The sequence below is a fragment of the Bos indicus genome, chromosome 23, assembly GCF_029378745.1.
Source record: "Bos indicus isolate NIAB-ARS_2022 breed Sahiwal x Tharparkar chromosome 23, NIAB-ARS_B.indTharparkar_mat_pri_1.0, whole genome shotgun sequence".
NCBI classification, from domain to species: Eukaryota; Metazoa; Chordata; class Mammalia; order Artiodactyla; family Bovidae; genus Bos; species Bos indicus.
In genome coordinates, this window is record NC_091782.1 from 31,509,731 (window position 1) to 31,581,819 (window position 72,089).

A 72,089-nucleotide genomic window follows, 5' to 3' on the forward strand; every position below is an offset into this window, starting at 1 on the left:
TAGAAAAGATATACAAACATAAATGAATAAGGATATAGAAAATATAAAGAGCACAGCAAAAATTACAAAATTAATATAGTGAAAACACTGAAGGCATGAAGACATACAAAATTTTTTAGGCACACACAGGACATTAATAAAACATTGGCATATATTGAATAATAAATTAATACATTTCAGAAGTTTAAAAGCATAAGAGCATTTTGTCTAGAAAAAAATCAAACAAGGCCAGAAATGAGTAACAAGTGAACAAAAGATTAGTGCTTTTAATGTGTAAAAATTTCTAATATGGAAAATGGATATAATATAATTTAAAATAAACCCACATACACAATGGAGTATTACTCAGCCATTAAAAAGAATACATTTGAATTATTCTAATGAGGTGGATGAAACTGGAGCCTATTATACAGAGTGAAGTGAGCCAGAAAGAAAAACACCAATACAGTATACTAACGCATATATATGGAATTTAGAAAGATGGTAACGATAACCCTGTATGCGAGACAGCAAAAGAGACACAGATGTATAGAACAGTCTTTTGGACTCTGTGGGAGAGTGAGGGGGGGATGATTTGGGAGAATGGCATTAAAACATGTATAATATCATATAAGAAACAAATTGCCAGTCCAGGTTCGATGCAGGATACAGGAAACTTGGGGCTGGTGCCCTGGCATGACCCAGAGGGATGCTATGGGGAGGGAGGTGGGAAGGGGGTTCAGGATGGGGAATACGTGTACACCTGTGGCGGATACATGTTGATGTATGGCAAAACCAACACAATATTGTAAAGTAAATAATAATAATAATAAAAATAAAATAATATAAACTCATGTATTTTAACAAGCACTTTAAAATTATCAGTATTGTGCCAACTTTGTTTCATCTATTTAGTCAACAAAACTTTCCTGCCTAACTTCTCCTTTTCCCTCTGCACAGGTTTGCCATGGCAAGTTCTGAAATTGCGCTTATCAACCTAGAGGCACAGAAGAACATGCACAAGGTGGAAAGCAGGGACTCAGCTCAGCCAAATCGCCACTGCAAGGTCTCAGACGGGAGCAGGCTGAAGCTCAGGAAACACAGAATCTTTACATGTAAATCAAGTGTCACTCGACAGTGGGCATTTTATTTACTAATGTGAAAATACTTTATTACTAAAAGTGGACACATTTACCATTTGTAAATGACCAAAAAGGTTATAACACACTCTGAAGTTTTAAACCAGGACCAAGGAAAGAACTGCTACATGGTACAGGCAAGATGAATAAAGGAATAAAAATATTGTTGTGTTTTAACCACACTCCATGAGTAGTCTCATCATTAACATATCAGTGGGTAAACATTGGCTGAGTTATGCTGGGTGCCAGGTACTCTGCCAAGTATGTTACATGTGGTAACTCACATATCACCTACCACCCTAGGAACCTGAAACTGTCATTCCACTCACTATTGATTTGAAAACTACCTTCTAGAAGTTCAACAACTTGCCCAAGGAATTAGAATCTAAGTTGATCTGAATCTGGAGTCTATGATCTTATCTAATATGAAATACTCTCCTTGGGATCATAGGAAGTCCAACTTCCTTAGCATAATATATATCACTCCCTTTGTGATATGGTACTTTAAAAAATCTTTCAACTGTATTTCTTGTCATTTTCTATTACACTCATGCTCCGCTAGATATAATAGAATAGTTTAATTCCTTAAAAGATCTGTTTCTCATACTTTCATTAATTAGATCATGAAAGACACATTTGTGAAAGATGATATTTAAGTTGGATTTTGAAAAGTATATGGTGTTCAGTTCAATTCAGTTCAGTTCAGTCACTCAGTCGTGTCTGACTCTTTGCGACCCCATGAATCGCAGCACGCCAGGCCTCCCTGTCCATCACCAACTCCTGGGGTTCACTCACTCACATCCATCGAGTCAGTGATGCCATCCAGCCATCTTATCCTCTGTCGTCCCCTTCTCCTCCTGCCCCCAATCCCTCCCAGCATCAGAGTCTTTTCCAATGAGTCAACTCTTCACATGAGGTGGCCAAAGTACTGGAGTTTCAGCTTTAGCACCATTCCTTCCAAAGAAATCCCAAGGCTGATCTCCTTCAGAATGGACTGGTTGGATCTCTTTGCAGTCCAAGGGACTCTTAAGAGTCTTTCACAACACCACAGTTCAAAAGCATCAATTCTTTGGCACTCAGCTTTCTTCACAGTCCAACTCTCACATCCATAGATGACCACAGGAAAAACCATAGCCTTGACTAGACGGACCTTTGTTGGCAAAGTAATGTTTCTTCTTTTCAATATGCTGTCTAGGTTGGTCATAATTTTCTTCCAAGGAGTAAGCGTCTTTTAATTTCATGGCTGCAGTCACCATCTGCAGTGATTTTGGAGCCCCCCAAAATAAAGTCTGACACTGTTTCCACTGTTTCCCCATCTATTTCCCATGAAGTGATGGGACCAGATGCCATGATCTTAGTTTTCTGAATGTTGAGTTTTTAGCCAAATTTTTTACTCTCCTCTTTCACCTTCATCAAAGAGGCTTTTTAGTTCCTCTTCACTTTCTGCCATAAGGGTGGTGTCATCTGCATATCTGAGGTTATTGACATTTCTCCCGGCAATCTTGATTCCAGCTTATGGTTTTCCAGCCCAGCATTTCTCATGATGTACTCTGCATAGAAGGTAAATAAGCAGGGTGACAATATACAGCCTTGACATACTCCTTTTCCTATTTGGAACCAGTCTGTTGTTCCATGTCCAGTTCTAACTGTTGCTTCCTGATCTGCATATAGGTTTCTCAAGAGGCAGGTCAGGTGGTCTGGTATTCCCATCTCTTTCAGAATTTTCCACAGTTTATTGTGATCCACACAGTCAAAGGATTTGGCATAGTCAATAAAGCAGAAACAGATGGTTTTCTGGAACTTTCTTGTTTTTTCGATGATCCAGTGGATGTGGCAATTTGGTCTCTGGTTCCTCTGCCTTTTCTAAAACCAGCTTGAACATCAGGAAGTTCATGGTTCAATATTGCTGAAGCCTGGCTTGGAGAATTTTGAGCATTACTTTACTAGCATGTGAGATGAGTGCAATTGTGCAGTAGTTTGAGCATTCTTTGGCATTGCTTTCTTTGGGATTGGAATGAAAAATGACCTTTTCCAGTCCTGTGGCCACTGCTGAGTTTTCCAAATTTGCTGGCATATTGAGTGCAGCACTTTCACAGCATCATCTTTCAGGATTTGAAATAGCTCAAATGGAATGCCATCACCTTCACTAGCTTTGTTCATAGTGATGCTTTCTAAGGCCCACTTGATTTCACATTCCAGGATGTCTGGCTCTAGGTCAGTGATCACACCAATGTGATTATCTGGGTCATAAAGGTCTTTTTTGTACAGTTCTTCTGTGTATTCTTGCCACCTCTTCTTAATATCTTTTGTTTCTGTTAGGTCCATACTATTTCTGTCCTTTATTGAGCCCATCTTTGCATGAAATGTCCCCTTGATATCTCTAATTTTCTTGAAGTGGTCTCTAGTCTTTCCCATTCTGTTGTTTTCCTCTATTTCTTTGCATTGATCACTGAGGAAGGCTTTCTTATCTCTTCTTGCTATTCTTTGGAACTCTGCATTCAGATGCTTATATCTTTCCTTTTCTCCTTTGCTTTTCACTTCTCTTCTTTTCACAGCTATTTGTAAGGCCTCCTCAGACAGCCATTTTTCTTTTTTGCATTTCTTTTCCATGGGGATGGTCTTAATCCCTGTCTCCTGTACAAGGTCATGAACCTCAGTCCATAGTTCATCAGGCACTCTATGTATCAGATCTAGACCCTTAAATCTATTTCTCACTTCCACTGTATAATCATAAGGGATTTGACTTAGGTCATACCTGAATGGTCTAGTGGTTTTCCCTACTTTCTTCAATTTCTTGGCAATAAGGAGTTCATGATCTGAGCCACAGTCAGCTCCTGGTCTTGTTTTTGCTGACTGTATAGAGCTTCTCCATCTTTGGCTGCAAAGAATATAATCAATCTGATTTCAGTGTTGACCATCTGGTGATGTCCATGTGTCGAGTCTTCTCTTGTGTTGTTGGAAGAGGGTGTTTGCTATGACCAGTGCATTTTCTTGGCAAAACTCCATTAGTCTTTGTCCTGCTTCATTTCGTATACCAAGGCCAAATTTGCCCGTTACTCCAGGTGTTTCTTGACTTCCTACTTTTGCATTCCAGTCCCCTATAATGAAAACGACATCTTATTTGGGTGTTAGTTTTAAAAGGTCTTGTAGGTCTTCATAAAACCGTTCTACTTCAACCATTCAACTGTATATGGTGTAATTTCCATAAATTTAATGAAAGGAAAAAATATTCAGAAACAGTTGGTGTCTACTGATTGAATATAAGATGAATGTCATGAAAGACAGGAGTAAGAATATGGAGAATCGAATTTTGTGCTATTTAGACTTTTACTTGATGTTAAAAAAGAAACAATATAACAAAGAAATATTAATAACTTTAGATACACAGATGACACAACCCTTATGACAGAAAGCAAAGAACTAAAGAGCCTTTTGATGAAATTGAAAGAGGGGAGTCAAAAAATTGACTGAAAACTCAACATTTCAGAAAACTAACATCATGGCATCCGGCCCATCACTTCATGGCAGATAGGTGGGGAAACAATGAAAACAGTGACAGACTTTATTTTCTTGGGCTCCAAAATCATTACTGACAGTGGCTGCAATCATGAAATGAAAAGATGCTTGCCCCTTGGAAGAAAAGCTATGACCAACCTAGACAACATTTTAAAAAGCAGAAACATTACTTGCTGACTAATGTCTGTCTAGTCAAGCTCTGGCTTATCCGGTGGTCATGTACGATGTGAGAGTTGGACTGTAAAGAAAGCTGAGTGCAGAAGAATTGATGCTTTTGAACTGTGGTGTTGGGAAAGTCTTGACAGTCCCTTGGACTGCAAGAAAATCTAACCAGTCAATCCTAAAGGAAATCAGTCCTGAATATTCATTGGAAGGACTGATGCTGAAGTTGAAACTTCCAGTATGGCCACCTGATGTGAAGAACTGACTCTTGGAAAAGACCCTGATGCTGGGAAATATTGAAGGCAGGAGGAGACGGGGACAACAGGGGATGAGATGGTTGGATAGTCAACTCGATGGACATGAGTTTGAGCAGACTTCACGTGTTGTAGATGGAAGGGAGGCCTGGCGTGCTACAGTCCATGGGCTTGCAAAGAGTCAGACATAACTGAGCGACCAAACTGAGCTGAACTGAACTGAAAAAAGAAACAAAGTGCCCCAAGTGGAGTCAGCTGTTCTCAGACCACTTCAGCAAACCAAGACCAAGTACCTAAGTTAAATACAACCTCTCCAAGCAATGTAGTCTTAATCAGTCTGCAATTTTCTAGTCAGCACCAGTAAGGTAACCTGACACATAGACCCAGACCATTCCTCACACACAGGTGACCTAAGCCTGAAAGAATCCACTCTTTTCCCTTCAGCATATAAATTCCTCCTGTTTTGTACAGCTCTTCTCTACTTGATAAATGGGATGCTGACCAATTCATGACTCATTCAATGAAACCAAATAGATCTTCAGAATTACTAGGTTGAACTTTTGCATAGACAACTGCAGTATCTGAACTTTATTTTCAAATTATATGCATGTATTATTCTACACATATATCCACTTAAAAATAAACTGCACCCAGTGAATCATTTCACACAAAGCAGATGTACACTATGTGTTTTAAAAGCAACTATAAAAAAATGCCAATTCTTCAAGAAGTAATAACAATGCTATGTGTGTAGCATAAATCTTTTCTGATACAAAAACTTTATTTTTAGCCACTTCTAAGAAGAGGTCATGCATGTGCAATACTTTTATTTTATACTCCCCTTTTATACTAGATACTAGACTTTTATACTAGATACTAGACTTTTATACTAGATACTAGACACTACTTCTTCCCCAAAATTTCCTATTACCCAGAAGTCTGTAGATCTATTCTTGGATCTTCATTAATTGTGTGTAAACTTCAAGTACATATTTCCAGATACATGCATGTCTCCATACTATGTTCAAAACTGAGTTTAACTAATAAAAATTGTAATGAATTTCAACAAATAAATCTTTTAAGGTACTATCTATATAACATTGACAATTTTGCACATGTGTGTTTAGCAGGTGGTGTGCAATTGATTGTCTTTCAGCAGCAACAGAAGCACAGTCTCCATGGCTCTTCTCTCTCCAGGGAATGTCTTCCTCTCTAATATAATGGTAGGAAGTTGTCTGGGAAGAACTCCAGAGGTGTGTGCAGAGGAAGCAAGCTAAGCACCATCCATCTGAAGAGACTTGAACCATGAGATTACAGGAAAAAGGGGGCCAACAAACTGCACACATGGGGTTCCTCCACTGCTTATCCTAGATCTGTGATCATAAATGACCTTCTCATCAAAATCCCCAAGAATCTCCACAGCTCGATTGTCATTCTTTCTGGAAAGTAGTACTTTGCTGTTTAGGTGTGGGAAGAAAAAGAAAATCCATTTTAAAAGTTGAAGAAATCCAGAACTACTTGCCTTTAGCAACGAACAAAAGCAGTTTTTCATGTATAAACTGACTAGACTCTTAATTATGGAATACTTCCCAGCTTCGTCTCTTTGCAGATATAAGTCCTTTTATCCTCATCCTGATTAAGAACAGAAATGTGAAAGGGAGCGAGACCAGTTTCAGTGTAGTGTCTGCTTGGAAATAGTTGGTTTTTCTTGTAACACAAATACACAAGAAAATATTATTACATTGTAGAGTTACATCAAGCAAAGTGAGGCCACTCACATGCTGTCTTTTCCCCAGGAGATGTTGGATCTTTCAAAAGCACAGTTGTTTTACACTTTACTGAATAATAGAGGAAGTTTAGCCAGGTAAGGTCAATGTCAATTTTGGTGCATCATAACACTCACGGTTTTAATTATACCACCAAAATGCATGGACAGATAGAAACATGGTAACCAATGTGACCACCAAGATCAGTTTCTTTTTTTTGCTATAATTCTGGAAACAGTTATCATTCTGTATGCAGAACACATGAGAGTTTTGTCTTGGCCAAAATTTCAAATGCAACTGATTATTACTATGGATGCCAAAGAAAATAAGCCACTTATCCTCTCTAAACTGGATGTGCAATAATTGCCTGAGAGGTGCTTATAAAGGTGAAGGATTCTTAGAAGTAAGTTTAATTTTCTTGCTAGGATAAAGGGAAATCAGTAATTGTCATTGGATGGCTTTGTTGTTTATTCATTTGTTTTTAAGCAACTTGTTTAAATTCAATCTCCAAGATAAATGATGGTTCCTGTTTGAAGACTTCAAAATTGACCATTCGGAAGTACAAATTTTCATACCTGTATTTCTTAATCTTTGCAAGTTAATAGTAAAGACACTGATAAATCAAAATAACTTACTTGATGGAAGGTCACTGGATTGCATTAGTGGCTGAATTCATGAACTCTTGTAATAAAACTACATTAAAGCATGTGAACTATTCATGTCATATAGGGTAGAGATTGCTTATTGGGGATTGTAAATAGAATTTCCTGGATAGCATATTCCTAAAATAGCAGACCTGTGATTCAAATGAGGAGGTTTCAGAAGTTCTCATTCAAACTTATTAGATCAGTAAATATTTGCTTCACAGAAAAACAATGAATATTAACAATAATTATCTCTAACACTTCAATTTTGAAAATTCTAACAATTCCTATTTTGTTCCATGTTTCGAATTCTATATGCCTTGTTTCTCAGCCTCTTGCTCATCAATGTATTTTTCAATATTTTTCTTTTATATCTATCATCTATCCTGTACGAATATGTGTAACAATCATCTTACCTTCCATTTCTTTGGTTTTTCACACTATGCACATTGACAGCCCATGTATTTTGTTTTCAGAGAATTTGAGATACTTCTCACATCTGTTCAGAGTTATGCTCTAATGTATGTTCTCAGTTCAGTTCAGTTCAGTCAATCAGTCATGTCAGATTTTTTTGACACCATGGACTACAGCACGCCAGGTTTCCCTGTCCATCACCAACTCCCAGAGCTTGCTCAAACTCATGTCCATCGAGTCAGTAATGCCATCCAACCATCTCATCCTCCTTCGTCCCCTTTCCTTATGCCTTCAATCTTTCCCAGCTTCAGGGTCTTTTCCAATGAGTCAGTTCTTCACATCAAGTGTCCAGAGTATTGGAGTTTCAGCTTTAGCATCAGCCCTTCCAATGAATATTCAGGACTGATTTCCTTTAGGATTGACTGATTTGATCTCCTTGCAGTCCAAGGGACTCTCAAGAGTCTTCTCCAACACCACAATTCAAAAGCATTAATTCTTTGGCGCTCAGTAGTCTATATAGTCCAACTCTCACACCCATACATGACTACTGGAAAAACCACAGCTTTATGGGCCTTTGTTGGTAAAGTAATGTCTCTGCTTTTTATTATGCTGTCTAGGTTGGTCATAGCTTTTCTTCCAAGTAGTAAGTGTCTTTTAATTGACCATCTGCAGTGATTTTGGAGCCCAGAAAAATAGTCTCTCACTATTTCCATTGTTTCCATATCTATTTGCCATGAAGTGATGGGACTGGATGCCATAATCTTAATTTTACGAATATTAAGTTTCAGCCAACTTTTTCATTCTCCTCTTTCACTTTCTCCCATAAGGGTGGTGTCATCTGCATATCTGAGGTTATTGATATTTCTGCCAGCAATCTTGATTCCAGCTTGTGCTTCACCCAGCCCAGCATTCCACATGATGTACTCTTCATATAATTTAAATAAGCAGGGTGACAATATACAGCCTTGTTCCAAATATACATTTGGAACAGACTGGTTCCAAATCCTTTCCCGATTTGGAACCAGTCTGTTGTTCCATGTCCACTTCTAAATTGCTTCGTGACCTGAAAACAGATTTCTCAGGAGGCAGGTCAGGTGTGCTGGTATTCCCATCTCTTTAAGAATTTCCACACTTTGTTGTGATCCACACAGCCAAACGCTTTGGCATAGTCAATAAAGCAAAAGTAGATGTTTTCTTGCTTTTTCAGTGATCCAGCGGATGCTGGTAATTTGATCTCTGGTTTCTCTGCCTTTTCTAAATCCAGCTTGTAGATCTATGTCAATTCTATGTTTACATATATCCTTGCAGTGAACTTGGTGTTTTCAGACTCTGTGTTTCTTTATACAGCAAGACAACTTGTTATACCAATTTTTTGTGTGTGTAATTTTACTCTGTTATTTCTCTATATAAAAAAATCAGTGTCAAAGTGCTCATTTTACTTAGTTTGTTATATTTTTATGATTATGATCTGACTTTCTTTCCCACAGGAACAAAATAAGAATGACCAAGATTGGTGACTCACAATTAAGCAATGAAAGGAACAAATGCTAGCACTCTGGCAGGTTTCATCCTACTGGGCTTTTCTGACCAGCCCCACCTGGAGATGGTTCTCCTTCTTGTCGTCTCTATCATATACATTCTGACACTGATGGGGAACACAGCGATCATACTGGTCTCATACTTTAACCCCAAACTCCACACACCCATGTATTTCTTCCTCTCCAATCTCTCCTTCCTGGACCTCTGTTTCACCACCAGTGTTGTCCCACAAATGCTTTGGAATCTCAAGGGGCCTGACAAGACCATTAGCTACACTGGCTGTGTGATCCAGCTGTATGTTGCTTTGGGGCTGGGCTCCACGGAGTGTGTCCTGCTGACTATTATGGCCTATGACCGCTTCAATGCCATCTGTCGACCCCTCCACTATGCAGTGATCATGCACCCAAAGCTCCTCCAGCAGCTAGCAGCTCTGGCCTGGATCAGTGGCTTTGTGGGGTCCACTGCTCAGACCATCCTTGTTTTCCAGTTGCCTCTCTGCAGCCATCACATGGTGGATGACTTCACGTGTGAGGAGCCTGCCCTGATTAAGATTGCCTGTGTGAACACAACCTTCCTGGAAAATGAGCTCTCCATAGCTTCTGTCCTCTATGTGGTGATACCTCTGGGGCTTATTCTGGTCTCCTATGGCTGCATTGTCAGAAGTGTGCTAAAGATAAAATCCACTGAAGGCAGGAGGAAAGCATTTGGGACTTGTGGGTCCCACCTAATTGTTGTGGTTTTGTTTTTTGGGACTCTAGCTTCCATTTACATTCAACCCAAGAGCAAATACACACAGAATTACAGTAAATTCCTCACCCTCTTCTACACTGTAGTGACACCCTCACTTAATCCTTTGATCTGCACATTGAGAAACAAAGAAGCTAAGTGGGCGCTAAGAAGGTTGCTGGGAAGAGACCCAAGTTAGGGAGAAATGTGAAATATCCTCACACAATCACTTAGATATTAAGAACTTTAGCATCATCGAATTTTGGTTTTTCCTTTTGTTTGTAAACATCACAGCTAAATCTCCTGAATAAAATGATATGAAATTTTCTTTCAGTGACACCCTGAAGCTGCCTACTGTAAATCCTTCTCAATTCCTTTCCAGAAATGTTATCTCTTTTTTCTTTTGGCTGTTTTCTAAAGACTCTGAGAATAAATAAATAAATATTTATAGTGGTGCATATGTATACGTATTATAATTTTCCAAATCCTGGAGTTATTGCTCTAGAGATTAACTAATGCCAGGGTGGATATGTTCATGACAGATCTATTTTCTCATCACAGAAATAGAGATAGAACTTTCTTGAGAACTTTCTATTGTTCTCCAGATCTCTCATTCAGTAGTTCGACAGGCCATAACAGTTCTGGCCATTATTTACATACAAGCACAAAGGTCCACTGGAAAACCTACAATTACCTAACAGTTTTTCTTTCAGGGGGATTATTGATTCTTGTTCATTTACTAGAGGCATCTGGGACTAAGTTCATCCAGGGATTTTTCTGATCTCTTCCACCCACAGAGAAGCTTCCAAGAGATAAGAACCATGAGACTGAGTATTTCTCATTTATACATCTCTTGTGCTCACATAATGGCTCTCAATCTCTTTTGATCAATTCTTTAACTCTCTATCTGAAATCTAAGAAAATATGCATTAGAATTTTAAAGTATTGTCATTTAATCTATATATCTGTATTTGTCACAATATATAGATTTTTATTTTTATCAAAACATGTCTTTGGCCTCCTATATGTTATTCACTTTTGTGGATATCATAACTTTAGAAAATAATTTTCTTCATATTGAATATAAATTTTTACCTATTCTAATAACCTATTTTAAAATCTTGGTAATATGTTCAGTTTAAAAATATTGACCTTATTTTACCCATATCCACTTAGTTATTTGTTTATAAAATATTATCAATAGTTTATTGGCTTTAATTCTAGAGCCTGCTTAGATATACTTGCAACATGCTAGGGTTTTATGAATGTAGTCTGCTTTTTTCTTAAATAGGGATTTCCCTGGTGGTCCAGTGGTTAAGACTGCGTCCTTCCAAAACAGGAGGCATGATTTGATCCCTGGTTGGGGAACTAATTTCCCAGATGCTGTGTGCTGCTGCCAAAAAAATTAATTCTTTTAACAGAGATTAAATCCTAGGAATCATTTTAACAAAGATAAATAATTCTATCTGGATATATTAAGTTGAATAAATTAGTAAAGAAAAGCAACTATATTGCAGAAGAAAATAAATGATCTAGTTAGGAGGCATTGATAAAGTTAACAAGTGGCTTTTAAGTAAACTTTCTGTATCTCTGTTCATAAGATAAAATTTCACTGGCATTAAGAATTAAAATTGGTTATATTCAAATCAAATTACTTCACTGATTGATTAGGACAGGTAAATGCTTACTAAGCACTAAGATTACCCAAATCATTTAAAATCTTATAATTTTAATTATATAATACAATTCTCCAGGGGATCTTCCCGACCCAGGGATCGAACTCAAATCTCCCACATTCCAGGCAGACGCTTTAACCTCTGAGCCACCAGGGAAGCCCCAATAAAATTTTAAAAGCTATTAAAATAATATCCTAATGCCCATTCTAGGATAAAACATTAATACTTTCCATATACTCTTTTGTAATAAGATGTCTGTAAGAAAATGCACTGTAAAGAAAACAAGAAAGACATACCATATGAATACTAGCCAAAAATGAAGGCTGGCATTATCTTACTAGTATCAGAAAAAGTAGCCTTTAAGGGAAGAACTATTATTGGGAATAAGGAGAGACATTGCATAATGTAAACCATTTAGTTAATTTGAAAGCTATAGTAATCTTTAATTAATATTCTTTCTATGAAATAACTTCAAAATGTAAAGCAAAACCTAAGAAGTAGGAAAGGAAATAGGCAAATTCACAGCCAGAATTGGATGGATAACTGGTAGAAAAGATATACAAACATAAATGAATAAGGACGTAGAAAATATCAAGAGCACAGCAAAAATTACAAAATTAATATAGTGAAAACACTGAAGGCATGAAGACATACAAATTTTTTCAGGCGCACACAGGACATTTATAAAACATTGTCATATATTGAATAATAAATTAATACATTTCAGAACTTTAAAAGCATAAGAGCATTTTGTCCAGAAAAAATCAAACGAGGCCAGAAATCAGTAACACAGTGAACAAAGGATTAGTGCTCTTAATGTATAAAAATTTCTAATATGGAAAATAGATATAGAATATTTTCAAATAAACCCATGTATGTTAACAAGCACTTTAAAATGATCAATATCGTGCCAATTTTGTTTTATCTATTTAGTCAACAAAACTTTCCTGCCTAACTTCTCCTTTTCCCTCTGCACAGGTTTGCCCTGACAAGTTCTGAAATTGTGCTTATCAAGCTAGAGGCACAGAGGAACATGCACAAGGTGGAAAGCAGGGACTCAGCTCAGCCAAATCGCCACTGCAAGGTCTCAGATGGGAGCAGGCTGAAGCTCAGGAAACACAGAATCTTTACATGTAAATCAAGCGTAACTCGACAGTGGACATTTTATTTACTAATGTGAAAACAATTTATTACTAAAGTGGACACTTTTACCATTTGTAAATGACCAAAAAGTTATAGCACACTCTGGAGGTTTAAACCAGGACCAAGGAAAGGACTGCTACATGGTACAGGCAAGATGAATAAAGATATTGTTGTGTTTTACCCACACTCCATGAGTAGTCTCATCATTAATATATCAGTGGGTAAACATGGACTGAGTTTTGCTGGGTGCCAGGTACTCTGCCAAGTATGCTACGTGTGGTAAGTCACTTATCACCTGCCACCCTAGGCACCTGAAACTGTCATTCCACTCACTATTGATTTGAAAACTTTAGCTTCTAGAAGTTCAACAACTTGCCCGAGGAATTAGACTCTAGGTTGATCTGAATCTGAAGTCTATGATCTTATCTAATATGAAATACTCTTCTTGGGATCATAGGAAGTCCAACTTCCTTAGCATAATATATATCACTCCCTTTCTGATATGGTATTTTTTAAAATCTTTCAAGTGCATTTCTTGTGACTTTCTATTGCATTCTTGCTCCCCTAGATAGAATAGTTTAATTCCCTAAAAGATCTGTTTCTCATACTTTCATTAATTAGAACATGAAAGACACATTTGTGAAAGATGAGATTTAAGTTGGACTTTGAGAAGTATACGGTGTAATTTCCATAAATTTAATGAAAGGAAAACAAATTCAGAAACAGCTGGTGTCTACTGATTGAACATAAGATCAATGTCATGAAATACAGGAGTAAGAATATGGAGAATCGAATTTTCTGCTATTTAGAGTTTTACTTGATGTTAAAAAAGAAACAATATATAAAAGAAATATTAATAACCTCGGATACACAGATGACACGACCCTTATGGCAGAAAACAAAGAAGAACTAAAGAGCCTCTTGGTGAAAGTGAAAGAGGAGAGTGAAAAAGTTGGCTGAAAACTCAACATTTCAGAAAACTAAGATCATGGCACCCGGCTCACCACTTCATGGCAAATAGGTGGGGAAACAATGGAAACAGTGATAGACTTTATTTTCTTGGGCTCCAAAATCATTACTGACAGCGGCTGCAATCATGAAATGAAAAAATGCTTGCTCCTTGGAAGAAAAGCTATGACCAACCTAGAAAACATGTTAAAAAGCAGAGACATTACTTGCTGACAAATGTCTGTCTAGTCAAGCTCTGGATTTTCCAGTAGTCATGTACGGATGTGAGAGTTGGACTGTAAAGAAAGCTGAGTGCAGAAGAATTGATGCTTTTGAACTGTGGTGTTGGGAAAACTCTTGACAGTCCCTTGGACTGCAAGGAGATCTAACCAGTCAATCCTAAAGGAAATCAGTCCTGAATATTCGTTGGAATGACTGATGCTGACGTTGAAACTCCCAATACTTTGGCCACCTGATGTGAAGAACTGACTCTTGGGAGAGGGTGGGAAGATTTGGGAGAATGGCATTGAAACATGTAAAATATCATGTATGAAATGAGATGCCAGTCCAGGTTAAATGCATGATACTGGATGCTTGGGGCTAGTGCACTGGGACAACCCAGAGGGATGGTATGGGGAGGGAGGAGGGAGGAGGGTTCAGGATGGGGAGCACATGTATACATGTGATGGATTCATTTTTATATTGGGCAAAACTAATACAATTATGTAAAGTTTAAAAATAAAATAATATTTAAAAAAAAAAAAAAAAGAAAGACCCTGATGCCAGGAAAGATTGAAGGCAGGAGGAGACGGGGACAACAGGGGATGAGACGGTTGGATAGCCAACTCGATGGACATGAGTTTGAGCAGACTTCATGTGTTGGAGATGGAAGGGAGGCCTGGCGTGTTACAGTCCACGGACTTGCAAAGAGTCAGACACAACTGAGCGACCAAACTGAGCTGAACTGAACTGAAAAAAGAAACAAAAGGCCCCAAGTGGAGTCAGCTGTTCTCAGACCACTTCAGCAAACCAAGACCAAGTACCTAAGTTAAATACAACCTCTCCAAGCAATGTAGTCTTAATCAGTCTGCAATTTTCTAGTCAGCACCAGTAAGGTAACCTGACACAGAGACCCAGACCGTTCCTCACACAGGTGACCTAAGCCTGAAAGAATCCACTCTTTCCCCTTTGGCATATAAATTCCTCCTGTTTTGTACAGCTCTTCTCTTCTTGATAAATGGGATGCTGCCCAATTCATGAGTCATTCAATAAAACCAATTAGATCTTCAGATTTACTAGGTTGAATTTTTGCATAGACAACTTCAGTATCTGAACTTTATTTTCAAATTATATGCATATATTATTCTACACATATATCCACTGTAAAAATAAACTGCACCCAGTGAATCATTTCACACAAAGCAGGATGTACACCATGTGTTTTAAAAGCAACTATAAAAAAATGCCAATTCTTCAAGAAGTAATAACAATGCTATGTGTGTAGCATAAATCTTTTCTGATATAAAAACTTTATTTTTAGCCACTTCTAAGAAGAGGTCATGCATGTGCAATAGTCTCTCCCCTTTTATACTAGATACTAGACTCTACTTCTTCCCCAACATTTCCTATTACCCAGAAGTCTGTAGATCTATTCTTGGATCTTCATTAATTGTGTGGTAACTTCAAGAGCGTGTTTCCAAATATATGCATGTCTCCATACTATGTTCAAAACTGAGTTTAACCAATAAAAATTGTAATGAATTTCAACAAATAAATCTTTTAAGATACTATCTATATAACATTGACAATTTTGCACATGTGTGTTTAGAAGGTGGTGTGCAATTGATTGTCTTTCAGCAGCAACAGAAGCACAGTCTCCATGGCTCTTCTCTCTCCAGGGAATGTCTTCCTCTCTAATATAATGGTAGGAAGTTGCCTGGGAAGAACTCCAGAGGTGTGTGCAGAGGAAGCAAGCTAAGCACCATCCATCTGAAGAGACTTGAACCCTGAGATTACAGGAAAAAGGGGGCCAACAAACTGCACACATGGGGTTCCTCCACTGCTTGTCCTAGATCTGTGATCATGAATGACCTTCTCATCAAAATCCCCAAGAATCTCCACAGCTGGGTTGTCATTCTTCCTGGAAAGTAGTACTTTGCTGTTTAGGTGGGGGAAGAAAAAGAAAATCCATTTTAAAACTTGAAGAAATCCAGAGCTACTTGCCTTTAGCAGAGAACAAAAGCAGTTTTTCATGTATAAACTGACATTGACTCTTAAGTATGGAATACTTCCTAGCTTCGTCTCTTTGCAGATATAAATCCCTTTATCCTCATCTTGATTAAGAACAGAAATGTGAAAGGGAGCAAGACCAGTTTCAGTGTGGTGTCTCCACAGAAATAGTTGGTTTTTCTTGTAACATAAATACACAAGGAAATATTACATTGTAGAGTTACATCAAGCAAAGTGAGGCCATCATAACACTCAGAGTTTTAACTTTACCACCAAAATGCATAGGCAGATACAAAAATGCTAACCAATGTGACCACCAAGATCAGTTTCTTTCTTTTGCTATAATTCTGGAAATAATTATCATTCTCGATGCAAAACACATGAGAGTTTTGTCTTGGCCAAAATTTAAAATGCAACTGATTATTACTACGGATGCCAGAGAAAATAAGCCACTTATTCTCTCTAAACTGGAGTTTGCAATAATTGCCTGAGAGGTGCTTTAAAGACGAAGGATTCTTAGAAGTAAGTTTAATTTTCTTGCTAGGATACTTAAGGGGAGATCAGTAATTGTCATTGGATGGTTTTGTTGTTTAATCATTTGTTTTTAAGCAACTGTTTTTGATTTGATCTCCAAGATAAATGACTGTACTTCTTTTGAAGACTTCAAAATTGACCATTCAGAAGTACAAATTTTCATACCTGTGTTTCTTAATCTCTGCAAGTTAATAGTGTAAAAACACTGATAAATCAAAATAACTTACTTGATGGAAAGTCACTGGATTGCATTAGTGGCTGAATTCATGAACTCCTGTAATAAAACTACACTAAAGCATGTGAACTATTCATGTCATATAGGGTAGAGCTTGCTTATTGGGGATTGTAAATAGAATTTCCTGGAGAGCATATTCCTAAAATAGCAGACCTGTGACTCAAATGGGGAGATTTCAGAAGTTTTCCTCCACACTTATTAGAGCAATAATATTTGCTTTACAGAAAAATGATGAATATTAATGATAATTATCTCTAACCCTTTATTTTTGAAAATTCTAACAATTCCTATTTTGTTCCATGTTTTGAATTCTACATGCCTTCTTTCTCAGCCTCTTGCTCACTCAATGTATTTGTCAATATTTTTCTTTTATATCTATCATCTACATGTATGTGTATGTGTAACAATCATCTTACTTTCCATTTCTTTGGTTTTTCACACTATGAACGTTGACGGCCCATGTATTTTGGCTTCAGAGGATTTGGGATACTTCTCACATCTGTTCTGGGTTATTCTCTAAAGTCTATTCTATGTTTATATATTTCCTTGCAATGAATTTGGTGTTTTCAGACTCTGTGTGTCTCTTCATAACAAGACAACCTATTATACTATTTATTTTGCATACTTTTACTCTGTCATTACTCCATATTAAAAAATCAGTGTCAAAGTGCTCATTTTACTTAGTTTGTTATATATATTTTTGTTATGATATCTGACTTTCTTTCTCACAGGAAGAAAATAGGAATGACCAAGAATGGTGACTCACAATTAAGCAATGAAAGGAACAAATGCTAGCACTCTGGCAGGTTTCATCCTACTGGGCTTTTCTGACCAGCCCCACCTGGAGATGGTTCTCCTTCTTGTCGTCTCTATCATATACATTCTGACACTGATGGGGAACACAGCGATCATACTGGTCTCATACTTTAACCCCAAACTCCACACACCCATGTATTTCTTCCTCTCCAATCTCTCCTTCCTGGACCTCTGTTTCACCACCAGTGTTGTCCCACAAATGCTTTGGAATCTCAAGGGGCCTGACAAGACCATTAGCTACACTGGCTGTGTGATCCAGCTGTATGTTGCTTTGGGGCTGGGCTCCACAGAGTGTGTCCTGCTGACTATTATGGCCTATGACCGCTTCAGTGCCATCTGTCGACCCCTCCACTATGGAGTGATCATGCACCCAAAGCTCCTCCAGCAGCTAGCAGCTCTGGCCTGGATCAGTGGCTTTGTGGAGTCCATGGTTCAGACCATCCTTGTTTTCCAGTTGCCTCTCTGCAGCCATCACATGGTGGATGACTTCATGTGTGAGGAGCCTGCCCTGATAAAGATTGCCTGTGTGAACACAACCTTCCTGGAAAATGAGCTCTCCATAGCTATTGTGCTGTACGTGGTGATACCTCTGGGGCTTATTCTGGTCTCCTATGGCTGCATTGTTAGGAGTGTGCTGAAGATAAAATCCACTGAAGGCAGGAAGAAAGCATTTGGGACTTGTGGGTCCCACCTAATTGTTGTGGTTTTGTTTTTTGGGACAATAATTTCTGTCTACATCCAACCCAAGAGCAAATACACACAGAATTACAGTAAATTCCTCACCCTCTTCTACACTGTAGTGACACCCTCACTGAATCCTTTGATCTACACCTTGAGAAATAAAGAAGTTAAGTGGGCGCTAAGAAGGTTAGTGGGAAGAGATTCAAGATAAGGAGAAATGTGAGCCATCCTCATACAGTCCTTCAGATACTGGGAACTTTTAACATCATCTATTTCTGGTTTTTCCTTTCACATATGAGGATCACAGCTAAATTTCCTGAATAAAATGGTGTGAAATTTTCTTTCAATGACATCTTGAAGTTACCAATTCTAAATTCTTCTTATTCTCTTCTCAGAAATGTTGTGTCTCCATTTTGTAAAGATCCTATGAATAAATAAATATTTATATTATGTGCACATGTATTGTATTATGCTTTCATAAGTCTGGAGTTAGTGCTCTAGTGATTAACTAGTGACAGATACTCATTAATGATAATGATACTGTTCTGACAGATCTGTTTTCTCATCACAGAAGAAATCTTCTGCCTCATCGTGGTAGAGCTCACATCATAGCTGCAGATATGGGGGTTTACCTGAGACCTTCCTTTCACTCTCCAGGTCTCACACTGAATAGTTCCTAGGCCATATGTGTTCTGTGCAGTTTATATGAAAATGAAAAGGTTCACTGAAAGAGCCACAATTACCTAAAGTTTTTCTTATTTGGAGGATTGTTGATTCCACTTCATTCACTAGAGGAATCCGGGATTAAGTACACCTGGGATTTTTCAGATCTCCTCTACCCACAGGGAAAGCTTCCAAGGGCTATGAGCTATGAGATGAGTATTTCTCTTTCATGCATGTCTTGTCAGCACAAAATACCTCTCAATCTCTTTTGATCAATTATTTAGCTTTATATCTGGGATCTAAGTAAATATGCAAATAGAGCTTTAAGTGCTGTCATTAAATGTGAATATTTAATTTGACAAAGTAAGGAGTTATCTTTACAAAAAATGTCTTTTGTCTCTGATATGTTATTCACTTTTATAGATATAATTTTATAGAATTTGCAAAATTGCTTTTCCTCATATTGAATGTAACATTTTAATCTGTTCCAAAAACATTCTTTAAAATATTGACATTTTTCCATATATTCACAGTGGTTATTTATTTATAAAATATTATCAAGATCCTTCAGTCAGTTCAGTTCAGCTCAGTTGCTCAGTCATGTCCGACTCCTTGCAACTCCATGGACTGCAGCATGCCAGTCCTGTCCATCACCAATTCCCAGAGTTTACTCAAACTCATGTCCATTGAGTCGGTGATGCCATCCAGCCATCTCATCCTCTGTCGTACCCTTCTCCTCCCACATTCAATCTTTCCCCGCATCAGGGTCGTCACAGAACTGAGTCAGTTCTTCACATCAGGTGGCCAAAGGATTGGAGTTTTAGCTTCAACATGAGTCTTTCTAATGAATATTCAGGGTTGATCTCCTTTAGGATGGACAGGTTGGATCTCCTTGCAGTCCAAGGGAATCTCCAGAGTCTTCTCCAACACCACAGTTCAAAAGCATCAATTCTTCTGTGCTCAGCTTTCTTTATAGTCCAACTCTCACATCCATACATGACCATTGGAAAAACAATAGCTTTGATTAGATGGACCTTTCTTGGCAAAGTAATATCTCTGCTTGTTAATACGCTCTCTAGGTTTGTCATAGCTTTTCTTCTAAGAAGCAAGTGTCTGTTAATTTCATGGCTACAGTCACCATCTGCAGTGATTTTGGAGCACAGAAACATAAAAGTCTGTCACTGTTTCCCTTGTTTCCCCATCTGTTTGCCATGAAGTGATGGGACCAGATGCCATGATCTTCGTTTTCTAAATGTTGGGCTTTAAGCCAATTTTTTCACTCTCCTCTTTCACTTTCATCAAGAGGCTCGTTAGTTTTTCTTCATTTTCTGCTGTAAGGGTGGTGTCACCTGCAATCTGAGGTTATTGGTATTTCACCTGGCAATCTTGATTCCAGCTTGTGCTTCCTCCAGCCCAGCCTTTCTCATGATGTACTCTGCATATAAGTTAAATAAGCAGGGTGACAATATACAGCCTTGACATACTCCTTTTCCTATTTGGAACCAGTCTGTTGCTCCATGTCCAGTTCTAACTGTTGTTTCTTGACCTGCATACAAGTTTTCCAAGAGGCAGGTCAGGTGGTCTGTATTCCCATCTCTTTCAGAATTTTCCAAAGTTTATTGTGATCCACACAGTCAAAGGCTTTGGCATAGTCAATAAAGCAGAAATAAATGTTTTTTCTGGAACACTCTTGGTTTTTTGATGGTCCAGAGGATGTTGGCAATTTGATCTCTGGTTCCTCTGCCTTTTCTAAAGCCAGCTTGAACATCTGGAATTTCATAGTTCACATACTACTGAAGCCTGGCTTGGAGAATTTTGAGCATTACTTTACTAGCGTGTGAGATGAGTGCAATTGTGCGGTAGTTAGAGCATTCTTTGGCTTTGCCTTTCTTTGGTATTGGAATGAAAACTGACCTTTTCCAGTCCTGTGGCCACTGCTGAGTTTTCCAAATTTGCTGACATATTGAGTGCAGCACTTTCTTTCACAGCATCATCTTCCAGGATTTGAAATAGCTCAACTGGAATTCCATCACCTCCACTAGCTTTGTTCATAGTGATGCTTTCTAAGGCCCACTTGACTTCACATTCCAGGATGTCTGGCTCTAGGTGAGTGATCACACCATCGTGATTATCTAGGTCATGAAGATCATTTTTGTACAGTTTTCCTGTGTATTCTTGCCACCTCTTCTTAATATCTTCTGCTTCTGTTAGGTCCCTACCGTTTCTGTCCTTTATTGAGCCCATCTTTGCATGAAGTGTTTCCTTTGTATCTCTAATTTTCTTGAAGAGATCTCGAGTCTTTCCCATTCTATTGTTTTCATCTATTTCTTTGCATTGATTGCTGAGGAAGGCTTTCCTATCTCTCCTTGCTATTCTTTGGAACTCTGCATTCAAATGAGTATATCTTTCCTTTTCTCCTTTGCCTTTCGCTTCTCTTCTTCAGGATCATCTAGATTCTTACTGGCTTTAATTCTAGAGCCTGGTTAGGCATACTTGCAACACGTGATTCTTTTATAAGTGTGGCTTTTGAATATACTTAATAGAAGCTAATCCTAATGAATCATTTAACAAAGATAAGAAACTCTAGCTGAATATAATACAAAGTTAAATGGAATGGTCAAAAAATATTCAACCATATTGGAGAAGAAAAACATGATAAAGTCAGAAGCCATTGATAAGGTAACTTAAGTGTTATCTCTGTAAACTTTATTTCTCTATTCATTAGGCAAACTTTGGTTAGTATTAATATGCGACCCTATGGACTGTAGCCTGTCAGGCCACTCTGTCTATGGAATTCTCCAGGAAAGGATACTGGAGTGGGTAGCCTTTCCCTTCTCCAGAGGATCTTCCCAACCAGGAATTGAACCCAGGTCTCCTATATTGCAGGCAGATTCTTTACCACCTAAGCCACCAGAGAGCCCAACGTCATCAGAAATTTTTACAGACAATCCCAATACATGAACACTGTAATTTTCAAATTAGATGTATATATTTATATCTTATATTTTATCCATATATTTATAATTTTTGTAAACTATAAATTGTACCTGAACGGATTATTTTACACAAAACCTGATATACACCATCTACTTAAGAGACAACTATAGAATAACATTGGCAATACTTTAAGAAGTGATAATACTGCTGTCTGTAGAGCATAATTCCTTTTTGACACAAAGGCTTTTCTAAAATAAATTTATTCATTTTAATTGGAGGCTAATTACTTCACAATATTATAGTGGTTTCACCATACATTGCCATGAATCAGCCATAGGTGTACATGTGTTCCCCATGCTGAATCCCTCTCCCACCTCCCTCCCCATCCCATCCCTCTGGGTCATCCCAGTGCACCAGCCCAGAGCACCCTGTCCCATGCATTGAACCTGGACTGGCGATCCATTTCACGTATGATAATATACATGTTTCAATGCCATTCTCTCAAATCATCCCACCCTCACCCTCTCCCACCGAGTTCAAAAGACTGTTCTACACATCTGGTCTCTTTTGCTCTCTTGCATACAGGGTTATCATTACCATCTTTCTAAATTCCATATATATGCATTAGTATACTGTATTGGTGTTTTTCTTTCTGGCTTACTTCACTCTGTATAATAGGCTCCAGTTTCATCCACCTCATTAGAACTGATTCACATGTATTCTTTTTAATAGCTGAGTAATATTCCATTGTGTATATGTACCACTGCTTTCTTATCCATTCATCTGCTGATGGGCATCTAGGTTGCTTCCATGTCCTGGCTATTATAAACAGTGCTGTGATGAACATTGGGGTACATGTGTCTCTTTCATTCTGGTTTCCTTGTTGTGTATGCCCAGCAATGGAATTGCTGGGTCATATGGCAGTTCTATTTCCAGTTTTTTAAGGAACCTCCACACTGTTCTCCATAGTGGCTGTACCAGTTTTCACTTCTACCAACAGTGTAAGAGGGTTCCCTTTTCTCCACACCATCTCCAGTATTTATTACTTGTAGAGTTTTGGATAGCAGCCATTCTGACTGGCGTGAAATGGTACCTCATTGTGGTTTTGATTTGCATTTCTCTGATAATGAGTGATGTTGAGCATCTTTTCATGTGTTTGTTAGCCATCTCTATGTCTTCTTTGGAGAAATGTCTGTTTAGCTCTTTGGCCCACTTCTTGATTGGGTCATTTATTTTTCTGGAATTGAGCTGCAGGAGTTGCTTGTATATTTTTGAGATTAATTTTTTGTCTGTTGCTTCGTTTGCTATTATTTTCTCATATTCTGAAGGCTGTCTTTTCACCTTGCTTATAGTTTTCTTTGTTGTGCAAAAGCTTTTAAGTTTAATTAGGTCCCATTTGTTTATTTTTGCTTTTATTTCCATTACTCTGGGAGGTGGTCATAGAGTATCCTGCTGTGATGTATGTCGGAGAGTATTTTGCCTATGTTTTCTTCTAGGAGTTTTATAGTTTTTGGTCTTACATTTAGATCTTTAATCCATTTTGAATTTATTTTTGTGTATGGTGTTAAAAGTGTTCTAGTTCCATTCTTTTACAAGGGATTGACCAGTTTTCCACAAAGACTTTATTTTTCACCATTCCTTAACAGATTCTATGGCATGCATGTGTACTAAACTGAGGTTCTCTCACAAAAACTTCAATGAATTAAAATGTAAATGAGGAATGAATGAGAAGTTTAGGTTAACAGAAAAACACTACTATATAGTACTATGAAGTAAATTAAAAAGGCTATTGAATACCAGTCCCTCTAGAGCACATGGACTGATATTAAATAGCTGGTGATAATCTATAATGGAAAAGAATATTAAAAGTATGTAGATGTACATATATATTATATATGGGGCTTCCCAGTGTGGCTCAGCTGTAAATAATCTGCCTACCAATATAGAAGACATGAGTTCAATCTTTGGATCAGGAAGATCCCCTGGAGAAGGAAATGGCAACCCACTCCAGTATTCTTGTCTGGAAAATCCCATGGACAGAGAAGCCTGGTGGACATCAGTCCATGAAGTTGCAAAAGAGTTGGACATGACTTAACAACTAAACATCATAAATCATATATACATATATATTAAAATACAAGAATATATAAACTGTATATGTATAAAGTTGGATCAATTTGATTACACCAGAAATTAACACATTGTAACTCAACTGTACTTCAATAAAAAATCTTTTAAGGTACTATCTAAATAATATTGACACAATATTACCTAGCTATATTTAATAGTATGTAATAGAAAATAGGTGAAAGACCTTAACAGGCTCTGCAAACTTTATTATGTGTAGAACTAAAGGATGTTCTCACAGACTGGAAGTCCATTGGTCCTTTCTATCTGGTATCCAGTATACTATGACAACATGAAAGTATCTGTTTTGAATACCTTTACAGCAAATTGCCTGTGTACACGCATGCGTGTGTTTACAAGGTGTTATGCAATTAATTGTCTTCCACTGACAACAGAAGCACAAGTCTCTGTGGCTCTTTTCTCTCCAGGGGCCTGTCTCCCTCTCTAATATAGTTATGGGAAGTTACTTGGGAAGAAAAACTCAAGGAATTTGTGCTGAGTAAACAAGCTAACCACCATCCATCTGAAGAGAGCTTCAGATTAGAGGGGTTTGCAATTACAGGAGCATGAGATAACAGGAGAGACTGAGTTTACTGCCCACATGGGGTTCCTTCACTGCCTGTCCTAGATCAGTGACCATGATTAAACTTTTTATCCAAACCTCCAAGAACCTCTACCTTGGATTGCCATTCTTTCCAGAAGGTAGAACTTACTCTCTGTTGTTTTTGGAAAAAAAGGGAAAGTGCTAGCTTTGGCAGCACATATACTTAAAAAAAAAAAAAAAAAAAGGTGGAAAAAAGGAAAATTCATTTTAAAAGTTGAAGAAATCTAGAGCTACTTGCCTTCAGCAATGAATGGAAGTGGTTTTTTTAATGTGTAACCCAACATTGACTAATGATGAATAATTGACTACCTTCTCCTCTTTGCAGATGTAAATCCCCGTATTGTCACCTTGATTAACAACAGGAATATGAAAGAGAGAACAGGTTCAGTGTGGTCTGTTTGAAAAATATTGGTTATTCTTGCAACGTAAATGCACAAGGAAAAATTGTGAAAATGTAGAATTACATCAAGCAAAATGAGGCCACTCATGTGCTGACATTTTTCCAGGAGTCATTGAATATTTCAACAATCAGATCAGATCAGATCAGTCGCTCAGTCGTGTCCGACTCTTTGTGACCCCATGAATCGCAGCATGCCAGGCCTCCCTGTCCATCACCAACTCCCGGAGTTCACTCAGACCCACGTCCATCGAGTCAGTGATGCCATCCAGTCATCTCATCCTCTGTCATCCCCTTCTCCTCCTGCCCCCAATCCCTCCCAGCATTAGAGTTTTTTCCAATGAGTCAATTCTTTGCATGAGGTGGCCAAAGTCATTTCAACAATACAGTTATTTTATTCTTTACTGAATAGTAGAGTCAAAGTTAGCCAGATAAGGTCAATGTCAATTGTAATGTATCTAGTGTTAACTTTAATTCAGGGTTTTTATTTTCCCACCAAAATGCATGGGCAGATAGACAGATGCTAACCAATGTGATCACCAGGATCAGTTACTTTCTTTTGCTCTAATTCTGGAAAAACAATCATACTCTACTCAAAATACATGATAGTTTTGTCTCAGCAAAAATTCAAAATTTAGCTGATTTTTACCTTGGATGTTTATTCTCTCTAAAATGGACTATGCAATAATTGCCTGAGAGTCATTGTAATGGCCACGGGTTCTTAGAAGTAAGTTTTATTATCTGGTGGAGATATTTAAGGGAAAATCAGAAATTTTCAATGGAGGGTTTATTGTTGTTTTTTTATTACTTTGTTTTTAAAGAATTTGTTTAGATTTGATATCACAAGTAAATGACTGCAACCATTTTGGAGATCTCTGAACTGACCATTCAGAACCACAAATTTGCATAACTATATCTCTTAATCTTTGCAAGTTAATAGTTAAAAAGACATGGGTAAGTTCTACATAATTTACTTTTAACAGAGTCAACACATTGTACTAGGTGGCTGAATTCATATACTCTTGTAATAAAATGACATTAAAGTATGTGAACTGAGGGGCTACTAGGGGCAAGAGTTTGCTGTTTTAGGGACTGTAAAGTAGATTTTTCTAGAGAGTAGTATTTACTCTCTAGAAAGTAAATACTAGAAAGTATTACTCTCTAGAAAGTTGTCAGACTAGTGACTCAATTAGGGAGATCACAGAAGTTTCCTTTAACACTATTATCAGGTTAATAATTATTTGCTTCACAGAAAAAGAATGAATAATAATAATAACCATTTCTAACACTTGCAATGTGAAAATTCTAACTCTTCTTGTCTTTAGGTCTCCAGAGCTGTGTACTTTGGTAGACTCTTGCTCTCTCAATGTATTTTTCAACTTATCTTTTATATCTATTATCATGTATCCATATGTGTAACCATCATCTTTCTTTCAATTTCTTTGGTTTTCACACTATGCACATTAATGGTCTGTATATACATTTTTAATATAAATTTATTTATTTTAATTGGAGGTTAATTACTTTACAATCTTGTATTGGTTTTGCCATACATCAACATGGGAGAATGGCATTGGCCTGTATATTTTATCTTCAGAGAATTGGGGATACATTTCAAACCTGCTTTTGCATATGTTCTAATTCTATTCTATGTTTATATATATATTTTTAAGCACTAGATGTTTTCATGACGTATATTTCTATCTGTATAACAAGTCAACATGTTACATTTTATATTTTGCACAATTTTATTTTGCCTGTTATTTCTCTATATAAAAATCAGTGTCAAATGTTCACTTTACTCAGTTAGTTATTTTCCCACTGATTTTTATATCTGATTTTCTTCCCACAGGAAGAAAATAGTTATTCTTCGACTGATTTTAATATCTGCTCACAGGAAGAAAGTAGGAATGACCAAGAATGGTGACTCACAATTAAGCAATGAAAGGAACAAATGCTAGCACTCCGGCAGGTATCATCTTACTTTTCTGACCAGCCCCACCTGGAGATGGTTCTCCTTCTTGTCGTCTCTATCATATACATTCTGACACTGATGGGGAACACAGTGATCATACTGGTCTCATACTTTAACCCCAAACTCCACACACCCATGTATTTCTTCCTCTCCAATCTCTCCTTCCTGGACCTCTGTTTCACCACCAGTGTTGTCCCACAAATGCTTTGGAATCTCAAGGGGCCTGACAAGACCATTAGCTACACTGGCTGTGTGATCCAGCTGTATGTTGCTTTGGGGCTCCACAGAGTTTCCATGGAGTGTGTCCTGCTGACTGTTATGGCCTATGACCACTTCAGTGCTATCTGTCGACCCCTCCACTATGGAGTGATTATGCACCCAAAGCTTCTCCAGCAACTAGCAGCTCTGGCCTGGATCAGTGGCTTTGTGGGGTCCACTGTTCAGACCATTCTTGTTTTCCAGTTGCCTCTCTGCAGCCATCACATGGTGGATGACTTCATGTGTGAGGAGCCTGCCCTGATAAAGATTGCCTGTGTGAACACAACCTTCCTGGAAAATGAGCTCTCCATAGCTATTGTGCTGTACGTGGTGATACCTCTGGGGCTTATTCTGGTCTCCTATGGCTGCATTGTGAGGAGTGTGCTAAAGATAAAATCCATTGAAGGCAGGAAGAAAGCATTTGGGACTTGTGGGTCCCACCTAATTATTGTAGTTTTGTTTTTTGGAACTCTAGCTTCCATTTACATTCAACCCAAGAGCAAATACACACAGAATTACAGTAAATTCCTCACCCTCTTCTACACTGTAATGACACCCTCACTGAATCCTTTGATCTACACTTGAGAAGCAAAGAAGCTAAGTGGGCGCTAAGAAGGTTGCTGGGAAGAGACCCAAGTTAGGGAGAAATGTGAAATATCCTCATACAATCCCTCAGATAGTAAGGACTTTTAGCATCATCTAATTTTGGTTTTTCCTTTTGTTTGTAAAGATCACAGCTAAATCTCCTGAATAAAATGGCATGAAATTTTCTTTCAGTAACACCCTGAAGCTGCCTACTGTAAATCCTTCTCATATTCCTTTGCAGAAATGTTATGTCTCTTTTTTCTTTTGGCTGTTTTCTAAAGATTCTATAAATGAATAAATAAATATTTATAGTGGTGCATATGTATACGTATTATAATTTTACAAATCCTGGAGTTATTGCTCTAGAGATTAACTAATGGCAGGGTGGATATGTTTATGACAGATCTATTTTCTCATCACAGAAGAAATCACCTGCCTCATAGAGATAGAACTTTCTTGAGAACTTTCTATTTTTCTCCAGATGTCTCATTCAGTAGTCCACAGGCCATAAGTGTTCTGTCCATTGTTTACATACAAGCATAAATGTCCACTGGAAAACCTACAATTACCTAACAGGTTTTCTTTTAGAGGGGATCATTGATTCTTGTTCATTTACTAGAGGCATCTGGGACTAAGTACATCCAGGGATTTTTCTGATCTCTTCCACCCACAGAGAAAGCTTCCACGAGATATGAACCATGAGACTTAGTATCTCTCATTTATACATCTCTTGTCCTCACACAATGGCTTTCAATCTCTTTTGATCAATTCTTTAACTCTCTATCTGGAATCTAAGAATATATGCATTAGAATTTTAAAGTATTGTCATTTAATCTAAATATCTATATTTGTCACAATATATAGATTTCTTTACCAAAACATGTCTTTGGCCTCCTATATGTTATTCACTTTTATGGATATCATAACTTTAGAAAAATAATTCTCTTCATACTGAATATAAAGTTTTATCTATTCTAATAACATACTTTAAAATCTTGGTAATATGTTCAGTTTAAAAATATTGACCTTATTTTACCCATATCCACATAGTTATTTGTTTATAAAATATTATCAATAGTTTATTGGCTTTAATTCTAGAGCCTGCTTAGATATACTCGCAACATGCTGTGGTTTTATGAATGTAGTCTGCTTTTTTCTTAAATAGGGATTTCCCTGGTGGTCCAGTGGTTAACATGCTTCCAAAGCAGGAGGCATGGTTTGATCCCTGGATGGGGAACTAATTTCCCAGATGCTGTGTGCTGCTGCCAAAAAAATTAATTCTTTTAACAGAGATTAAATCCTAGGAATCATTTTAACAAAGACAAATGATTCTTTCTGGATATATTAAGAAGTTGAATAAATTAGTAAAAAAAAGCAACTATGTTGGAGAAGAAAATAAATGATCTAGTTAGGAGGCATTGACAAGGTTAACAGGTGACATTTAAGTAAACTTTCTATATCCTGGTTCATAAGATAAAATTGTATTAGCATTAATAATTAAACCTGGTTATATTCAAATCAAATTACTTCACTGATTGATTAGGACAGGTAAATGCGTACTAAGCACTAAGATTACCCAAATCATTTAAAATCTTATAATTTTATTATACAATAAAATTTTAAAAGCTATTGAAAATGATATCCTTTTGCTCACACTAGGATAGAACATTAATACTTTCCATGTATTCTTTTTGTATGTAGTAGAGTAATTTAAAAAATAAGACAAGTCTGTAAGAAGAGGCACTGTACAGAGTACAGAAAAGACATACCACGTGAATACTAGCCAACAAAGAAGACTGGCATGATCTTACTACTATCAAACAGGGTAGCCTTTAAGGGATGAACTATTATTAGGAATAAGGGGAGACATTGCATAATATAAACCATTTAGTTAACATGAAAGCTATAATAATCTTTAATTAAAATGCTTTCTATCAAATAACTTTAAAATATGAAGCAAAACCTAACATATAAGAAAGGAAATAAGCAAATTTACAGCCAGAATTGAATGGATAACTGGTAGAAAAGATATACAAACATAAATGAATAAGGACGTAGAAAATATCAAGAGCACAGCAAAAATTACAAAATTAATATAGTGAAAACACTGAAGGCATGATGACATATAAAATTTTTCAGGCACACACAGGACATTTATAAAACATTGTCATATACTGAATAAGAAATTAATACATCTCAGAAGTTTAAAAGCATAAGAGAATTTTGTCTAAAATAAAAAATCAAACAAGGCCAGAAATCAGTAACACAGTGAACAAAGGATTAGTGCTCTTAATGTGTAAAAATTTCTAATATGGAAAATTGATATAGAATAATTTCAAATAAACCCATGTATGTTAACAAGCACTTTAAAATTGTCAGTATCATGCCAATTTTGTTTCATCTATTTAGTCAACTAAACTTTCCTGCCTAACCTCTCCTTTTCCCTCCACACAGGTTTGCCCTGGCAAGTTCTGAAATTGCACTTATCAAGCTAGAGGCACAGAGGAACATGCACAAGGTGGAAAGCAGGGACTCAGTTGAACCAAATCGCCACTGCAAGGTCTCAGACGGGAGCAGGCTGAAGCTCAGGAAACACAGAATCTTTACATATAAATCAAGTGTCACTCGACAGTGGACATTTTATTTACTAATGTGAAAATACTTTATTACTAAAAGTGGACACTTTTACCATTGGTAAATGACCAAAAAGGTTATAGCGCACTCTGGAGTTTTAAACCAGGACCAAGGAAAGGACTGCTACATGGTACAGGCAAGATGAATAAAAGAATAAAAATATTGTTGTGTCTTAACACACTCCATGAGTAGTCTCATCATTAATATATCAGTGGGTAAACATGGGCTGATTTATGCTGGGTGCCAGGTACTCTGCCAAGTATGTTACGTGTGGTAACTCACTTATCACCTGCCACCCTAGGCACCTGAAACTGTCATTCCACTCACTATTGATTTGAAAACTTTACCTTTTAGAAGTTCAACAACTTGCCCGAGGAATTAGAATTTAAGTTGATCTGAATCTGGAGTCTACGATATTATCTAATATGAAATAGTCTCCTTGGGATCATGGGAAATACAACTTCCTTAGCATAATATATATCACTCCCTTTGTGATATGGTACTTTTTAAAATCCTTCAAGTGTATTTTTTGTCATTTTCTATTACACTCTTGCTCCCCTAGATATAATAGAATAGTTTAATTCCCTAAAAGATCTGTTTCTCATACTTTCATTAATTAGAACATGAAAGACACATTTATGAACGATGAGATTAAGTTGGATTTTGAGAAGTATATGGTGTAATTTCCATAAATTTAATGAAAGGAAAAACTATTCAGAAACAGCTGGTGTCTACTGATTGAACATAAGATGAACGTCGTGAAAGACAGGAGTAAGAATACGGAGAATTGAATTTTGTGCTATTTAGACATTTACTTGATGTTAAAAAAGAAACAATATATAAAAGAAATATTAATAACCTCAGATATGCAGATGACACGACCCTTATGGCAGAAAGCAAAGAAGAACTAAAGAGCCTCTTGGTGAAAGTGAAAGAGGAGAGTGAAAAAGTTGGCTGAAAACTCAGCATTTCAGAAAACTAAGATCATGGCATCAGGCCCATCACTTCATGGCAAATAGGTGGGGAAACAATGGAAACAGTGACAGACTTTATTTTCTTGGGCTCCAAAATATTTACGGACAGTGGCTGCAATCATGAAATGAAAAGATGCTTGCTCCTTGGAAGAAAAGCTATGACCAACCTAGAAAACATGTTAAAAAGCAGAGACATTACTTGCTGACAAATGTCTGTCTAGTCAAGCTCTGGCTTTTCCGGTGGTCATGTACGATGTGAGAGTTGGACTGTAAAGAAAGCTGAGCGCAGAAGAAATGATGCTTTTGAACTGTGGTGTTGGGAAAACTCTTGACAGTCCCTTGGACTGCAAGAAGATCTAACCAGTCAATCCTAAAGGAAATCAGTCCTGAATATCCGTTGGAAGGACTGATGCTGACGTTGAAACTCCCAATACTTTGGCCACCTGATGCAAAGAACTGACTCTTGGGAAAGACCCTGATGCAGGGAAAGATTGAAGGCAGGAGAAGGGGACAACAGGGGATGAGATGGTTGGATAGCCAACTCGATGGACATGAGTTTGAGCAGACTTCACGTATTGGTGATGGAAGGGAGGCCTGGCGTGTTACAGTCCACGGACTTGCAAAGAGTCAGACACAACTGAGCGACCAAACTGAGCTGAACTGAACTGAAAAAAGAAACAAAAGGCCCCAAGTGGAGTCAGCTGTTTTCAGACCACTTCAGCAAACCAAGACCAAGTACCTAAGTTAAATACAACCTCTCCAAGCAATGTAGTCTTAATCAGTCTGCAATTTTCTAGTCAGCACCAGTAAGGTAATCTGACACATAGACCCAGACCGTTCCTCACACACAGGTGACCTAAGCCTGAAAGAATCCACTCTTTTCCCTTCGGCATATAAATTCCTCCTGTTTTGTACAGCTCTTCTCTACTTGATAAACGGGATGCTGCCCAATTCATGACTCATTCAATAAAACCCTTAGATCTTCAGATTTACTAGGTTGAATTTTTGCATAGACAACTTCAGTATCTGAACTTTATTTTCAAATTATATGCATATATTATTCTACACATATATCCACTGTAAAAATAAACTGCACCCAGTGAATCATTTCACACAAAGCAGGATGTACACCATGTGTTTTAAAAGCAACTATAAAAAAATGCCAATTCTTCAAGAAGTAATAACAATGCTATGTGTGTACCATAAATCTTTTCTGATATAAAAACTTTATTTTTAGCCACTTCTAAGAAGAGATCATGAATTTGCAATAGTCTCTCCCCTTTTATACTAGATACTAGACTCTACTTCTTCCCCAACATTTCCTATTACCCAGAAGTCTGTAGATCTATTCTTGGATCTTCATTAATTGTGTGGTAACTTCAAGAGTGTATTTCCAAATATATGCATGTCTCGATACTATGTTCAAAACTGAGTCTAACTAATAAAAATTTTAATGAATTTCAACAAATAAATCTTTTAAGATACTACATATATAACATTGACAATTTTGCCCATGTGTGTTTAGCAGGTAGTGTGCAATTGATTGTCTTTCAGCAGCAACAGAAGCACAGTCTCCATAGCTCTTCTCTCTCCAGGGAATGTCTTCCTCTCTAATATAATGATAGGAAGTAGCCTGGGAAGAACTCCAGAGGTGTGTGCAGAGGAAGCAAGCTAAGCACCATCCATCTGAAGAGACTTGAACCATGAGATTACAGGAAAAGGGGGCCAACAAACTGCACACATGGGGTTCCTCCACTGCTTGTCCTAGATCTGTGATCATGAATGACCTTCTCATCAAAATCCCCAAGAATCTCCACAGCTGGGCTGTCATTCTTCCTGGAAAGTAGTACTTTGCTGTTTAGGTGGGGGAAGAAAAAGAAAATCCATTTTAAAAGTTGAAGAAATCCAGAGCTACTTGCCTTTAGTAGCGAACAAGAGCAGTTTTTCATGTATAAACTGACATTGACTCTTAAGTATGGAATACTTCCCAGCTTCGTCTCTTTGCAGATATAAGTCCTTTTATCCTCATCCTGATTAAGAACAGAAATGTGAAAGGGAGCAAGACCAGTTTCAGTGTGGTGTCTCCACAGAAATAGTTGGTTTTTCTTGTAAGATAATATTATACACAAGAAAATATTATAACATTGTAGAGTTACATCAAGCAAAGTGAGGCCACTCACATGCTGTCTTTTCCCCAGGAGATGTTGGATCTTTCAAAAGCACAGTTGTTTTACACTTTACTGAATAATAGAGGAAATTTAACCAGGTAAGGTCAATGTCAATTTTGGTGCATCATAACACTCAGGGTTTTAATTATACCACCAAAATATGTGGACAGATAGAAAAATGCTAACCAATGTGACCACCAAGGTCAGTATCTTTCTTTTGCTATAATTCTGGAAATAATTATCATTCTGTATGCAGAACACATGAGAGTTTTGTCTTGGCCACAATTTCAAATGCAACTGATTATTACTATGGATGCCAAAGAAAATAAGCCATGTATCCTCTCTAAACTGGATGTGCAATAATTGCCTGAGAGGTGCTATAAAGGTGAAGGATTCTTAGAAGTAAGTTTAATTTTCTTGCTAGGATACTAAAAGGGAAATCAGTAATTGTCATTGGATGGTTTTGTTGTTTATTCGTTTGTTTTTAAGCAAATTGTTTAGATTCGATGTCCAAGATAAATGACTGTACCTGTTTGAAGACTTCAAAATTGACCATTCGGAAGTACAAATTTTCCTACCTGTGTTTCTTAATCTTTGCAAGTTAATAGTGTAAAGACACTGATAAATCAAAATAACTTACTTGATGGAAGGTCACTGGATTGCATTAGTGGCTGAATTCATGAACTCTTTTTTTTTAATGTTAATCAAATTTGTTTTAATAAAGAAAAATCAAAGGAATTATTTAACAAATATGCTCAAATGACAAAGATGATTTGTTTAGGAATCTTAATGCTAAAGATGTATGCTAAGAATATCACCATTAAAAAAAAAAGATTCATTCTATGAGTAGAACAAGGAGGAAGAAAGGACAAACTTTTCTTTCTCCACATTCCTTAGGATTATATAACAACAATGTATCCTGCCTAAGGACAGTCTTTGGATTCAACCTTCTGTTATCTTAAAATGTTAATTATGGGAGTAGACCTGGTCTTTACAAGGACGTATCTTGCCTGAGGACAGTGTTATCTTAAAATGTAAATTATGGGAGTGGGTCTGATGAGGTCTTTACAACCTCCAGACATTCTTTGGATTATATAACCTCATTGTTAACACTAGCAAGGGGGTACTCTTTCTGCCCCCTTCTGATGCCTATGTCAGAAGCTTTCTCTATCTCCTTTATACTTTATTAAAACTTTATTACACACACACACAAAAAAAGAAAATACCTCAAGATAAAAATATTAATTCATTAAGAAAATATTTCATATTTCTTTATCACAGAGACTGTAGATTTAATTAACTCATTTCTATATTAAGTTATGCAGTGTACATTCCTTTCTCTAGTTGCTCATTCAAAAGGATAGGGGTTTTTCTCAAAATAGAACAAGTCAGTGCCAACAGTTTCAAGTCATGACTTAGAGTTAAGCCTAGAAGAGCTTGACTCAGAAGGCCATTTATATTCACCTGTACCCTGGCCTATAAAACTATATTAAAGCATGTGAACTATTCATGTCATATAGGGTACAGCTTGCTTATTGGGGATTGTAAATAGAATTTCCTGGATAGCATATTCCTAAAATAGCAGACCTGTGATTCAAATGGGGAGATTTCAGAAGTTCTCCTCCACACTTATTAGATCAGTAAATATTTGCTTCACAGAAAAACAATGAATATTAACGATAATTATCTCTAACACTTCAATTTTGAAAATTCTAACAATTCCTATTTTGTTCCATGTTTCGAATTCTATATGCCTTGTTTCTCAGCCTCTTGCTCATCAATGTATTTTTCAATATTTTTCTTTCATATCTATCATCTAGCCTGTACGAATATGTGTAATAATCATCTTACCTTCCATTTCTTTGGTTTTTCACACTATGCATGTTGACGGCCTGTGTATTTTGTTTTCAGAGAATTTGGGATACTTCTCACATCTGTTCTGAGTTATACTCTAATGTCTATTCTCAGTTCAGTTAAGTTCAGTCAGCCAATCATGTCAAGTTTTTTTGACACCATGGACTGCAGCACGCCAGGCCTCCCTGTCCATCACCAACTCCCAGAGCTTGCTCAAACTCATGTCCATTGAGTCAGTAATGCCATCCAACCATCTTATCCTCTGTTGTCCCCTTTCCTTATGCCTTCAATCTTTCCCAGCTTCAGGGTCTTTTCCAATGAGTCAGTTCTTCACATCAAGTGGCCAAATTATTGGAGTTTCAGCTTCAGGATCAGTCCTTCCAATGAATATTCAGGACTGATTTCCTTTAGGATTAACTGATTTGATCTCCTTAAAGTCCAAGGGACTCTCAAGAGTCTTTTCCAACACCACAATTCAAAAGCATTAATTCTTTGGCGCTCAGCAGTCTTTATTGTCCAACTCTCACACCCATACATGATTCCTGGAAAAACCATAGCTTTGACTAAACGGGCCTTTGTTGGTAAAGTAATGTCTCTGCTTTTTATTATGCTGTCTAGGTTGGCCATAGCTTTTCTTTCAAGGAGTAAGCGTCTTTTAATTTCATGGATGCAGTCACCATCTGCAGTGATTTTGGAGCCCAGAAAAATAGTCTCTCACTATTTCCATAGTTTCCCCATCTATTTGCCATAAAGTGATGGGACTGGATGCCATGATCTTAATTTTATGAATGTTAAGTTTTAGCCAACTTTTTCATTCTCCTCCTTCAGTTTCTCCCATAAGGGTGGTGTCATCTGCATATCTGAGGTTATTGATATTTCTCCCAGCAATCTTGATTCCAGCTTGTGCTTCATCCAGCCCAGCATTCCGCATGATGTACTCTTCATATAAGTTAAATAAGCAGGGTGATAATATACAGCCTTGGTGTACTCCATTCCCGATTTAGAACCAGTCTGTTGTTCCATGTCCACTTCTAACTTGCTTCATGACCTGCATACAGATTTCTCAGGAGGCAGGTCAGGTGTGCTGGTATTCCCATCTCTTTAAGAATTTTCCACACTTTGTTGTGATCCACACAGCCAAATGCTTTGGCATAGTCAATAAAGAAATGTAGATATTTTTTTGCTTTTTCGGTGATCCAGCAGATGTTGGCAATTTGATCTCTGGTTTCTCTGCCTTTTCTAAATCCAGCTTGTATATCTATGTCAATTCTATGTTCATATATATATCCTTGCAATGAATTTGGTGTTTTCAGACTCTGTTTCTTTACACAGCAAGACAACTTGTTTTACCATTTATTTTTTTCTTTTTTAATTTTATTTAACTTTACAATATTGTAATGGTTTTGCCATATATCAAAATGAATCTGTCACAGTATATCATTTATTTTTGTGTAATTTTAATCTGTTATTTCTCTATATAGAAAAATCAGTGTCAAAGTGCTCATTTTACTTAGTTTGTTATATTTTTATGATTATGATCTGACTTTCTTTTTTTTTTTTTTGATCTGACTTTCTTTGCCACAGGAACAAAATAAGAACGACCAAGAATAGAGACTCACAATTAAGCAATGAAAGGAACAAATGCTAGCACTCCGGCAGGTTTCATCCTACTGGGCTTTTCTGACCAGCCCCACCTGGAGATGGTTCTCCTTCTTGTCGTCTCTGTCATATACATTCTGACACTGATGGGGAACACAGCGATCATACTGGTCTCATACTTTAACCCCAAACTCCACACACCCATGTATTTCTTCCTCTCCAATCTCTCCTTCCTGGACCTCTGTTTCACCACCAGTGTTGTCCCACAAATGCTTTGGAATCTCAAGGGGCCTGACAAGACCATTAGCTACACTGGCTGTGTGATCCAGCTGTATGTTGCTTTGGGGCTGGGCTCCACGGAGTGTGTCCTGCTGACTGTTATGGCCTATGACCGCTTCAATGCCATCTGTCGACCCCTCCACTATGGAGTGATCATGCACCCAAAGCTCCTCCAGCAACTAGCAGCTCTGGCCTGGATCAGTGGCTTTGTGGGGTCCACTGTTCAGACCATCCTTGTTTTCCAATTGCCTCTCTGCAGCCATCACATGGTGGATGACTTCATGTGTGAGGAGCCTGCCCTGATTAAGATTGCCTGTGTGAACACAACTTTCCTGGAAAATGAGCTCTCCATAGCTTCTGTCCTCTATGTGGTAATACCTCTGGGGCTTATTCTGGTCTCCTATGGCTGCATTGTGAGGAGTGTGCTAAAGATAAAATCCACTGAAGGCAGGAGGAAAGCATTTGGGACTTGTGGATCCCACCTAATTGTTGTGGTTTTGTTTTTTGGGACTCTAGCTTCCATTTACATTCAACCCAAGAGCAAATACACACAGAATTACAGCAAATTCCTCACCCTCTTCTACACTGTAGTGACACCCTCACTTAATCCTTTGATCTACACATTGAGAAACAAAGAAACTAAGTGGGCACTAAGAAGGTTGCTGGGAAGAGACCCAAGTTAGGGAGAAAAGTGAAATATCCTCACACAATCCCTCAGATATTAAGGACTTTAGCATCATCGAATTTTGGGTTTTCCTTTTGTTTGTAAAGATCACAGCTAAATCTCCTGAATAAAAGGGTATGAAATGTTCTTTCAGTGACACCCTGAAGCTGCCTACTGTAAATTCTCGTATTCTTTTTCCAGAAAGTTATGTCTCTTTTTTCTTTTCACTATTTTCTAAAGATTCTATGAATAAATAAATAAATATTTATAGTGGTGCATATGTATATGTATTATAATTTTATAAATCCTGGAGTTATTGCTTTAGAGATTAACTAATGGCAGGGTAGATATGTTCATGACAGATCTATTTTCTCATCACAGAAGAAATCACCTGCCTCATAGAGATAGAACTTTCTTGAGAACTTTCTATTGTTCTCCAGATCTCTCATTCAGTAGTTCCACAGTCCATAACTGTTCTGTCCATTGTTTACATACAAGCATAAAGGTCCACTGGAAAACCTACAATTACCTAACAGTTTTTCTTTCAGGGGGATTAATGATTCTTGTTCATTTACTAGAGGCATCTGGGACTAAGTTCATCCAGGGATTTTTCTGATCTCTTCCACCCACAGAGAAAGCTTCCAAGAGATATGAGCCATGAGACTGAGTATCTCTCATTTATACATCTCTTGTCCTCACTTAATGGCTCTCAATCTCTTTTGATCAATTCTTTAACTCTCTATCTGAAATCTAAGAAAATATGTATTAGAATTTTGAAGTATTGTCATTTAATCTAAATATCTATATTTGTCACAATATATAGATTTCTTTACCAAAACATGTCTTTGGCCTCCTGTATGTTATTCACTTCTGTGGATATCATAACTTTAGAAAATAATTCTCTTCATATTAAATATAAAGTTTTATCTATTCTAATAACATACTTTAAAATCTTGGTAATATGTTCAGTTTAAAAATATTGACCTTATTTTACCCATATCCACATAGTTATTTGCTTATAGAATATTATCAATAGTTTATTGGCTTTAATTCTAGAGCCTGCTTAGATATACTCGCAACATGCTATGGTTTTATAAATGTAGTCTGCTTTTTTCTTAAATAGGGATTTTCCTGGTGGTCCAGTGGTTAAGACTGTTTGTTTCCAAAGCAGGGGGCATGATTTGATCCCTGGTTAGGGAACTAATTTCCCAGATGCTGTTTGCTGCTGCCAAAAAAATAATTCTTTTAATAGAAATTAATTCCTAGATCATTTTAACAAAGATAAATTCTTTCTGGCTATATTAAGAAGTTGAATAAATTAGTAAAGAAAAGCAACTACATTGGAGAAGAAAGTATATGATTTAGTCAGAAGGCATTGATAAGGTTAACAAGTGGTGTCTAAGTAAACTTTCTATATCTCTGTTAATGAGATAAAATTTTATTGACATAAGAATTAAAACTGGTTGTATTCAAATCAAATTACTTCACTGATTGATTAGGACAGGTAAATGCTTACTAAGCACTAAGATTACCCAAATCATTTAAAATCTTATAATTTTAAGTATACAATAAAATTTTTAAAGCTATTGAAAATTATATTCTTATGTCCACATTAGGATAGAACATTAAAAATTTCCATATATTCTTTTTGTATGTAGTAGAGTAATTTAAAAACTAAGATAAGTTTATAAGAAGATGCACTGTAAAGAATACGGAAAAGACATACCAGGTGAATACTAGCCAACGAAGAAGGCTGGCATGATCTTACTAGTATCAGAAAGGGTTGCTTTAATGGAAGAACTATTATTAGGAATACAGAGAGACATTGCATAAACTGTTTAGTTACCTTGAAAGCTATAATAATCTTAGATTAATATGCTATCAAACAACTTCAAAATATAAAGCAAAACCTAACAAGTAAGAAAGGAAATAGGCAAATTCATAGCCAGAATTAGATGGATAATTGGTAGAAAATATATACAAACATAAATGAATAAGGATATAGAAAATATAAAGAGCACAACAAAAATTACAAAATAAATATAGTGAAACCACTGAAGGTGTAAAGACATACAAAAAATTTTCAGGCACACACATGACATTTATAAAACATTGACCATGTATTGAATTATAAATGAATACATTCCAGAAGTTTGAAAGTATAAGAGCATTTTGTCTAAAAAAAATAAAATGAGGCCAGAAATCAGAAACACAGTGAACAAAGTATTAGTGCTCTTAATTTGTAAAAATTTCAAATAATGGAAAATGGAAATAGAATAATTTAAAATAAACCCATGTATGTTAACTGTCACTTCAAAATTATCAATATAATGCCAATTTTGTTTCATTTATTTAGCCAAGTAAACTTTCCTGCATAACCTCTCCTTTTCCCTCCGCACAGGTTTGCCCTGGCAAGGTCTGAAATTGCGCTTATCAAGCTAGAGGCACAGAGGAACATGCACAAGGTGGAAAGCAGGGACTCAGCTCAACCAAATCGCCACTGCAAGGTCTCAGACAGGAACAGGCTGAAGCTCAGGAAACACAGAATCTTTGTGTGTAAATTAAGTGTCACTTGACAATGGACATTTTAATTACTAATGTGAAAACACTTTATTACTATAAGTGGACACTTTTACCATTTGTAAATGACCAAAAAAATTATAGCACACTGTGAAGCTATAAACCAGGACCAAGGAAAGAATGCTACATGGTACAAGCAAGATGAATAAAGGAATAAAAATACTGTTGTGTTTTAACCACATTCCATGAGTAGTCTCACCATTAATATATCAGTTGGTAAACATGGACTGAGTTTTGCTGGGTGCCAGGTACTCTGCCAAGTATGTCACGTGTGGTACCTCACTTATCACCTGCCACCCTAGGAACTTGAAACTGTTTTGTTTTTTAATTTAATTTTATTTTTTAACTTTACAATATTGTTTTGGTTTTGCCATATATCAAAATGAATCTGCCACGGTATACACGTGTTCCCCATCCTGAACCCTCCTCCCTCCTCCCTCCCCGTACCATCCCTCTGGGTCGTCCCAGTGCACCAGACCCAAGCATCCAGTATCGTGCATCGAACCTGGACTGGCGACTTGTTTCATATATGATATTATACATGTTTCAATGCCATTCTCCCATATTATCCCACCCTCTCCCTCTCCCACAGAGTCCCAAAGACTGTTCTATACATCAGTGTCTCTTTTGCTGTCTTGTATACAGGGTTATTGTTACCATCTTTCTAAATTCCATATATATGCGTTAGTATACTGTATTGGTGTTTTTCCTTCTGGCTTACTTCACTCTGTATAATAGGTTCCAGTTTCATCCACCTCATTAGAACTGATTCAAATGTATTCTTTTTAATGGCTGAGCTTCTAGAAGTTCGATAACTTGCCCTGGGAATTAGAACTTAAGTTAGTCAGAATCTGGAGTCCCATGATCTTATCAAATATGAAATACTCTCCTTGGGATCATAGGAAGTCCTACCTCCTTAGCATAATATATATCAGTCCCTTTGTGATACGGTCCTTTTTAAAATATTCCAAGTGTATTTCTTGTCATTTCCTAACATACTCTCTTATAATAGAGTACTTGAATTCCCTAAAAGATCCCCTTTTCTCATATTTTTATTAATTAGCACATGAAAGTCACATTTGTGAAAGATGAGATTTAAGTTGGACTTTGAAAGTAGATGCAGTGTAATTTCCATAAATTTAATGAAAGGAAAAAATATTCGAAACTGCTGGGTGCGTACCGATTGAACATAAGATGAATATTGTGAAAGATAAGAGTAAGAATATGGAGAATCATATTTGGTGCTTTGAACCAGTCCATCCTAAAGGAAATAAGTCCTGGGTGTTCATTAGGACTAATGTTGAAGCTGAAACTCCAATATTTTCGCCACCTGATACGAAGAGCTGACTCATTTGAAAAGACCCTGATGTTGGGAAAGATTGAAGGCAGGTGGAGAAGGGGATGACAGAGGATGAGATGGTTAGATGGCATCACTGACATAATGGACATGAGTTTGGGTGGACTCCGGGAGTTGGAGACGGGACAGGGAGGCCTGGTATGTTGCGGTTCATGGGGTCGCAGAGTCGGACACGACTGAGTGACTGAACTGAACTGAGACTCTTACTCTGTGCTAAAAAAGAAACAAAACCCAGATAGAGGCAGCTGTTCTCAGACCACTTCAGCAAAACAAGACTAAGTCCCTAATTTAAATACAACCTCTCCAAGGAATGTAGTCTTAATCAGTCTGCAATTTTCTAGTCAGCACCAGTGAGGTAATCTGACACATAGACCCAGACCATCCCTCACACGCAAGTGACCTAAGCCTGAAACATTCCACTCTTTCCCCTTCTGCCTAGAAATTCCTCCTGTTTTGTATAGCTGGTACTGGAATGCTGCCCAATTCATGACTCTTTCAATAAAACTAATTAGATCTCCGAATTTACTAGGTTGAATTTTTGGATAGACAACTTCAGTATATGAACTTTATTTACTTTTTTTTTTTTTTTTCTTTTCATTTTCTTTTTTTTTTATTTTTTAATTAATTTTATTTTATTTTTAAACTTTACATAATTGTATTAGTTTTGCCAAATATCAAAATGAATCCACCACAGGTATACATGTGTTCCCCATCCTGAACCCTCCTCCCTCCTCCCTCCCCATACCATCCCTCTGGGTCATCCCAGTGCACTAGCCCCAAGCATCCAGTATCGTGCATTGAACCTGAACTGGCATCTCGTTTCATATACACAATGGAGTATTACTCAGCCATTAAAAAGAATACATTTGAACTTTATTTTCAAATTGTATTATAATTATGCATGTATAATACATTGGAGAAGGCAATGGCACCCCACTCCAGTACTCTTGCCTGGAAAATCCCATGGATGGAGGAGCCTAGTAGACTGCAGTCCATGGGGTCGCTAAGAGTAGGACACGACTGAGTGACTTCACTTTCACTTTTCACTTTCATGCATTGGAGAAGGAAATGGCAACCCACTCCAGTGTTCTTGCCTGGAGAATCCCAGGGACAGGGGAGCCTGGTGGGCTGCCGTCTATGGGGTTGCACAGAGTCGGACACGACTGAAGCGACTTAGTAGCATGTATAATACATGCAAGTATTATTCTATACATATACTTATATCCACTGTAAAAATACTGCACCCAGGGGATCATTTCACACAAAGCAGAATGTACATCATATGTTTTAAAAGCAACTATTAGCAAGGTGAAAAGACAGCCTTCAGAGTGGGAGAAAATAATAGCAAATGAAGCAACTGACAAACAACTAATCTCAAAAATATACAAGCAACTCCTACAGCTCAACTCCAGAAAAATAAACGACCCAATCAAAAAATGGGCCAAAGAACTAAATAGACATTTCTCCAAAGAAGACATACAGATGGCTAACAAACACATGAAAAGATGCTCAACATCACTCATTATCAGAGAAATGCAAATCAAAACCACTATGAGGTACCATTTCACGCCAGTCAGAATGGCTGCGATCCAAAAGTCTACAAGTAATAAATGCTGGAGAGGGTGTGGAGAAAAGGGAACCCTCTTACACTGTTGGTGGGAATGCAAACTAGTACAGCCACTATGGAGAACAGTGTGGAGATTCCTTCAAAAACTGGAAATAGAACTACCTTATGATCCAGCAATCCCACTGCTGGGCATACACACTGAGGAAACCAGAAGGGAAAGAGACACATGTACCCCGATGTTCATCGCAGCACTGTTTATAATAGCCAGGACATGGAAGCAACCTAGATGTCCATCAGCAGATGAATGGATAAGAAAGCAGTGGTACATATACACAATGGAGTATTACTCAGCCATTAAAAAGAATACGTTTGAATCAGTTCTAATGAGGTGGATGAAACTGGAGCCTATTATACAGAGTGAAGTAAGCCAGAAGGAAAAACATAAATACAGTATACTAACGCATATATATGGAATTTAGAAAGATGGTAACAATAACCCTGTGTACAAGACAGCAAAAGAGACACTGATGTATAGAACAGTCTTATGGACTCTGTGGGAGAGGGAGAGGGTGGGAAGATTTGGGGGAATGACATTGAAACATGTAAAATATCATGTAAGAAACGAGTTGCCAGTCCAGGTTTGATGCACGATACTGGATGCTTGGGGCTAGTGCACTGGGACGACCCAGAGGGATGGTATGGGGAGGGAGGAGGGAGGAGGGTTCAGGATGGGGAACACATGTATACCTGTGGCGGATTCATTTTGATATTTGGCAAAACTAATACAATTATGTAAAATTTAAAAATAAAATAAAATTTAAAAAAAAACTGAAAAAAAAATAAAAGCAACTATAAAAAAATGCCAATTCTTCAAGAAGTAATAACAATGCTATGTGTGTAGCATTAAATCTTTTCTGATATGAAAACTTTATTTTTAGCCACTTCATAGAAGAGTTCATGAATTTGCAATAGCCTCTCCCCTTTTATACTAGACTCCACTTCTTCTGCAACATTTCCTGTTACCCAGAATTCTATAGATCTATTCTTGGATCTTCATTAATTGTGTGTAAACTTCAAGCATGTATTTCCAGATGTATGTATGTCTCCATACTATGTTCAAAACTAAATTTAACTAATAAAAATTTTAATGAACTAATTTCAAACATAAATCTTTTAAGATAATATCTACATAACACTGACAATTTTGCACATGAGTGTTTAGAAGTTGGTTTGCAATTGATTGTCTTCCAGCAGCAACAGAAGCACACATCTCTGTGGTTCTTCTCTCTCCAGGGACCTGTCTCTCTAATATAATGATGGGAAGTTGCCTGGGAAGAACGCCAGAGGTACGTGCAGAGTAAGCAAGCTATCTATTTGAAAAGACTTCAGCCATGAGATTACAGCAAAAAGGGAGCCAACAAACTGCACACATGTGGTTTCTCCACTGCTTGTCCTAGATCTGTGATCATTAATGAACTTCTCATCAAAATCCCCGAGAATCTCCACAGCTCGATTGTCATTCTTTCTGGAAAGTAGTACTTTGCTGTTTAGGTGGGGGAAGAAAAAGAAAATCCCTTTAAAACTTGAAGAAATCCAGAGCTACTTGCCTTTAGCAGCGAACAAAAGCAGTTTTTCATGTATAAACTGACATTGATTCTTAATTATGGAATACTTCCTAGCTTCGTCTCTTTGCAGATATAAATCCCTTTATCCTCATCTTGATTAAGAACAGAAATGTGAAAGGGAGCGAGACCAGTTTCAGTGTGATGTCTGCCTGGAAATTGTTGGTTTTTCTTGTAACATAAATACACAAGGAAATATTATAACATTGTAGAGTTACATCAAGCAAAGTGAGGCCACTCACATGCTGTCTTTTCCCCAGGAGATGTTTGATCTTTCAAGAGCACAGTTGTTTTACACTTTACTGAATAATAGAGGAAATTTAGCCAGGTAAGGTCAATGTCAATTTTGGTGCATCATAACACTCAGGGTTTTAATTTAACCACCAAAATGCATGGACAGATAGAAAAATGCTAACCAATGTGACCACCAAGATCAGTTTCTTTCTTTTGCTATAATTCTGGAAATAATTATCATCCTCTATGCAAAATACATGAGAGTTTTGTCTTGGCCAAAATTTAAAATGCAACTGATTATTACTATGGATGCCAAAGAAAATAAGCCACTTATTCTCTGGACTGTGTAATACTTGCCTGAGAGGTGCTATAAAGGTGAAGGATTTTTAGAATTAAGTTTAATTTTCTTGGTAGGATACTTAAGGGGAGATCAGTAATTGTCATTGGATGATTTTGTTGTTTATTCGTTTGTTTTTAAGCAAATTGTTTAGATTAGATCTCCAAGATAAAAGACTGCACCTGTTTTGAAGACCTCAAAATTGACCCTTCAGAAGTACAAATTTTCATACCTGTGTTTCTTAATCTTTGCAAGTTAATAGTGTAAAGACACTGATAAATTCGACATAACTTACTATAGAGAAGGTCACTGGATTGCATTACAGGCTAAATTCATGTACTCTTGTAATAAAACTACACTAAAGCATGTGAACTATTCATATCATATAGGGTAGAGCTTGCTTATTGGGGATTGTAAATAGAATTTCCTGGAGAGCATATTCATAAAATAGCAGGCCTGTGACTCAAATGGGGAGATTTCAGAAGTTTTCCTCCACACTTATTAGATCAGTAATTATTTGCTTCACAGAAAAATGATGAATATTAATTATAATTATCTCTAACCCTTCATTTTCGAAAATTCTAACAATTCCTATTTTGTTCCATGTTTTGAATTCTACATGCCTTCTTTCTCAGCCTCTTGCTCACTCAATGTATTTGTCAATATTTTTCTTTTATATCTATCATCTACATGTATGTGTATGTGTAACAGTCACCTTACTTTCCATTTCTTTGGTTTCTCACACTATGCACGTTGACGTGTATTTTGTCTTCAGAGAAATTGGGATACTTCTAACATCTGTTCTGGGTTATGCTCTAAAGTCTATTCTATGTTTATATATTTCCTTGCAATGCATTTGGTGTTTTCAGACTCTGTGTGTCTCTTTGTAACAAGACAACCTATTACACTATTTTGCATACTTTTTCTCTGTCATTTCTCTATGTTAAAAAATCAGTGTCAAAGTGCTCATTTTACTTAGTTTGTTAGATTTTTATGATTATGATCTGACTTTCTTTCCCACAGGAACAAAATAAGAATGACCAAGAATGGTGACTCACAATTAAGCAATGAAAGGAACAAATGCTAGCACTCTGGCAGGTTTCATCCTACTGGGCTTTTCTGACCAGCCCCACCTGGAGATGGTTCTCCTTCTTGTCGTCTCTATCATATACATTCTGACACTGATGGGGAACACAGCGATCATACTGGTCTCATACTTTAACTCCAAACTCCACACACCCATGTATTTCTTCCTCTCCAATCTCTCCTTCCTGGACCTCTGTTTCACCACCAGTGTTGTCCCACAAATGCTTTGGAATCTCAAGGGGCCTGACAAGACCATTAGCTACACTGGCTGTGTGATCCAGATGTATGTTGCTTTGGGGCTGGGCTCCACGGAGTGTGTCCTGCTGACTGTTATGGCCTATGACCGCTTCAATGCCATCTGTCGACCCCTCCACTATGGAGTGATCATGCACCCAAAGCTCCTCCAGCAACTGGCAGCTCTGGCCTGGATCAGTGGCTTTGTGGAGTCCATGGTTCAGACCATCCTTGTTTTCCAGTTGCCTCTCTGCAGCCATCACATGGTGGATGACCTCATGTGTGAGGAGCCTGCCCTGATTAAGATTGCCTGTGTGAACACAACTTTCCTGGAAAATGAGCTCTCCATAGCTCTTTTTCTGTATGTGGTGATACCTCTGGGGCTTATTCTGGCCTCCTATGGCTGCATTGTTAGGAGTGTGCTGAAGATAAAATCCACTGAAGGCAGGAGGAAAGCATTTGGGACTTGTGGGTCCCACCTAATTGTTGTGGTTTTGTTTTTTGGGACAATAATTTCTGTCTACATCCAACCCAAGAACAAATACACACAAAATTACAGCAAATTCCTCTCCCTCTTCTACACTGTAGTGACACCCTCACTTAATCCTTTGATCTACACCTTGAGAAATAAAGAAGTTAAGTGGGCACTAAGAAGGTTAGTGGGAAGAGATTCAAGCTAAGGAGAAACCTGAGCCATCCTCATACAGTCCTTCAGATACTGGGAACTTTTAACATCATCTATTTCTGGTTTTTCCTTTCACTTATGAGGATCACAGCTAAATTTCCTGAATAAAATGGTGTGAAATTTTCTTTCAATGACATCTTGAAGTTACCAATTTTAAATTCTTCTTATTCTCTTCTCAGAAATGTTGTGTCTCTATTTTGTAAAGATTCTATGAATAAATAAATATTTATATTATGTGCACATGTATTGTATTATGCTTTCATAAGTCTGGAGTTAGTGCTTTAGTGATTAACTAGTGACAGATACTCATTAATGATAATGATACTGTTATGACAGATCTGTTTTCTCATCACAGAAGAAATCTTCTGCCTCATCGTGGTAGAGCTCACATCATAGCTGCAGATATGGGGGTTTACCTGAGATCTTACTTTCACTCTCCAGGTCTCACACTGAATAGTTCCTAGGCCATATGTGTTCTATGCACAGTTTATATGAAAATGAAAAGGTTCACTGAAAGAGCCACAATTACCTAAAGTTTTTCTTATTTGGAGGATTGTTGATTCCAGTTCATTCACTAGAGGAATCCGGGATTAAGTACACCTGGGATTTTTCAGATCTCCTCTACCCACAGGGAAAGCGTCCAAGGGCTATGAGGCATGAGATGAGTATTTCTCTTTCATGCATGTCTTGTCAGCACAAAATACCTCTCAATCTCTTTTGATCAATTATTTAGCTTTATATCTGGAATCTAAGTAAATATGCAAATAGAGCTTTAAGTGTTGTCATTAAATGTGAATATTTAATTTGACAAAGTAAAGAGATATCTTTACAAAATATGTCTTTTGTCTCTGATATGTTATTCACTTTTATAGATAATATAATTTTATAGAATTTGCAAAACTGTTTTTCCTCATATTGAATATAACATTTTTATCTGTTCCAATAACATTTTTTTAAATATTGACATTTTTCCATATATTCACAGTGGTTATTTATTTATAAAATATTATCAAGATCCTTCAGTCAGTTCAGTTCAGCTCAGTTGCTCAGTCGTGTCCTACTCCTTGCAACTCCATGGACTGCAGCATGCCAGTCCTGTCCATCACCAACTCCCAGAATTTACTCAAACTCATGTCCATTGAGTCAGTGATGCCATCCAGCCATCTCATCCTCTGTCATCCCCTTCTCCTCCCACATTCAATCTTTCCCCGCATCAGGGTCGTCACAGAACTGAGTCAGTTCTTCACATCAGGTGGCCAAAGGATTGGAGTTTTAGCTTCAACATCAGTCCTTCCAATGAATATTCAGGGTTGATCTCCTTTAGGATGGACTGGTTGGATCTCCTTGCAGTCAAAGGGAATCTCAGAAGTCTTCTCAAACACCACAGTTCAAAAGCATCAATTCTTCTGTGCTCAGCTTTCTTTATAGTCCAACTCTCACATCCATAAATGACGACTGGAAAAACAATAGCTTGACTAGATGGACCTTTCTTGGTAAAGTAATGTCTCTGCTTTTTAACACACTCTCTAGGTTTGTCATAGCTTTTCTTCTAAGAAGCAAGTGTCTGTTAATGTCATGGCTGAAGTCACCATCTGCAGTGATTTTGGAGCCCAGAAACATAAAGTCTGTCACTGTTTCCCTTGTTTCCCCATCTATTTGCCATGACATGATGGGACCAGATGCCATGATCTTCGTTTTCTAAATGTTGGGCTTTAAGCCAATTTTTTCACTCTCCTCTTTCACTTTCATCAAGAGGCTCTTTAGTTTTTCTTCATTTTCTGCTGTAAGGGTGGTGTCATCTGCATATCTGAGGTTATTGATATTTCTCCTGGCAATCTTGATTCCAGCTTGTGCTTCCTCCAGCCCAGCATTTCTCATGATGTACTCTGCATATAAGTTAAATAAGCAGGGTGACAATATACAGCCTTGACGTACTCCTTTTCCTATTTGGAACCAGTCTGTTGTTCCATGTCCAGTTGTAACTGTTGCTTCTTGATCTGCATACAGGTTTTCAAGAGGCAGGTCAGGTGGTCTGGTATTCCCATCTCTTTCAGAATTTCCCACAGTTTATTGTGATCCACACAGTCAAAGGCTTTGGCATAGTCAATAAAGCAGGAATAGATGTTTTTCTGGAACTCTCTTGGTTTTTTGATGGTCCAGAGGATGTTGGCAATTTGATCTCTGGTTCCTCTGCCTTTTCTAAAACCAGCTTGAACATCTGGACGTTCATGGTTCACGTACTGCTGAAGCTTGGCTTGGAGAATTTTGAGCATTACTTTACTAGCGTGTGAGATGAGTGCAATTGTGCGGTAGTTTGAGCATTCTTTGCATTGCCTTTCTTTGGGATTGGAATGAAAACTGACCTTTTCCAGTCCTGTGGCCACTGCTGAGTTTTCCAAATTTGCTGGCATATTGCGTGCAGCACTTTCACAGCATCATCTTCCAGGATTTGAAATAGTTCAACTGGAATTCCATCACCTCCACTAGCTTTGTTCATAATGATGCTTCCTAAGGCCCACTTGACTTCACTTTCCAGGATGTCTGGCTCTAGGTGAGTGGTCACACCATCGAGTCATGAAGATCCTTTTTGTACAGTTCTCCTGTGTATTCTTGCCACCTGTTCTTAATATCTTCTGCTTCTTTTAGGTCCCTACCATTTCTGTCATTTATTGAGCCCATCTTTGCATGAAATGTTCCCTTGGTATCTCTAATTTTCTTGAAGAGATCTCTAGTCTTTTCCATTCTATTGTTTTCATCTATTTCTTTGCATTGATTGCTGAGGAAGGCTTTCCTAACTCTCCTTGCTATTCTTTGGAACTCTGCATTCAAATGAGTATATTTTCCTTTTCTCCTTTGCCTTTCGCTTCTCTTCATCAGGATCATCTAGATTCTTACTGGATTTAATTCTAGAGCCTTGTTAGGCATACTTGCAACATGTGATTCTTTTATAAGTGTGGCTTTTGAGTATATTTAATAGAAGCTAATGCTAATGAATCATTTAACAAAGATCAGAAACTCTAGCTGAATATAATACAAAGTTAAATGAAATGGTCAAAAAATATTCAACCATATTGGAGAAGAAAAACATGACGAAGTCAGAAGCCATTGATAAGGTACACTTAAGTGTTACCTCTGTAAACTGTATTTCTCTATTCATAAGACAAACTTTGGTTAGTATTAATTTGCGACCCTATGGACTGTAGCCTGTGAGGCTCCTCTGTCTATGGAATTCTCCAGGAAAGAATACTGGAGTGGGTAGCCTTTCCCTTCTCCAGAGGATCTTCCCAGCCAGGGATTGAACCCAGGTCTCCTGCATTGCAGGCAGATTCTTTACTGTCTGAGCCACCAGGGAATCCCAATATTTATTATTGTAGTAATATTCAAAATAAATTATTTCATTTATGGTTTAGGGCAGCCAAAGGTCTAATAAACAATATGATTACCCAAATAATTTAAATCTTATTATTTCAAATAGACATCACATTTTTAAAAAATAATAAAAATTGACACTGTTATGCCCAGTGTTGCATGTATTTCCTTTTCTTTGTGCTTATTTTCCTGAGAGTAAGGGGCTTGACATTTGCCTCCTCATTTGTCCATCTACTAAATAGCCTATGTTCAAGTCCAGCATAGCTTCATCTCCTCTCTTGAACTTTCTTCCCAACAACTCCTCTCCCTTACCCCCATAATAGTCGCTTACATGCCCCTTCTACTCTGTGTTCCCACCACTCTATAACTGCTATTTGAACACTTACACTACCCCAAGGACAATTAATTGTTCATGTCTTCCTGAGCATAGTCTCAGACACAGACGCAGAGTGAAGCATTTTATGAATGTTAAGCTTTACTCTGGCTGTCTGTATATTCTGCCCATTGGCACATATTCTGTTTTCTGAAGTTAATTATGGATAAATCTCTCTTCCTCAAATATCTCAACTGTTATTTCTATTTTTCTCTCAATCTGATCATCATTATCAATCCCTGAGAAAATATTCCTTGTTCTTTTCGTGGACGTACCACAGCTTAACTTGTTCTTCTGAAATGTCATCAACCGAAATTCTAAACAATTTTTTCCATGAAAATGGCAGAAGAATGAAGAGGCTTTACCTCCATTCCTCTGGACTCTTATCTGTTTATTAGCATCATCTGAGCTTATGCTTATGTATTTGTTCATAACACATTATTGTTTATTCCTCATTAACGTTTGATGCCAGAATATAAAAAAACAATAGTATGCTTTTCGAGGCTCCAAATTATTATGAACAGCAAATGTACTGGGGGCATTCACCAAAGAGTATATATAAAATGTGTATTTTTGCATATACATGAACCCATCTACACTCACAGAAGCACACACATTCAAATCCATACTGAATAGCATAGAAATGGGTATTCTGGATATATTCTATCTGGGTTCAGCTCCTAGTACAGCCATCTAAACTAGGTTCAAAATTAAAATTTTCTTTAATATCTGTTTCTCAATTTTCCCATTTGTAAAAAGATGTGATAATAATACCTCCCTATTTGGGTTGCAATGAAGAGTAAGTGGGTTAATTCCCTTAAAAGCACTAGAAAAATGGCAAAGTACTTAATAAGTGTTAGCTACAGCTGTACCTATATATAATACAGGCACACTGTCATGATAAATTTACCTTCATATACACTCTCTCTTATCTTTCTGTATGCAGGTCAAGAAGCAACAGTTAGAACTGGACATGAAACAGTGGACTAGTTCAAAATTGGGAAAGGAGTACATAAGGCTGTGTATTGTCACCCTGCTTAATTAACTTACATGCAGAATAAATCATGAGAAATGCTGGGTTGGATGAAGCACAAGCTGGGAATCAAGTTTGCCAGGAGAAATATCAATATACAGATTAAATATCAGATACACAGATGACACCACCCTTATGGCAGAAGTTGAAGAGGAACTAAAGAGCCTCCTGATGAGGGTGAAAGAGGAGAATGAAAAAGTTGGCTTAAAAGTCAAAATTCAAAAAACAAAGATCATGGCACGTGGTCCCATCACTTCATGGCAAATAGATGGGGAAACAATGGAAACAGTGAGAGACTTTATTTTCTTGGGCTCCAAAATCACTGCAGATGGTGACTGCCACATGAAATTAAAAGATGCTTGCCTCTTGGAAGAAAAGGTATGACAAACCTAGACAGCGTATTCAAAAGCAGAGACATGACTTTGCCAATAAAGTTCCACATAGTCAAAGCTATGGTTTTTCCAGTCGTCATGTATGGATGTGAGAGTTGGAGCACAGAGAAGGCCGAACACTGAAGAACTGATGCTTTTGAAAGGTGGTGTTGGATAAAACTCTTGAGAGTCCCTTGGACTGCAAGGAGATCCAACCAGTCAATCCTAAAGAAATAAATCCTGTGTATTCTTCAGAAGGACTGATGCTGAAGCTCCAATATTTTGGCCACTTGATGCAAAGAGTTGACTCATTAGAAAAGATCCTGATGCTTGGAAAGATCGAAGGCAGGAGGAGAAGGGGACAACAGAGGACAAGATGGTTGGATGGCATCACTGACTCAATGGACATGAGTTTGAACAAGATCAGGGAGATGATGAAGGACAGGGAAGCCTGAAATGCTGCAGTCCATGGGGTCACAAAAAGTCAGACGTGACTAATCGACTGAACAATAACAACACATTCTCTCTTGTAGAATTTGATGTCACTATCCATAATTAGCCCCCCTGTTTATTATCTTCATCTCTAGTTCATGTTTTTCTATTCATTTTCCATGATAAAAAGAGAAAAGCGAAAATACATACGTACATAAAAATGCCACCTAAATGTTCACAAAATTCAGGGTCAGTTAAGAAAATAAGATATCAGAAATAGTTAAGGTCTGTGAGTGTTTTTCAATATTTAAACTGACAAATAATGATACTCTGTCTAGAAATAAATGCTAAATCATATAGAAATAAATACATAGGTCTCACTGGAGGTAAGGATACAAGCAACTGCAGTCAAATTCTCTTCTCTGTCCCTGTCACTTAGAATAATGCCAAACCAGATAATATCTGATTTTTTTAATTACACTTCTACTGTTTTCAGGATTTATTCTATGCTGACTTTTGTCTGGAGACCCTGAGATCCATATAGTAGAGGTCAGATTTATGTACATACAAAGAAAGTTTAATTTCAATCATTGTCTACAGAAAGAGAGTGAGATGCTCAAGGACTTCCCTCGTGGGGCTCAGTGGTAAAGAATCCACCTGCCAATAAAAAAGACGGGTTCGATTCCTGGTTCGGAAGATCCCCTGGAGGAGGAAGTGGCAACCGACTTTAGTGTTATTACTTTGGAAATAGACAAAGGAGCCTGGCGGGCTACAGTCCATGTGGTCATAAAGAGTCGCACACGACTCAGCGACTAAACAACAATCCATCTACTGCCTTGGAACTCAGTGTGATGGCTGACTCACACAGCAGCTCACACAGTAAGGACAAGTGTCTCCTTTGGGGAGCAAAATTTTAAGTTTGTGTGCCTTCTCTTTACCCTGCAAAGCCTGGCTTGGTACCAATAGTCTTCTGTTTACTTTCCCTAAGACAGTGCTGAATGCTCAAGTTCATGTGTTTTCTCCCAGTCCCAGAGTTGGATCAGCTTTCTGCACAAACTCTGCAGTCGTCTACAAAGTCTTGCCTCCAGTGCATACACGAAGCTGGCCACTGGCTAGAGAAGTGTGTGGGTGAGGCATGCAGAGCCTCTGGATCCCCTTTGGACCCTTTGAAGGATCTTCAGATATGGCATCCTCAGTGACTCAAGGCCAGGCTTCCTAAGGGGGTCCAGAACTTAGTTAGTAGGATCCCTGTCTCTTTGATGCATGCCAAGAGCCCTGGCTGCTGTTCTCCCAGCCTTTTCCTACCCACTAGTCATGCTACAGCCCTCAGTATTCTAAAACAAGTGGGTCTCTTTGGCAGCATCCCACACTGCCCAGGAAGCTGGGCACTCACTCCCTTGTCTCACTTTTCCCCATGGGAGAAATCACAGGCCAAGAGTATCTCTCTTGGTATGAACTGGGCCACCACGGGGGAGAGGTGACACAAGTAAAGTGAAACTGTTCTTCTACCTTTGTCATACCTCCATCCTCAGAATCTCTGGATTCCTGGAGTTCCATAAAGAAAGTCTCAAAAATACCGTTATTGGGGGAAAGATGGTAGAAAACGTCTATTTCACCAATTTGATGATTTCACATTCTGTTTACACATTATTTTTCTGATATGCTTTAGTTCTTTGTGCATGTTTTCCTTTACCCTCAAATTGTAATGATCACTTTTAAACATATTTTTATACAAACTATGAGAAGATATTAGACTGTTTAAATGTTTTTATTTATTATTTCCTAGCTATCATGCTCTTCTAAGTTTTTAAATAATTTATAATTTTAGTCATTTTGTATCTACCAGTTAATCTGTTCATGAAGGATTATTAACTTAATTTCATCTGCATATAATAATGCCCTTATTTTTAATCTATCATAGTTTATTTATATATATATATATATAGCAATTTCACATATTTGTATGTAATGTCTTCTATTAGCTTGTTTTTTGTAAGACATAATAAAGTGGGGCCAATTTCAGGATCCTCTCAGAATCATAAGTAGGTAAAAAAGTTTCCTTTATCCTCCTCTGTCTAACTTCAGACATTTTATAATTCAGTTCAGTTCAGTTCAGTATCTCAGTCATGTCCGACTTTTTGCGACCCCATGAACTGCAGCACGCCAGGCCTCTCTGTCCATCACCAACTCCCAGAGTCCACCCAAATCCATGTCCATCGAGTTGGTGATGCCATCCAGCCATCTCATCCTCTGTTGTCCCCTTCTCCTCCTGCCCTCAATCTTTCCCAGCATCAAGGTCTTTTCCAATGAGTCAACTCTTTGGCATGAGGTGGCCAAAGTACTGGAGTTTCAGCTTTAGTATCAGTCCTTTCAATGAACACCCAGGACTGATCTCCTTTAGGATGGACTGGTAGGATTTCCTTGCAGTCCAAGGGACTCTCAAGAGTCTTCTCCAACACCACACTTCAAAAGCATCAATTCTTTATGCTCAGCTTTCTTTATAGTCCAACTCTCACATTTTATAATTACTCTCCATAAATCCATGTTCATTGTAAAGTGTTGTTTAAATGTCCCTGAAAACTTATTCCACTATCATCTTTACACAAGATGTTCACAGCATTACTCAATAAAATGTTTTGTGGACAAATAATTTGGGGATATTCTGGAAGAAATATAATGAAAACAGGCATTGCCTTTACCATACCAGTGTACTTTGTGGATTTCTAAGGAGTGTATACGCTGAGTTTCTCAAACTTATTTGACCAGAGAAACTTTTGAAAAGTTTTGGAAATGCTGGCCAAAGTAAATGTGTTACTACCAAGTCTTCTATTGGAGTCTCCTGTCCTATTGGCGTGCTTCAATTTGTGACACATGTACATGTATTCTACTTCTGAGGTCTTGATGATTATATAGTGATTATTTAAACATGAAAGTAATGGTGATAACTGCATGGAAATCATGCCCCTATACATACACTGGGATTCCCTGGTGACTCAGACAGTAACGTGTCTACGTGCAATGTGGGAGATACGAGTTTGACCCCTAGGTTGGGAAGATACATACACTGTGCTGAGAGTGAGAACTTCATTTTCACTTTTCTAAGATCTTATTTTCGCATGTACATTGGAGTCTATAAGTCTTCAAGACTGAAGATCTGTGTGATCAGAAGTAGTTCTTTCCATATAGGTTTCCTATGAGACCTTTGTTCTTGGTCACTATTGGGCTTGGTATTAATTGTCCTATTAGGAATATAGAGTCTCTAAGGTTCCATTCCAGACTTGATATCAATTCCTGCTATAGTAACAAACTTTAGTTTATTCTGGCTCCAGAAATAAACACTACCACCTCAGCTTGGTCTTGGATTTAGAGATACGTATTTAGAACCCTGTGGTTTGGAAAGCTCATGCATAAGCATCACTTTCCTGGCTTATTTAACTGGTTAGAAGAGTGAAGGACAAAATTTTCATAGGTGAGGAAATAATGAGAACCACATATTTTCTCTTGCTTATTTACATATTCTACAAGTTATCTATATAAAGACAAAATAATAATTACTTTCTACAGTCGCTCATGTCAGTCTTCCTCAAGCCACGCTGGCCAATAATAATTCTCCCAGCTTTCATGTCCATTGTGTATAATGTGTTTTCATTTCTGAACATCATTTTAAACTTACTCTTACTATTTTAGAAGAGAGTTCAATTTGAAGTAAGCTGTTTGTACAGATCCTTTAATTTTGAAGAATGTACATTCAGGATGGGTAAATGCAGAAACAGAAAACAAAGAAAGTGTGCTTTCTCTACATTTGGAAGAATTTCCTTCTCACTCTTAGCTTTCTTAAATTATTTCCACTTATACAGTTTGTTAAGGTATTGAAGATATGAACTCTTCTGATAAAGTCATACATTTGGATTCATACATATATGTATGTTTATGTTGTATTTGTATGTGTGTGTTTTTCCTCCCCTTAGTCTTGGAATCATTTTATGTTTTCAAGAGTGGTAGAGAATTGAAGAGACTCCATTCATATTTAAATATATGCAGTTTAAAATGTGGGATGCAGTAAACTGTGATGCTCATGTATTCTATTTTCCTAGGGACAAGTTTCATGAATGGCACTGGGTTAATGAGTGAGTTAAATAAATATGGTCATCATCACTGTATCAGAAGAAATACTTGGAGATTTTATCTATCTATCTATCTTAAGAAAACCCCCTAACATTTCTGGGAAGTATATTTCAGAGCTTTACATTTTTAAAAACTAGTCTTCTGATATTGCTGCTGATGACATTAAAATTCACTGACTAAATAATGGGGGGAGTTGGTGCAGCAGTTGAATAACATAGGTCCTTTGAAATAGATACTTAGTTTTTAGATTAACATTATTATATGTAACTATGTTGCTCTATGTTTAAATATATGTTTTAGACATGCTTTTTGCTAGTTCAGGGGAAGAGTGGTTTAGTAGAATTAGCAAAGTTATTAGTTTATTCAAAACATATTTATTTGGCTTTGACTATGTTAAAAAAGATCTGTGTGCTAAGGATAATACAAAAGACATTTAAGATAGATATCTTAGCCCATTAAGAGATTACTTTCCATTTTATAACACTTGGCATGTTTAATGAAAAAGGTCCTTATGCATATTGACACAGTATTACAAAGTAATTCAGAATTTCAGAAGACAAGTGTATTGTACAATAAGGATGCGAGTGCATCTTAGAAGATGTTGATATAGAGATGAACATTGACAGGTAAGTAGAGTTTGTCAAGGGTGAAAGAAGTGGGTTCAAAGACATTCAAAGGAGGAGACTTGGAGTTAGCAAGCAGTTTCAGTACATATAACTTTATGGAAACAGAGAGATTAATTTGACCAGAACAAGTTCTAAATGATGGGACATAATTCTGAAAGCAGAAAGGGAAACTGAAACTGTACAGAGCCTTAAAGTCAATTTTACATTTTAAGAAACAGAAGTTGTATCTTGACAAATATCCCATTGTTGTATGATTCTGACAATCATGTACAGGAAGGTAATGAAGAATACAAACCAAAAGATATGAGATCATCTAGAATGTGTTGCCATCTAGGATGATATGGATTAAAAAGTCTTCTTAGAAAATTGAATGAAATAAGAATATATTGGTTAAAATGCATGAATGTAATCATCACATTCAAAATTAAATTTGGGTAGCTATGTTATCCAAATGATGAATACAATTGATAGAATATGGCAAAGTGAAAATTTTTTTGTCAGGGGAAGTACTGAAGGTTTCCAATTATAGCAGAAATAAAGAGCCTCTTGATGAAAGTTAAAGAGTAGAGTAAAAAAGCTGGCTTAAAACTCAACATTCAGAAAACTAAGATCAGGGCATCTGGTCCCATCACTTCATGGCAAATAGATGGGGAAACAATGGAGACAGTGACAGACTTTATTTTGGGGGGCTCCAAAATCACTACAAATGGAGACTGTAGCCATGAAATTAAAAGATGCTGGCTCCTTGGAAGAAAAGTTATGACCAACCTAGACAGCATATTAAAAAGTAGAGACATTACCAACAAAGGCCCATCTAGTCAAAGGTATGGTTTTACCAGTAGTCATGTATAGATGTGAGAGTTGGACTATAAAGAAAGCTGAGCACCAAAGAATTGATGCTTTTGAACTGTGGTGTTGGAGAAGACTCTTGAGAGTCCCTTGGACTGCAAGGAGATCCAACCAGTCCATCCTAAAGGAAATCAACCCTGAATATTCATTGGAAGGACTGATGCTGAAGCTGAAACTCCAATATTTTGGCCACCTGATGTGAAGAATCGACTCACTTGAAAAGACCCTGATGCTGGGAAAGACTGAAGGTAGAAGGAGAAGGGGGCAACAAAGGATGAGATGGTTGGATGGCATCACTGACACAATGGACATGAGTTTGAGTAAGCTCTGGGAGTTGGTGGTGGACAGGGAGGCTTGGCATGCTGCAGTCCATGGGACCGCAAAGAGTCGGACATGACTGAGCGACTGAACTGAACTGAGGTATGTCCAAGCTGGATGACTTAGGAAGATGTGTGACAAAGCATCAAAAGTAGAACTGAATCATGCTTGACATTCTTACCCAGTCCAGGTTCAATGCACGATACTGGATGCTTGGGGCTAGTGCACTGGGACGACCCAGAGGGATGGTATGGGGAGGGAGGAGGGAGGAAGGTTCAGGATGGGGAGCACATGTATACCTGTGATGGATTCATTTTGATATTTGGCAAAACTAATACAATTATGTAAAGTTTAAAAATAAAATAAAATTTAAAAAAATAAATTAAAAATTAAAAAAAATCATCAACAGAGATATATATATATAGAATTTTCTCTACAAAAATTTTCCAGCTTTCATACTTCTCTGTAGATGACATCCAATTTTTCAAGAAATAAACCTGTGACCCATTATTGACACTTCCTTCTCACTTTCTGCATCCAGAGTCTCAAGTTTGTTTAGACTTAGTCTGTAGAGTCTGTCTAAAAATAAAAATCTTCCCTGCTACCACCAAGCCATCTGTTTCCTGAAGTACTGCAACAGCCTCCTAACCAGTTTCCTTGTTTCATTCACTACTTGTCAATCCATTCTGCAATATGAGGCCAGCTGTTTTTTAAACACAAACAACATGAGCACAAAAGAATTGATGCTTTTGAATTGCAGTGCTGCAGAAGATTCTTGAAAGTCCCTTGGACAGCAAGGAGATCAAACCCGTCAGTCCTAAAGGAAATCAACTTCAAATATTCACTGGAAGGACTGATGCTGAAGCTCCAATACTTTGGCCACCTGATGCAAAGAGCCAACTCATTGGAAAAGACTCTGATGCTGGGAAAGATTGAAGGCAAGAGGAGAAGGGGGTGACAGAGGATGAGATAGGTGGATGGCATCACCAACTCAATAGACATGAGTTTGAGCAAGCTCTGGGAGATAGTGATGAACAGGAATGCCTGGCACCCTGCAGTTCACGAAGTCATAAAGAATCAGACATGAGTTAGCAAATGAACAAAAAGAACCTGTCAATTATTGACTCCCTCCTGACATTCATTACTCCTTGACCTGTTTATAAATCCCTCAAAGGCTAACCTCTAAGGTGCTTTGGATAAATATAAATCTTAAACATTTCTCTTGATTATTTTGTTTGCTTACTATTGCAGTCTAACCATAAGACACTTTGCCCATCATGTTCCTTATTCAGCGATATTTCTCAGATATTTCTCAGCTCCTCAATGCTTTTTTGGTTTAAAGCCTTACCAAGCTACTTCCTCTGCTGAAAATAGTCCTTTCTTATCTTATCCACTAGTAAGCTCTTATTTGCTCTCTACTTCACTTGCCAAAAAAGGCTGTCATTTTTTAAATGTACCGCATCTTTATCTCCTTTCCAAAAATGTTTTTTGTCTCTTATCACCAAATTCTTCAGCAGCAAGTCAGCAGTTGTTATGAAATGAAAGTGTTATGAAGTTAGTGACATATCAAAAAGGAATCGAACAGACTTGATATTCTGCTACTATATAATACAAAGTTATATAAAGAAAAAGTCATAATATTCCAAAAAAAATTTTATGAAATAAATTAAATTTTTGAGAAGTTTGGGTCCTTTAATTAATATAAAAATAAAACATCTGATTAAAAACAAAATGTTTTTAATGAGGTGCTAAACATTTACTTGCAACTTACAACAATGCTTCTCTCTGAAGACTCTGTAACACCATTTAAACTAGACTACCCATTTTTTTCATTATGAAAAAATAATGGGAGAAAACTATTTACATAGATGGTATCTAATAACTAATTAAAACTCTATGATATTTAGGTTTTTCACATTACCCTTAGCATGACTTTGAGAATTGCATGTGTTACTGTAGAGTATGGAAATAATTATATAATTTTTTCAAAAAATACTCTTATTGCTATTTTTATTATTGACAACTGATAGAATGTCTACAAAGATGTTTTTTGATTGGATAACATCTCCTTATTTTATTTAACTTACAAGCTTACAGGATGTTATTGGGGAATAAGAGCGTGGATTTATAAGAAAAAATGAAACACTTTGAAGAACAGAGCAATAATTAATGATTAATCATTTCTTATATGGTCCACTTTATGTCATCATGTTTAATAGTTTTCTGTAAGTTCTTGCACACTTTTAATTTCCTCCTAGAGACAAACGGTTCTCTCTCTTCCCCCAAATGCCACACCCCTCTTATCTCACCTTCAGGATCAGTTTCTCCCAACTGCATTTCTGATCTTAACTGTTTCTCACTATCTGACTTCTATATTTTCACATGTGCCTTTCTCCTTTTCAAGAGCAGAGTGATGACAATGATTAATGAGAGTTTGGCAGGGGATTTCATACTGGTGGGCTTCTCCGACCACCCACAGCTTGAGAAGATCCTCTTTGCGGTTGTGTTAATCTCCTATCTCCTGACACTGGTTGGCAACACAGCGATCATCTTGATCTCTTATCTGGATCCCATGCTCCACACACCCATGTATTATTTTCTTACCCATCTCTCCTTTGTTGACCTCTGCTTTACCACCAGCATCGCTCCCCAACTTCTATGGAACCTCCGTGGTCCATACAAGACAATCAGTCCTACAGGCTGTGCCATTCAACTCTACGTATCCCTTGCACTGGGATCCACTGAATGTGTTCTCCTAGCTGTCATGGCATTTGATCGCTATGCTGCTGTTTGTCGACCACTCCATTATGCCACAGGTATGCACTCACGACTTTGCCAGTCTCTGGTAGGAATGGCATGGTTGAGTGGAGTGGGCAACACCCTAATTCAGGGCACCATCACCCTTCGGCTGCCCCGCTGTGGGAACCGCAGGATTTACCACTTCATCTGTGAAGTGCCTGCCATGGTCAAGTTGGCCTGTGTAAACATTCATGCCAATGAGGTCCAGCTCTTTATGGCTTCCTTGGTGCTTCTCCTCCTCCCTCTGACACTTATCTTGATCTCATATGGATGCATTGCTCAAGCAGTAATGAGGATCAGGTCAGCTCAAGCCTGGCGAAAAGCCCTTGGCACTTGTGGGTCCCACCTCTTGGTAGTAACTCTCTTCTATGGAACCATCACAGCTGTCTATATCCAGCCCAACAGCTCTTATGCCCACAGTCAAGGAAAGTTCATAACCCTTTTGTATACCATTGTAACTCCCACCCTTAACCCTCTCATTTACACTCTGAGAAACAAAGATGTAAAGGGGGCTTTAAGGAGGCTGGTACAGAAAGATAGGGCACAGCAGAGTGAGAAACTCTGATGAGGTAAAAGTATAGACATGGCCTGACTAAGGTTGAGGTTCTGAAGGAAAGATGTACCAGAAGGCCTTATCTGGAGACAGCTTCACATATATGCTGCAAAACCAAACCTGCAAGACTTTCTAGAGAATCCATAAGCCTGAAATTACTTTCTTTCATTTCCTTCCTTAAAGTACTAGAGGATAAATGGTCTAAACAGACATCTTTGTTATCTGTCAGTCAATAAATTACAAGCATGACTTACTATTTCCAAAATCTCTATGGCTAATTTTCTTCCCTCTCTGCCCTTTCTCTTAGGTAAGTCTTGGCTTTGCCTTGTTAAATGAAATCAATCTATTGGTTGGTCCCTTTGTATAAATAAACTGTGTGATACTCACGAGCTAGGTGTTTTTAAACCCAGTAGTTTTGCTACTACTACTACTACTCTTTAGCAGCTTATTTCTGGTGGTCTGCTGCAGTACTGCCCATCTGGATCCCACCCTTGGACCAGTAGACGCCTGCAGCTTGAAAATCCACCTTATCTGCACTTAACTCCTTGACTCTGCAACGCACCATCCCTTGGCCATTGTGTTTAAGTCTGCTGTTAACTTTTTTGTTTGTTTGTTTCTCACTCTTACAGTCTAATTTGAGTCGTTGTCAGGTTAGCTTTTCCTTGATATTTTGATTGTCCATAGAAATTGTGTCCACACTGGTGCCAGGAATGTGGATTTTGAGTTTTAATTTTGCATTTAGATGATTAAATGATTTCTATCAAGTGACAGATAATAGGATCCAGTCCTTGCCATGTGAAAAGTGACAGGGCATTTAAACCTAATTCATTTAATTTCATGAGTGAGTGAGTGTGTGTGTTTGAGGGTACCAATATTTCTAGCAGTTGTATTTCCTGATATGGGAGAGATATAGGGTTGAGAGGTTTTTAGTCCTTTGTCTTTCTGACATTTGAAGGATTCCTCTCTGTGTGTTTTGTGTTTGCCCCAGTATGAGTGTTCCTGTATCTTAACAGTTAGAACGTTTTTTCCTCCTCCCAAAACTCTGATTTTTTAAATACATATTCATTGGCAGTTCAGTAATTGTCCGTGTCTGCAAAAATGGAGTTTGTATATCTTGATATGCCACCCTCTCTTACATGTATTTTTGGCTTTGTGTGTAATGTGCTCAGTCGTGTCTGATTCTTTGCAGCCCCATGGATTATAGCCCACCAGCCTCCTCTGCCCATGGAATTCTCCAGGCAAGAATACTGAAGTAGGTGCCATTTCCTACTACAGGGTTCTTCCTGACCTAGGAAATGAACCTGGATCTCCTGAGTCTCTTGCATTTTGGCTTTAGTAAAGTTTCATATTTAAAAGCCTTAAACTAAAGGAAACTGAATCCCTAACTTCTCACATTTGGAGGTTTGCCAAAACTTTTAAATGATTAGATTATTTGAAATCAGTGTTCTTTCAAGACTCTTTAAATAGGCTGAGTAAAGCAGAGAGAAAAAAGTTATGCCATTGCAAATTGGACAAAATGATTCAGAAAAATGAGGGTTTCATACAGCAGTATCAATCAAAATTTAATATTCTCAAAACCATAAACAAGTTAGTCTTTTAATGGAAAACTAAGGGAAACCAATGCCATTATTAAAGGATGTGGAGTCTGAGAAAAGAGAATGTCTCTTCAAATTCAAAAGGGAGTCATAATACTACTAAGATTTCTCACCAATGAGGCCTCTTGAGAGATCTAACAATATTTAATTATATGTCTTTATTTCTTTTTTCTTTACTATGTAGCAGTGCTCTGTTTCTACTTTAAATCATTTTCTACTACATTTACTTATCTAATATTTATGAATTGATAAAATTTTCAATTTTTATAAATAATTTTTAAGTAAACAAATCAGTATTTCTTTTCTTCATGAAGAGGGAGATAATTAATTAAAATATAATTTTTTTAAATGCCATGGTGTTATGGCTGATTTACAAAGATAAGCTACCTGCTATATCAACCTAAAGCAAAAGAAATTTAGACTTCTAAGGTCATGTATCATTTTGCTTTAAATTATGGATTGACTTTTTATATGTTTTTTTTGCTCAAATTGTAACTCCAAGTTCAAAAATATTTTCTGAATCTAATTAATGGCTTTTATTATTGGCTACGTGATAAAATAAAACTGAATCAAGTTGCATTATTTTTGAACAATTTTAAAGTCTTTAAATGTGATATGTAATTATGTATGGAAAACATAAATGTATTACCATTACTTAAGTTTATTCTTTTGAAATGTTAGACTGCTTAATAATTTTGTCATTAAAAACTGCTCTATGTATTTCTCCTTGTAAGAATGTTAGCATAAATTTCTAGTTATATAATCTTGACATAAAGAAGAAAATGCTAAACATGACTGTCAATTTGATTAATCACAAAAAGAAAATAAAAACACATGCAGCCATTTGCCAGATATGAAACTTGAACATTACGCACTCTCCAAGGCCCCCTCATCCTATTCCATTCATTAATTTTCTTACCCACGTATAATCACTACCCAGATGTCTAAAAACAGTTTATTTTACGTGTTTACAAACTTTGAATAGATTGAATAGTGCCGTATATAATCTTTTCATTTCACTTGTTTGTGAGATTCATCCAGAACATTGCATGTTGCAGTATTTTGCTTTCATTGTTGTATAGTATTCTATATTATGAATATAGCACAATTTATTGATTATTTAGCTACTAAATATTTGATCATTTCTATTTGGTTTTATTATCAGTACTGCTTGTATGAATTTTTTTTTTTTCACTCACAATTATTTTATTTTTTTACATTTTTTTTAATTTTAATTTTATTTTATTTTTAAACTTTACATAATTGTATTAGTTTTGCCAAATATCAAAATGAATCCATCACAGGTATACATGTGCTCCCCATCCTGAACCCTCCTCCCTCCTCCCTCCCCATACCATCCCTCTGGGTCGTCCCAGTGCACTAGCCCCAAGCATCCAGTATAAAAAATTTTATTTTATTTAACTTTACAATATTGTATTGGTTTTGCCATATATCAAAATGAATCCGCCACAGGTATACCTGTGTTCCCATTCCTCAATCCTCCTCCCTCCTCCCTCCCCATACCATCCCTCTGGGTCATCCCAGTGCACCAGGCCCAAGCATCCAGTATCGTGCATCGAACCTGGACTGGTGACTCGTTTCATATATGATATTATACATGTTTCAATGCCATTCTCCCAAATCATCCCACCCTCTCCCTCTCCCACAGAGTCCATAAGACTGATCTATACATCAGTGTCTCTTTTGCTGTCTCGTACACAGGGTTATTGTTACCATCTTTCTAAATTCCATATATATGCGTTAGTATACTGTATTGGTGTTTTTCTTTCTGGCTTACTTCACTCTGTATAATAGGCTCCAGTTTCATCCACCTCATTAGAACTGATTCAAATGTATTCTTTTTAATGGCTGAGTAATATTCCATTGTGTATATGTACCACTGCTTTCTTATCCATTCATCTGCTGATGGACATCTAGGTTGCTTCCATGTCCTGGCTATTATAAACAGTGCTGCAATGAACATTGGGATACATGTGTCTCTTTCCCTTCTGGTTTCCTCAGTGTGTATGCCCAGCAGTGGGATTGCTGGATCATAAGGCAGTTCTATTTCCAGTTTTTGAAGGAATCTCCACACTGTTCTCCATAGTGGCTTTACTAGTTTGCATTCCCACCAACAGTGTAAGTTTTCTTTTCTCCACACCCTTTTCTCCACACCCTCTCCAGCATTTATTACTTGTAGACTTTTGGATCGAAGCCATTCTGACTGGCGTGAAATGGTACCTCATAATGGTTTTGATTTGCATTTCTCTGATAATGAGTGATGTTGAGCATCTTTTCATGTGTTTGTTAGCCATCTGTATGTCTTCTTTGGAGAAATGTCTATTTAGTTCTTTGGCCCATTTTTTGATTGGGTCATTTATTTTTCTGGAGTTGAGCTGTAGGAGTTGCTTGTATATTTTTGAGATTAGTTGTTTGTCAGTTGTTTCATTTGCTATTATTTTCTCCCATTCTGAAGGCTGTCTTTTCACCTTGCTTATAGTTTCCTTTGTTGTGCAGAAGCTTTTAAGTTTAATTAGGTTCCATTTGTTTATTTTTGCCTTTATTTCCAATATTCTGGGAGGTGGGTGATAGAGGATCCTGCTGTGATGTATGTCAGAGAGTGTTTTGCCTATGTTCTCCTCTAGGAGTTTTATAGTTTCTGGTCTTACATTTAGATCTTTAATCCATTTTGAGTTTATTTTTGTGTATGGTGTTAGAAAGTGCTCTAGTTTCATCTTTTAATTTAAATATTTTGATGAGTGTATCTAGTAATGAATTTCTAAGTAGTATGGAATGCATATGCTAAGCTTCAGTAGGTGCACTGCCTAACAGTTTTCAGGTGGAGGAACCATTGTAGACTCCCACCAGCCATGTATGAGAATTCCTTCTGCTCACATTTTTAATAACACTTGGAAGTATTAGTCTGTCTTAGTTTAGGTATTCTGGGAATCTTATAGTAGTATTAAATTGTGAGTTTAACTTGCATTTCCATGATGGCTAAAGTAGTTGAACATCTTTTTTGTATGTCGACTAGTCATTTAAGAATCAAATTTTATGAAGCACCTATTCAAGATTTTAGGACATTTTTATGTTAGATTATCTGCTTTTTCTTCTTCTAGATTTGTAGATATTTTTATTTTCTGGTCTAACTTTTGCTGTAGTAAGTTTTATAAACATATTATCCTGCACTATGGTTTGACATTTCACTTTCTTAATACTATCTTGTGTTTAAAAAAGTTGCTAATGAAATCTGATTTGCCAATGACTTCCTTAAATTAGTGCTATTTATGCATTATTTTAAAAAAAAAAAATTTTCTTTCCAACCCCCAAATCATAAACATATTCATCAGTGTTATTTTCCAGATGGTTTGATGTTTGCTATTCACATTTATAGTCTCTAAAATCTATGTTTATATTCTCTAAAATAATTTTTGTGAGGCAAATGTCAATGTTTATTTTTTATGAATATCCAATTGACAAAGAACTATTTAAAAATCACTGTTTTCTCTCTTCTCTTCAGGATCAAGTTTGTTATAAATCTAGTGTCTAAAATCATGTGGGTCTCTTTCTGGATTCTCCATTGTGTTTAATTATTTTCCTTGTCTATTCTTGTGCCCATAAGACATTTATTATTAATAATAAATCTTCATAATAATAAATCAAGATTCCCAAGTCTTCCCCCTTTGTTCAAAGGGGAAAATTATAGATCTCTCTCTCTCTCATGAACATAATGGAAAATTCTAAGCAAATTATTAGCATTTGAATCTAAAATATATTAAAAGGAGAATAAATTATGACCAAGAGGATTTTACTCCAAGAATTTAAAGTTGCATTAATGTTGAAAGGTCAATCAATGGAATATACTGTATTAATAAAAAAGGGGGAAAAAAAATAGGATCATTTCAATAGGTGCAGAAAAGTCCTTTGATAAAATTCAACATCCATTCATGATAACATAAAAACATAATAACATTTGGCATACTAGCATTAGAGGGTAACATTATTAATATGATAAAGTGTAGCTATAAATGTCTTACAAGAGAAAATCACTACTTATGCCTAACAATAGCTAGCAAAATTTTGAAGAACCAATGAATGTTGGTTTAAATGGAATTAAATTTTAAATTAGTTTAAATGGAATTAAACTATGTCCAAAGTCATAGTTAACATATGTGACCAAGAGGCAGAGCCCAAAACTACTGGACCATGCATGCAAAGATATTTGAAATATTTAACATCTTGTACCTCTCACATGCATATATCAAATATAAATACATATTGGGAAAACAAGGAAATTTATATTTTTATAGTATTAAAATATGTGAGGCTTTGAACAGAGGAGGAAGAATAAATTATATAGGTAAAACTTAAAAGATGCTAGCTCTAGAAAGGCCACAGACTGGGAGAAAATCTTTGCAAAAAAAATCACATAAAGAACTGCTATGTAAAATACACAAGGATATATTAAAACTCAACAATAATTAAACATTTCAATTTAAAAAATGGGCCAAAGAGTTTGACATCTCATCAGAGAAGATACACGGATGGCAAGTAAGCATATGAAAAGATACTCCACATCAGGTCATCAGGGAAATGCAAATTAAAACAATGGGATACCACTATACACCTAAAAGCACTGCCAAGATTCAGAACACTGACAACACTGAATGCTGGTGAGTGCTGGTGAGCATGTAGAGCACCAGAAATTCTCATTCATTGTTGATGGGATTGAAAAATGGTACACCCACTTTGGAAGATAGTTTGGTGGTTTCTTACAAAACTAGAGGGCTTACCCTGTGACCTAGCAATTATACTCCTGATATTTATGCAAAGGGGTTGAAAACCTATGTTCATACAAAACCCTGCACATGGATGTTTACAGTAGTTCCACTTATAAACGTCAAAACTTGGAAGCAACCAAGATACCCTTCAGTAAGTGAATAAATAAATGAACTGTGATACTTCCAGGCAATGGAATCTTATTCAATGCTAAAAAGTAATGAACTATCAAGCATTAAAAAGCCATAGAAGAAACTTAAATGCATATCACTAAGTGAAAGAGGCCAGTCTTAAAAGGTTACAGTTTATAATGATTCCAACTGTATGATATGTTGAAAAGGCAAAACTATGGAGATCAAAAAAGATTAGTGTTTGCCAGGTGTTAGGGTGGAAGGAAGGATGAATAGGCAGAGCACAGAGGATTTTTAGGACAGTGAAAATATCCTGTATGATACTTCAATGGTGGACATATGTCATTAAAAATGTATTCAAACTCATAGAATGTACAACACCAAGAATGAACCCTAATGTAAAGCATGGACTTTGAGAGATAATCATGTATCAGTATAGGTTCATTAGTTAAAACGGATTAGCATTCTGGTGTGGGATGTTGATTGTGAGGCTTTGTTTGTGTTGTGGGGTAGTAAGGGGGTGGCGAGAGGTGGTGGGAGGGAGGTGGGGCAGATATATTGAATATCTCTGAACCTTTTTTTTACACTTGTTCTAAAGTTAAGTGAAAGTGAAAGTTGCTCAGTTGTGTCAGACTCTTTGCGACCCCAAGGACTTATACAGTCCATGGAATTCTCCAGGCCAGAATGCTCGAGTGGGTAGCATTTCCCTTCTCCAGGGGATCTTCCCAACCCAGAAATTGAACCCAGGTCTCCCACATTGCAGGCTGATTCTTTAGCAGCTGAACCATAAGGGAAGCCTTTGTAGCTAAAACTACTCTTAAAAAAATACTCTGAGAAAAAAAGATGATGGGCATTTTATAACATCTTCAAGCAACTCACTTCCATACTCTTTAGGAGAAATAAACTATATATCCACTGCTGAAACATATCTGGAAAGGACAAAGATTGCATTACAATCTTTGAGAGTGGATGCTCTTTTGTACTTTGTGCTAAATACACTCAGTCTGTTTTTTTCTCCTATGTTCCCAATGTGAACATCATAATTGCATAAGAAGGTAAGAAAAGATGTGATTAATATATAGTGGCATATATCCATGTAGGAACTTCTTTCAGATATTTGGGCTATTTTCAGAGTACATGCAAGAGGCTCTCGACTGTTTCAAGCCCAGACACTGTTGCTGAGAAGTAGGCTTTTCATCCAGGCTTCCTTGGTAGCTCAGCTGGTAAAAATTCCTGGGTTGGGAAGATCCCCTGGAGAAGGGATAGGCTACCCACTCTAGTATTCTTGGGCTTTCCTGGTGGCTCAGATGATAAAGAATTCACCCACAATGTGGGAAACGTGGATTCAGTCCGTGGGTTGGGAAGATCCCCTGGAGGAGGGCGTGGTAACCCAACACAGCATTTTGCCTGGAGAATCCCCATGAACAGAGGAGCCTGGCGGGTACATAGGGTCACAGAGTTGCACAGGACTGAATGACTAAGCACAGTACAGCACAGGCTTTTACATCCGTAGTCATTACATAAAAACATAGAATTTGTAAAACATGGGTTTAGGGAAATACAACCTGTGTAAGGACGCTATATGATTTCCTGCATTCCAACTTGAAGAAAAAATGGTTTTTCCATTTGGCTTTCTGCGAATAGCTATTACAATGCTGATAAAGAGGATTGAGCACCAAGAATAAAATATATACTGTTTGGGCAACAAGATGTTTTTAGATAAAACACCATTACTGAAAGACGTACATGTTCCCCATATGTTCAGTTCAGTTCAATTTCTCAATCGTGTCCGACTCTTTGCAACCCCATGGACTGCAGCACGTCAGGCTTTTCTGTCCATCACCAACTCCCAGAGCTTACTCAAACTCAAGTCCATTGAGTCAGTGATGCCATCCAACCATCTCATCCTCTGTTGTCCTCTTCTCCTCCTGCCTTCAATCATCAGGGTCTTTTCTAATGAGTCAGTTGCATCAGGTGGCCAAAGTACTTGAGTTTCAGTTTCAGCATCAGTCCTTCCAATGAATAATCAGGACTGATTTCCTTCAGGATGGACTGGTTGGATCTTCTTGCAGTCCAAGGGACTCACAAGAGTCTTCTCCAACACCACAGTTCAAAAGCATCAATTCTTCAGCACTCAGCTTTCTTTATAGTCCAGCTCTCACATCCATACATGACTACTGGAAAAACCAAAGCTTTGACTAGATGGACCTTTGTTGGCAAAGTAATGTCTCTGCTTTTGAATATGTTGTCTAGGTTGGTCATAACTTTCCTTCCAAGGAGTAAGTCTTTTAATTTCATGGCTGCAGTCACCATCTGTAGTGATTTTGGAGCCCCCCAAAATAAAGTCTGTCACTGTTTCCATTGTTTTCCCATCTATTTGCCATGATATAATGTAATGATCTTCATTTTCTGAATGTTGAGCTTTAAGCCAGGTTTTTCACTCTCCTTTTCACTTTCATCAAGAAGCTCTTTAGTTCCTCTCCACTTTTTGCCATAAGTGTGGTGTCATCTGCATATCTGAGGATATTGATATCTCCTGGCGTTCTTGATTCCAGCTTGTACTTCATCCAGTCCAGTATTTCTCATGATGTACACTCTGCTTATAAGTTAAATAAGCAGGGAGACAATATACAGCCTTGACATACTCTTTTCCCAATTTGAAACCAGTCTGTTGTTTCATGTCCAGTTTTAACTGTTGCTTTTTGACTTGCATATAGATTTCTCAAGAGGCAGGTCAGGTGGTCTGGTATTCCCATCTCTTGAAGAATTTTCTACAGTTTTTTTGTGATCCACACAGTCAAAGGCTTTGGCATAGTCAATAAAGCAGAAGTATATGTTTTTTTGGTACTCTCTTGCTTTTTCAATGGTCCAACAGATGTTGGCAATTTGATCTCTGGTTCCTCTGCCTTTTCTAA

The 72,089-nt window shown here is 37.2% G+C and overlaps 6 protein-coding genes across 6 annotated transcripts; all 6 read left to right on the forward strand.

The window, feature by feature from the left end:
* The first annotated feature begins 9,405 nt into the window (after positions 1-9,405).
* LOC109576701 (olfactory receptor 2G3-like) lies at positions 9,406-10,338 on the forward strand. Its single transcript, XM_019985344.2, has one exon. It carries the CDS (start codon positions 9,406-9,408, stop codon positions 10,336-10,338), a length of 933 nt encoding a protein of 310 aa, XP_019840903.2.
* Positions 10,339-17,679: 7,341 nt separating this feature from the next.
* LOC109576928 (putative olfactory receptor 2W6) lies at positions 17,680-18,612 on the forward strand. The gene has a single exon (XM_019985570.2). It carries the CDS (start codon positions 17,680-17,682, stop codon positions 18,610-18,612), a length of 933 nt encoding a protein of 310 aa, XP_019841129.2.
* An 8,525-nt stretch (positions 18,613-27,137) lies between these two features.
* On the forward strand, positions 27,138-27,947 carry LOC139178918 (putative olfactory receptor 2W6). The gene has a single exon (XM_070777720.1). The coding sequence runs from the start codon at positions 27,138-27,140 to the stop codon at positions 27,945-27,947; it is 810 nt and encodes a 269-aa protein (XP_070633821.1).
* Positions 27,948-37,122: 9,175 nt separating this feature from the next.
* On the forward strand, positions 37,123-38,138 carry LOC109576702 (olfactory receptor 2G3-like). The gene has a single exon (XM_019985345.2). It carries the CDS (start codon positions 37,206-37,208, stop codon positions 38,136-38,138), a length of 933 nt encoding a protein of 310 aa, XP_019840904.2. The 5' UTR covers positions 37,123-37,205.
* An 8,745-nt stretch (positions 38,139-46,883) lies between these two features.
* LOC139178900 (olfactory receptor 2G6-like) lies at positions 46,884-47,816 on the forward strand. The gene has a single exon (XM_070777708.1). It carries the CDS (start codon positions 46,884-46,886, stop codon positions 47,814-47,816), a length of 933 nt encoding a protein of 310 aa, XP_070633809.1.
* A 13,914-nt stretch (positions 47,817-61,730) lies between these two features.
* On the forward strand, positions 61,731-62,681 carry LOC109576703 (olfactory receptor 2G3-like). The gene has a single exon (XM_019985346.2). The coding sequence runs from the start codon at positions 61,731-61,733 to the stop codon at positions 62,679-62,681; it is 951 nt and encodes a 316-aa protein (XP_019840905.2).
* Positions 62,682-72,089: the final 9,408 nt, after the last annotated feature.

Coding starts and splice junctions, on each gene's coding strand:
- LOC109576928 (XM_019985570.2), top strand. CDS start 17,680: ATGAAAGGAACAAATGCTAGCACTCTGGCAGGTTTCATCCTACTGGGC.
- LOC109576702 (XM_019985345.2), top strand. CDS start 37,206: ATGAAAGGAACAAATGCTAGCACTCCGGCAGGTTTCATCCTACTGGGC.
- LOC139178918 (XM_070777720.1), top strand. CDS start 27,138: ATGGTTCTCCTTCTTGTCGTCTCTATCATATACATTCTGACACTGATG.
- LOC109576703 (XM_019985346.2), top strand. CDS start 61,731: ATGACAATGATTAATGAGAGTTTGGCAGGGGATTTCATACTGGTGGGC.
- LOC139178900 (XM_070777708.1), top strand. CDS start 46,884: ATGAAAGGAACAAATGCTAGCACTCTGGCAGGTTTCATCCTACTGGGC.
- LOC109576701 (XM_019985344.2), top strand. CDS start 9,406: ATGAAAGGAACAAATGCTAGCACTCTGGCAGGTTTCATCCTACTGGGC.